Raw genomic sequence first — 72,089 nt, forward strand, 5'->3', positions numbered from 1 at the left:
GTTACGTTATTTTTAAAATGTTTCCTTTTCTTAGCACAAGCACAGCTGAGAAGCTTCGATGCATGTGCTACATAACGCGTTAAAAAATAATGCATTTAATCACACTTTGCATTACAAGCAAAGGGGAACTTTTAATCAATGCATGATTTCCTGGTACACCGATTACATTGATCAGCGCATCCCGATTCATTTTACCCTCGCACCACCTTGGTTTGAGAAGTATGAAAAAATATGAGGTTAACACAGTGTGGAGGATGGCCGGCTGTTTATCCTGGCCAATACCCCCAAGCCGCCAGGTGGAGCCCTCCTTGCAGCATGGAGGTCCCCAGAAGACCAGCAGGGCATCACGGACAATGGAGTTTTTATGCACCAACCTGCTGGATGCCATGGGGGCCACGAGGAACTGCAGGGAGGACCGAAGAGTTCTTCGTGCCCTATGACCCGGAAGTTCGTCATAGGAAGAGCAACGGGCTTCCGGGGTGAGAAAAGGACTATTTACCCTGACCCGGAAGGAATAAGGACTTGTGGACTGTTGGGCAGGAACACCTCCGGGTCAGGGAGTATAAAAGGATCATGGGAACTCCCAGACAATGAGCTGAGTTGGGAGGCAGGGTGGCTAAGCGTCTGGGAGTGGAGGATTGGTTATTAGTGATTGTTTATTGAGAATTGTGGAGAGGAGCATGCTTTGTGCACATTATTATTATAATAAATAATAATTGGATTTTATCTGGTGTCTGACGTGTGGTCTGAGGGTACAAGGGTGCGAGAAAGCACTTAATTCTGTCACAATTGGCGTAGCCGGCAGGATTCTCTGTCCGTCAGTTTGGCGGAGGACCTGAATTTAAAAATTTTATTGTGGACAGAATAACCCAAGAAGGCAGCGTCAAGACACGCAGAAAAATCGCCAGAAACCTCACCTTTATCAAGTCCGTCATGGGGAAGAAGAAGACAAAGCAGGCGCCAGCAACAGCGGAGGTCTAGCGCTCGACATTGCCTGCGCTCAAGGCGAGCCATGGAGCAGCTTCGAGTTTGGGAGAGATTTCCGAGGAAGGCGTCTCCGGCGAGGTATGTGCTGGGAATGTACTTTACAATCTTTTTAATTTAAAACATGATGTCCCATGTACATACCTCCCAGATGTCCATCCGAAGGTTCTGCGGGAGGCAGAAGACAAACCCGAAGGCGATGGAACGCTCGTTCAGGCAAACGAGCAACCTGAAGGACTTCCGCATTACGGGTGTCGGCGAGGGACACGGGACGTACCACGAAGGATTCCAGAAAGGTGACATTCCGTGTCCAGCTGTTTGTGGCTTCACCCAAGAAAAGACGGACTTGATTCTTCCGAAGGGGAAAGGGGAGGTGAGCAGAGCACCGCTCACAAATCAAAAAGGTAAGGAGGGTCGGGAAATGGCTGTTCGGGATGTCGTAAAAGTAATTAAGACAGACCTCAGTCCACTGAAAGAAGCGACCCGATCCTCGACCGCTGCCTTAGAGAACTCCAAGTCCCAGAAGCCTCTGCGAGACCGGTTAGAGCACGTGCCTGAAGCGGGCGTGCTCATTGGCTCCCGGCCGGCAGAGAAGACAGACAAGGAAGTAAGTCTTATGCCAGTCGAAATAAATAATATTGACTTGCGGGAACTCGAGCGCTTGATCGAGCCCGTAAAGAGTTGTTTACAGGTCCTGACGACCATTGAGAAGATCGTCGGGGAATTGGGAGCGGTAGCCAAAGCGCCATTGGAGAAGCTGAGGGACTACGTGCGGCGATTTGGTGGGGAGCCTCCCGTATTTCATAATGTGGCAGTACAGGTATGTGAAACCCGTACCGTATATAAAACAAGAAGGACGCAGTGTAATCCGGGCCCGCTTTTAATAAATAGCGGGTGCCAATACACAGCGTGCCCTACAAGAGAGGCCGGTACGATAACCGAGTGGCCGGCGGAAGGACTAATCGATCCGGGGCAGCTACACAGTGCTGACTCCCGGAGTGAGACAGCCCTAAAGACGCCGCCACCGGTAATTTGTAAAAGTAAAGGGGTGCAAACAGTAAAGGGTCTCTCTTCACTTAATAGAGAGACTCAGACTGTGGACAAGCCCCAGATTAAGCAGGAGATCCCGAAAATAAAACGGGGGTCTCCTGACAAGAAAGGTATAGAAGCAGAAAGAGAAAAAACACCGTTAGAGGCGGCAGGGGTTTCTCTCCCAGCAAGAGAAGGGGTGGACCTAACATTTCCTTATTGTTTTCAGTCCCGTAGGGGGAGAATACCAGGAGGACAGAAGCAGTGCTACGGGTGCTGAAGGTTGGGCCACATTTGGCGATACTGTCCTTGGAGAGAGGGAGACAAGATATCGAATTTGAATAATATTCCCCCTAGGTTCTCCAGGGACCAAGATATTCGAGGCTCAACTGGAATGTCCTCTTGGAGGAAGACTTCCTCTCGGGGCAGGCGCTCGAATCTTTATAATTCGGCGCTGGGTGGGGGGGATACTATGGAGGATGGCCGGCTGTTTATCCTGGCCAATACCCCCAAGCCGCCAGGTGGAGCCCTCCTTGCAGCATGGAGGTCCCCAGAAGACCAGCAGGGCATCACGGACAATGGAGTTTTTATGCACCAACCTGCTGGATTCCATGGGGGCCACGAGAGGGAGCTGCAGGGACGACCGAAGTGTTCTTCGGTGCCCTATGACCCGGAAGTTCGTCATAGGAAGAGCGACGGGCTTCCGGGGTGAGAAAAGGACTATTTACCCTGACCCGGAAGCAATAAGGACTTGTGGACTGTTGGGCATGAACACCACCGGGTCAGGGAGTATAAAAGGATCATGGGAACTCCCAGACAATGAGCTGAGTTGGGAGGCAGGGTGGTTAAGCGTCTGGGAGTAGAGGATTGGTTATTAGTGATTGTTTATTGAGAATTGTGGAGAGGAGCGTGCTTTGTGCACTTTATTATTATAATAAATAATAATTGGATTTTATCTGGTGTCTGACGTGTGGTCTGAGGGTACAAGGGTGCGAGAAAGCACTTAATTCTGCCACAACAGAAAAACAGATCACCAATTCAAGCTTTATGAATAATCGATTCGCCATCAATAATTGTTTTGGTAAAGCCATACTCAGTGTAATCCTCCTTCCATTTTATAATTTTTCCGCCACTAGCCATGATTAAATGAACGGTAAAAAAGTAAGAGCAAAGCGAGGGTGACTTATTTAGGCAGGCATACATATAACAGCAACACTCATGACAATGTCAATCATGTTACGTTATTATTAAAATGTTTCCTTTTCTTTTTCATTACTTCTTTAACACACTACTTCTCCGCTGCCAAGCTCGGGTATTTTGCTAGTTATAAATTATAATTTCTCAGTGTCACATATTATTCGTTACTACTCACGAGTCCCGCTTCATTGAGATTCTGTTTTATATTCTGTATATGCAAACATTTTAAACGGAGCATTTATTGAACTGACTATAGCAGACTTGTCATCTTCTTAAAATGACTTTATTTATATGATATTGACAACTAATAATTAGGTCAGAAATCAAGGAGGCTGTGAATTTTCATGGACTGCGCTGTTTCTTTTTTTTTCGTGACATCGCGTGAGTGGAGAGTGCGTGACGTTAATAATGCATTGTGTCCTAAATGACAGCGCACACGCTTTGTGATAAAAGGCCAATGTGTCTCAGTTTGCTCATTAATATATTTTGACAGTGTATTTTAATCAGAATCTATACTAATAAAAGGCAAAGCCCTCACTCACTCACTCACTCACTCACTCATCACTAATTCTCCAACTTCCCGTGTGGGTGGAAGGCTGAAATTTGGCAGGTTCATTCCTTACAGCTTCCTTACAAAAGTTGGGCAGGTTTTATATTGAAATTCTACGCGTAATGGTCATAACTGGAAGCTGTTTTTCTCCATTTACTGTAATGGAGATGAGCTTCAACGCCGTGGGGGAGTTTCGTGTGACATCATCACGCCTCCACGTAATCACGCAGTACATAGAAAACCAGGAAGAGCCTCAAAAAAGCGCTGAAGAAAACATGCATTATATAATTGAGAAGGCAGCGAAACAATAAGAAGCGAGCGAGTGACATATACAACCATATTCATGAGTTCTGCTACTTCGGAACCAAAGCACGATGTAAACCTACACTTTAAATTAAGTTCATAGACAGGCTGCCGCTGGCGTTTGTAATTTAGTGCCTGCCCATATAAGGCCGTCCGTCAGCGGCAATCCAATAGCAAACTGCCACGGGTAAATATTCACGGGTGAAGGACTGTGCTTATGGAGAGGAAGATGAGATGGTCAGGGTGGTGTTTGACACAAACTCAGCGAAACTGCGAGAGAAAGTTTTAAGTGCCAGGACTAAGGTAACATTAAATACAGCCATGGACATAGCACGAGATGGCACCAGCACAGCTGGGAACCTTCGATGCATGTACACCGAGTGGCTCACGTGAACTGGCGCAGTGCACAGATAAAAGCAACAGTTCCAAAAGCGCTGAACAAAACCGAATTACACAATTGAAAAGGCAGCAAAAAATATGAAGCGTCTGATAAGCATATTCATAAATGCAGCTACTGTGGAAACAAAGCACACGGTGGAAAAAGTCAATGTCCCGCTAAAGGAAGACAGTGTAAAAAAACCCGTGCATGCAGTGTGTCAGGTCTCAGATAAAGAAGAAGACGAGCTGTTTATTGATGCAGTAAGAAACGAATCGATGAATGAAACCTGTCATCTTTACAACGATTGACAAACACGGAATGTAACTTGAACACAACACATCCTACAAATACGAACCTGATTGAAAGAAATAATGATAATCAAATCCTTGATGACAGCAACACTCAGTAACACTCACAAAACAAATACTGTATATTGACAGTCATGTTACGTTATTTTTAAAATGTTCCCTTTTCTTTTCTAGCTTTTTAACACACTACTTCTAGTGCGATGCGGGTATATATATATGTATATATATATACCCGATCTACATACTCGAATAATGGATACTTTATTCACCATCAATGATTGTTTTGGTAAAGCCATCTCAGTGTATTCATTAGATGAACGGTAAAAAAGTAAGAGCGAGGGGAGGATGACTTATTGAGGCATGCAAGCAAAACCACAATAGCACGCGGGCTCGATGTACGAAAAAATATATCTTTTCAAGTTCTATTTACTCCATATGTGTCAAACTCAAGGCCGCAGGCAACATCCGGCCCGCGTGTAATTATATCCGCCCGAGATCATTTTATATACTGTATTATTGTTATTAATGGCCCGGGGATATGAAGCACTGGTAACACAATAAACTACAGATCCCATAATGCAGCGCTTCAGCTGCCTTGCCGAACACTTACGCGTCACCGCCGTCTCTTCAGTCGTTTCCTTACTTTGCGAAGGAAGCAGCTTTTTCAGAGCTTCTGCACTGTTTTATAAACGAACGATATATAAGAAAGTCCTTTTTCCTTGCTTCGCCAACGAAGCAGCCTTTTTATTTAATCCACGGGTTCTCCGCTGTTTCATTGTTCATTTATTACGATTTTTATAGTTATTGTGTAGGTTTTATTTAATCCACGGGTTCTCTTCTGTGTTCACTGCGGTGTCTTCTTTCGTTTACGAGCTTGCCAAGGAAGCAGCTTCTCAGCTTCTGCACTGTTTTAAAAACGAACGACATATAAGAAAGTGCTTTTTCCTTGCTTCACCAACGAAGCAACCTTTTTATTTAATTCACGGGTTCTCTTCTATTTTATTGTTCATTTGTTACGATTGTTACAGTTATTGTGTAGGTTTTATTTAATCCACGGGTTCTCTTCTGTGTGTCACTGCGGTGTCTTCTTTCGTTTACGACCTTCGCCAAGGAAGCAGAAACTTACAACCACTTGAAACTTTGTAACGGCACAAGACTTCAGGTCACATCTCTATAAAACAACCTAATTGAAGCAAGTATATTTACTGGCAGTGCCTCAGGTGACACAGTTTTTATTCCTCGCATCCCCGTTATACCATCTAATCTCCCATTTCAATTCAAACGCGTTCAATTTCCAGTAAGGCTCTGCTTCGCAATGACAATTAATAAGTCTCAGGGACAAACACTACAAAAGGTTGGCATTTATTTGAGTCGGGATTGCTTTTCACATGGCCAACTGTATGTTGCATGCTCAAGAGTGAGCTCAGCACACAGCTTAGTCATATTACAACCAGAGGGCCGAACTGACAACGTGGTATACAGAGAGATCCTTAACAATTAATTTTTGACATATTTTCGTTCAGTCTAAAAATGTTTACTTTTTTATTAATAAAAATATTCAGACAGTATTTCACCGCTGCGAAGCGCGGGTATTTTGCTAGTATAAATATATTACCCATATTCATTTCCCATGTAGATATGTAACGTTTGGTGAGAATAAATAAAAGAGTAACAACACATATAATCGTTATGTTGCAGTGTTTATAATTAACAAAACTCTTCGTTTATCTGAAATGTTCTCCTTTGTATTTTTTACGTTTGACAATGGAATGCTTCAGTGTACAGTCGATTTATTCCACTTCTGAAGGTGTACATTGTCGGTATTCTCCATTGTGTTTGCTCCCGAGTGTAACGTGTGCCAGTGTAAGTGAGGGGCAGCAGACGAGCTCACGTAACGGGAGACAAGGCACCTCCTCACCCTGATGCCGTGAGGGCTCTTCTCATAAATATTACCATCTTGAGCTTTGTCTCATTCCTGCCAAATTACTATGATTGTTATTATTATTATTATTGAACACGTATGGAAAAGAAATGTGTGTCTTATTTTATTTGTATAACACACTGAAAAAAGTAGTGTGTTAAAAAAAGAAGGCAGTAAATTACAAGTAATATTTTTGAGTTGATTTAATTTACTGCACTACTGAGTAAACTTAACGTATTAATTTACTCAAATTTACCTAAAATAAATGAGTTTGACTTAGTATAAGTAGTAGCAAAAATATTTTTATTTTACTCAGATTTTCTTTTGAGTTACACAAAAAATGATCAATAATCCAACATACTTTGCTGGACAATAATGACTGTATAACAAACAAATGCTAAAATTGCATATATCTTGATTTATTAGAACATATATACTCAGATAGTCAAACAAACAGTTATATTTTCATATTTAAACATTTGATACTTGAGCAACGGGAACCTTTGTCAGAAATCTCTTTTGAAATTAAAACAAACTTTAATCTTTAAGGAGATTGCATAACTTTTTAACATTTCTTCAGTTTTCGGTGTATTAACCACTGTTTTGGTAATAGATGTTTAGCAACTTTAATGTTATAGTTTGACAAATTTATCTTTCCATCTCCCTAAAAGCCTATAAATTCAAATGATACATTAAATTGGTGTTGATTAGTTGAACATTCCAGTTAAAAAACTATCCATTAAACTTAACATTCCTTTTCAAATTAAACATAAGAAAAATGACAAAATGGATAAATTAATATCCAAAGAATCATCCTAAATAACACAATTAATACCAAACTTGTATTAGAAGTGCTCAAATGGCCCACAATTTTCCACAACCACTAGCTGAGCTTATCTGGCTAATCAGAAAAATCAAAAATCCCTTGAAACCCCATATGTAATGTAATTTAAGAAAAACTAGGATCTTGGTAGATCTTGGTAGGGTCTGCCACAGTCAGTGGTGTAGCGTGTGTGTCCGCCGCCCCCTTATTTAAGTATTTCAATTTAAAAGACTAAAATATACAGTAATTATTTGCCGCCCCCTAAATGTGCGCCGGTGCCCCGCTGCCCCCACTATGCTACGCCACTGGCCACTGTGCAGTTGTAAGACAGGTTTCTTTTTCTGATCAGATATGTCCACTTGATTAAATGGAGCAGGACTTTGTGTAAACAAAAATTATAAGCAGCATTTTCTTGAAGTTCCGGGCCTTTAATGACCTGTTGGTCTGATTCTTGTATCCAGGCCATTCGCCGATTCATGTGCAGAGGAGGACAAGTTAAAATCATCAGCTCAGATAATGGCACAATCTTTGTTGGAGCAGAAAGAGAGCAATGAGGAGCTATTAAAAATTATGACCTAGAAAAAAAATCAGCAATGCTATGATGAAGAAAGAAATCAAATAGATTTTCAATCCATCATCAGCCTCTCACCAAGGTGGAGTGTGGGAGAGACAAATCAGAAACATAAGAAAGATTCTAAACTCTGAACCAACAAAAACTCGATGATGAAAGTCTCCAAACAGTGACGTGTGAAGTGGAATCAATTATCAATAACAGACCCCTCACAATAAGTGACCGTGAACTTATAAGGTTGTAAGTCCAAAAACCACCTGGTGACCCGCGGGTTCGACTCTTTATGTAAGGACATCCACTGCAACGCGGCATGGTCAGTCACCAGAGTGAACTCGCGACCCAACAGGTAGTACCGGAGATAAGTCACGGCCCACTTTATGGCCAGGGCTTCCCTCTCCACCGCCGCATACCGGGTCTCCCGGTCCAGCAGTTTCCGGCTCAGGTACATTACAGGGAGTTCAACACCATCGATACTTTGGCTCATGGATGGCGTGGACAGTTTTAATAATCTCCTGCCGTTGTAAGGGGGTGAGCTCTTTACTGGGGTTAAGGGCATTCCCGCCAGCGAATAAGGAGAGGGACCTAGTAGCATTGGGAGACTCTTCCCGGTCTTTCCAAGGCTTTAATAAGTTGACGTGGTAGATCCTCTCGGTCGGTCGGCGATTAGGTTGGAGAACCAAATAGTCGACCAGCCCTTTTCTCTCCTTAACCTCGTATGGCCCTTGCCAGTGAGCTAACAATTTGGAATGGGAAGTGGGAACGAGTACCATCACTCGATCCCCCGGACGGAACTCTCGGAGGACTGAGTTACGGTTGTAGCACCGGACATGAGCTGCCTGCGCACGAGTCACGTGGTCTTTTAGTATTGGTTTGATTTTTTCGAGCTTGTCACGTAGTTGCGCAACATACTCGAGCACATTAGAGGAGGGCAGGGGCTCGGCCTCCCAGCCCTCTTTTAGGATGTCCAAAAGTCCCCGGGGCTGTCGCCCATACAATAATTCAAAAGGGGAGAAGCCCGCGGAAGCTTGGGGTACCTCCCTGTAGGCAAAAAGGACGAGCGGAAGGAGCTGGACCCAATTCCTGCCATCGGCGCTGACTACCTTACGCAGCATCTGTTTGAGCGTCTGATTAAAGCGTTCTACCAACCCGTCTGTTTGGGGGTGATAGACAGACGTCTTTAGGTGCTTTATCCTGAGTAATCTGGCAACTTCCTTGAACGTATCCGAAGTGAATGGCGTACCCTGGTCCGTGAGGACTTCTTTGGGGATACCCACTCTTGAAAATAAATTAACCAATTCCCGTGCGATTTTTTGTAGTAGCGGATCGCAGGGGAACCGCCTCTGGGTATCGGGTCGCATAATCAACCATGACTAATATATATTTGTAGCCACGGTTTGAGGGTTCCAGGGGTCCAAGTAAATCGACTCCTATTCTGTCAAACGGGACGTCTATTAAAGAAATAGGGATGAGAGGAGCGCAGTCCCTCCTCGGAATCTGGCGAATCTGACATTCCGGACAGGACTGACAGAAACGCCGCACCTCCTCATTGATCCCAGGCCAATAAAAGCGGAGTTTAACTCTCTCTAATGTTTTTTCGGCCCTAAGATGGGCGCCTAAGAGGTGAGCGTGTGCTAGTTCACACACCTCCCGCCGGAAGGTACGTGGCACTAACAACAGTTTCCGCACCTCACCCTCGTGAGTTGCCACCCGATACAACAGATCATTTTCTAACACAAAGAAGGGCTCGCGTGGCATGGAACCATCAGCATGTGTGCTACCAGGAAGAACAACTGCATTCCGGTCAAACTGTAGGGAATCATCATTCCACTGTTCTCTTTTAAAAGACGCAGGCGTAGACCGAAATTGATGATCCAGGTTGCTTAGTGGATCTGGAGAAGGGTTTAGTGGAAGTGTTCCCCGGCTTGTCTCTTCCCCGGCGGATACTTCCGGGTCAGAGAGTATTGCTCGGGAATCAACTCCCGACATGCCTGCGCCATCTTGGCTTGCCCCTGGGCATGGCGTGGAAATCGCGGGAAGGGCACCTCGTCCCCTCATGGCTAGACCCAAGGAGGCTCTGGGAGCGGTGTTCATCCTACCGCTGCTAATTTTGGGCCAGTCTTGCCCCAAGATTACCGGATAGGGGGGTTCAGGCAACACCGCGACCATCAAATTGGACACCTGCCCCTTCCAGGTAACGTAACACTGGGCGGATCGATATGATCTGGTCTCCCCGTGCACACAGGTGACTTGTAAATGTTTTGTAAGCCACTGTCGCGATAAGACAAAACGGCGAGCAACAATGGTAATGTTACTGCCGGAGTCGAACAAAGCCACCACTGAGTGCCCATTTAACAACACCACTCCCGTATTCGGACTTGCCAGCGGGTGAGACGGAGTACAGTACCTCTCTCTAGTAGCCCAGGTGCAGTCCATCGGCTCCGATGATGTGTTGAGGGGGCAAGTTGGCAGTAGATGACCGGTCTCTCCACACTTGTAACAGCGTGGGGAGGCCGGCTTCTCTTTGAGTTTCTGCGGTGCTTCCGCAGCGCATCGAGAGGGCTTGGGGTGGGCCACCCGTCCCTGTCGGTTCCCACGTGCTTATCGTTTCGATCCCCCGGTTCGGTAAACCACCAGTTGACGTTCCAGGACCTCCAGGAGACCTGACATTTCCTTATAGGGATGGGACCGGACCTGCTGGGCGAGAGAACTAGGCAGGGCGTTAACCAGGCCTTCACAGGCCACCTGTTCGACCACTTTTCTGGCTTGGGGGCCTTCTGGCCATAGCCACCTCCCGATCTTACCGCAAAACTCGAATGCCTGCGCTCGGGCCGGCTTCTCTGGGTCGAACTGCCAGGTTCTCCATTCCGCCGCCTGCTGGCCCGGCGTTATGCCGTAGCGTGCCAGTATCTCCTTCTTTAGGACGTCGTATTTGGCGGCCTCCTCCTCGGAGAGGTCGTAATAAGCGCGCTGCGCGGGTCCCTTCAGGTAGGGCGCCAGGATGGACGCCCACTCGGACCGCTGCCACTCGTTCCGGGTGGCCGTCCTTTCAAAGATTCCGAGGTAGGACTCGACATCATCGGCCTCCGTCATAGGTACCAGGGGTGGAGGTGTATGGCGCGGATGGTCTGCTATTGCTCTCCGGGCTTCGGCAAGCTGAGCCCTCGTTAATTCCAACTCCTGGTTGGTCGCGGCCTGTGATTGCTGCAGCGCCGTGATTTGGGTGCTCATCCCCTGTAGCACTGAATTCAGGTCCTGTCCTTCCGACATATTTCTCGGACAACGATCCTGCCGACTACGCCAATGTAAAAGATTTAACAGGAGACAACAAAAAGGTTTGGGGTTTTCCGGCCCCTTATATTGTCGACACTCCAGAATTCAACAAAAAGAGCAGTTTGGTCAAACATAAACAATTCACAATTCATGCGCGACGCCATACTAGGCGTTGCGGCCATTTTTATATGGGAGGAGCCGGAAGTGCAGGAATGCTGGGAAGGAGTGTGATGGATGATGGGAGAAATGACGTCATCAAAGATGGCGGAGGGAGGGCGGAAGTAGTTGTACTGCGGGCAGGTCTTTATGGCGGAGTGTCTTTGGGTCTGGAAAACAAAGAAATAAGGTTAGTACCCCGCCATTCCCCGCCGGCGAACATCCTTCGATGTGTTTTAAGATCCGTCCGCGATCTCCTACTCACGCATGCGTGACAATATATATATATATAAAATAAAATGGAATGTATGAAAAAAAAATAAAATTAATTTCATTAGGCCCTAAGTTTGTGTGCAGACCAAAACCAGCACACTGGAGCGACCTGTGAATAAACTGAGCCTGCCTGGTTCGCTTCTTAGGTTCTCCCTGCGTGGTGTTTACATGTTCTCTTTGTATCTGCGTGGGTTTCCTCCGGGTGCTTCTGTTTCCTCCCACAGTCCAAAGACATGCCGGTTAGGTTAGGTGCATTGGCGATTCTAAAATTGTCCCTAGTGTGTGCTTGGTGTGTGTGTGTGTGTGTGTGTGTGCCCTGCCAGGGGTTTGCTTCCTTCCTTGTACCCTGTGTTGGCTGGGATTGGCTCCAGCAGTCCCCCGTGACCCTGTAGTTGGGATATAGTGGGTTGGATAATGGATGGATGGATAGTTAATGTAAAAGTAAAATTAGACTTGTCACATTGAGGTATAGTAAAGTAACAATTTGTGCTCCTGTGTAGTCAATCTTAAGAGCCAATCTTAGAAAATAATGCTTTAAGTTAAATCTATATTAGTGTCTCCTCAGTCATAGCCATAGACAATGCTGTAGTCTTTACCTCCTTTAAGTTAATAACAGATTGAACTTTCTTGCTATAACTGAGATTCAGTGTGATAATTGAGTCAGTTGATGTTTAAACAGGTCCAAGTGCACAGGGACTTAAAAGACAACATAGAAATGGGACAGGCAGGCAGCTTTCTGACCATTCTTAAAAGGATCAGAAATGTTTAGAAGTGATTTTGTAAAGATTGGAAATTAAACAAGATTTATAAGCTTTGAACACAACTTTTCTTAACAAGAACTTTTCTTTTTTTTTGCTACGTCACTTTTCTATTTTTTGCGTGAACTGTTTTACTTAGAAGTTTTATTAAAGATTTTAAAAATAAAGATATTTTGTCTGTGGAATCATTTCGACACGTCAGGGTTTTGCTGATTCCCATTTTGTATGTTAGAGCTGGTAATTTTTGGGAAAAACTCAGCTACAGGTTACATTTCTCTTGTTTTTCCAAATGAAGCACATGCAGATCACATGACTTGCTTGAGGTCACATGGTGTCAGTAGCAGAATTTGAACCTGCAACTTCAGGGTTTAATGTCCAAATTCCTAACCACTACCCGCTTTTTAAATTGAATGAATAAGTACAAGTAAAGTGGCGACACACTGGTTGGAGTTCCTTCCTCACACTGATGTGCCATTTATGGTCTGGCCACTCGGTGTGTGGTCTTTCCATGTTCTGCTGCTGTCTGTTCAATTTCTCCACGTTTCCCTCACATGTGGAAAACAGGCCTGATCTGATCAATCGATCACAAATCAAAATCAGACAATTTTCACTCCAAATGACTTGACTAATGATAAGCAAATTAGCTGACCTTAACATCCGATCTTGAATGATAAAAAGTATGCAAGACAAAATTCAAACATGACCAAAATACAGAAACACGTCTTCGCCAGTCTAACAGTTTTATTGTCTTCCTACAAGAGATAACAAATTTGCGGACTGTAATATTTGTGCAAAAAACCGTCAGTGATGGAGGATTCTCTGCTAACACTTTCAACAATACAAACCTTATTCAGTATCTGAGAAGTCAACACAAAAGGGACTGGTGTGAAGAACGAGCTGTTCAAAGGCTGAGGTGACCAGCAAGCTTAGTCTAGCTCAGTCACCTACTCTAACTCTTCAGTCCTCAGTGCACTTCAACTTCTTGTGGTGTCCATGAGTGTCAAATTAACCATTTGATGTCCATCTTTATCAGTAACTGAACATCTCAGTGGTGTGTGTGGGCATGCTGGAGTGGGCATACGAGGGCACAGCAGACACACGGGGGCACACGGGACACATGACAGAGCGCAGAACCTCAGATGTGGAATGGAGAGCACTGCTCAGGTCTAAATGATCGATTTCACTGCTAGACTTACAAATCAAATATTCAATCCAAATCAACATCTTATTTGTTACTCACCCCATTGTCTTGAGAATTAAAAAGCATATTCTGACTTTTCCAGTGCTACTAAGAAATGGATCATCAATACGGAGTGTTATATCTTCAGATCAGACAACACAGGAGATGTGACCAGAGGTGTCGACAAGTCAGAAGGTCACAGATGAGCAGATTTGACAAATGTCAGTCATCCTTATTGTTTATTCACCAAACACCATTGGGAGTTTATTATACAAAATGTAAAGAATTATTAGATTTCTATTTTGATAATACATAACCATTATTAAAAGGATTAATTCAAATAAATGTTCTTTTCCCATAGAGAATCTTCCATAACCTAACAAAGCTGCACTGTCCTTAAAGGTAATGACAATATTAAGAAATCTCCCCTAAATCTCCATTTGATCAAACCCAAATCTTTCCTCCCCCTCAGCGTTGCCATTCATTTAATATTGAGAGTGGCCACTAGAGGGGGCAGTTTGGCTACAGAAGAGTCAGCTCACCTGTCAGCTCTGAAGGTCATGTGACTGTGTGATCGTGTCACCCTTATTTTGCTCTTAATTCATTTGAATATTAATTAGTTTAAGATATAATATTTAAAGTTCTTTATTTCAGGTGTTTTACTCTTGTGCTTTTACTTTATTCTTATTTCTTTTACACTGCACTGTATTCTTTTCTCCCCCCTTCACTGCTGACCTTTCCCATGTGTATAATATGGCGGGTGTCCACTAGAGGGCGCCACTGCACTTCAGTCCCACCCCTCAGTCCTCCTGTTAAAGTCTCCATTCGTCTGACTCTCTGATTGTTTCTCATTCTCTCCTTTCATGTTTCACTGCTCAGGAGTTCACTGAATGCTTTCTGCTTTTATCTTTTAGATTTCCATTTTCTATAAATTGCTGTGTAAAATTTAGAGTGGCCACAAGAGGCAGTAGTTTGGCGACTGACCAATCAGTAACCCCTTCTCTCCATTCATTGTCTTTCTTATCCGCTTTTCAATTTCAGGCTTGTGGACAAGGTGGGCCAACCCTGGACGGGGTGCCAGTCCACTGCAAAGCCACACATGTGCACCCATGTCAAGTGTGTGCCAAATGACCAAGAATTCATTTTGTGAAGATGTTGGAGCTTTCAGGGTACCAAGAGTGACAAATCTGGGGACAAAGAGGAGATGCAGTTTAAAGTTTAATGTGACATCAACTAAAACACCAAACTCTGTCAGTATGGCTGACATCTGACTGACCAGTGAGTCCTCGTCTTCAGACATTCACAGTGAATTCATTCTGAAGTGAAGGACCCTTTGAGTGACCAATGGAGGGGCACAGAATGACTGGTGAGTGGACAACACTCCACTCCCATCTGTCACTCTCTGCTCCTACATACAGTGGTGCTTGAAAGTTTGTGAACCCTTTAGAATTTTCTATATTTCTGCATAAATATGACCTAAAACATCATCAGATTTTACTCAGGTCCTAAAAGTAGATAAAGAGAAACCAGTTAAACAAATGAGACAAAAATATTATACTTGATCATTTACTTATTAAGAAAAATGATCGAATATTACATATTTGTGAGTGGCAAAAGTATGTGAACCTTTGCTTTCAGTATCTGATGTGACCCCCCCAATAACTACAACTAAACATTTCCGGTAACTTTTGCTCATTCCTGCACACCGGCTGGGAGGAATTTTCTCCCATTCCTCCGTACAGAACAGCTTCAACTCTGGGATGTTGGTGGGTTTCCTCACATGAACTGCTCTCTTCAGGTCCTTCCACAACATTTCAATTGGATTAAGGTCAGGACTCTAACTCGGCCATCCCAAAACATTCACTTTATTCTTCTTTAACCATTCTTTGGTGGAACGACTTGTGTGCTTAGGGTCATTGTCTTGCTGCATGACCCACCTTCTCTTGAGATTCAGTTCATGGTCAGATGTCCTGACATTTTCCTTTAGAATTCTCCGATATAATTCAGAATTCATTGCTCCATCAATGAAGGCAAGCCGTCCTGGCCCAGATGCAGCAGAACAGGCCCAAACCCTGATACTACCACCACCATGTTTCACAGATGGGATAAGGTTCTTATGCTGGAATGCAGTGTTTTCCTTTCTCCAAACATAACGCTTTTCATTTAAACCAAAAAGTTCTATTTTGGTCTCATCCGTCCACAAAACATTCTTCCAATAGCCTTCTGGTTTGTCCACGTGATCTTTAGCAAACTGCAGACGAGCAGCAATTTTTTTTTGGGGAGCAGTGGCTTTCTCCTTGCAACCCTGCCATGCACACAATTGTTGTTCAGTGTTCTCTTGATGGTGGACTCATGAACATGAACATTAGCCAATGTGAGAGAGGCCTTCAGTGGCTTAGAAGTTACCCTGGGGTCCTTTGTGACCTCTCCGACTATTACACGTGTGCCTTGCTCTTGAATTGATCTTTGTTGGTCGACCACTCCTGGGGAGGGTAACAATGGTCTTGAATTTCCTCCATTTGTACACAATCTGTCTGACTGTGGATTGGTGGAGTCCAAACTCTTTCAAGATGGTTTTGTAACCTTTTCCAGCTTGATGAGCATCAACAACTCTTTTTGTGAGGTCCTCAGAAATCTCCTTTGTTGGTGCCATGATACACTTCCACAAACATGTGTTGTGAAGAGCAGACTTTGACAGATCCAGTTCTTTAAATAACACAGGTTGCCCACTCACACCTGATTGGCATCCCATTGATTGAAAACACTTGACTCAAATTTCACCTTCAAACTAACTGATCATCCATGAGGCTCACATACTTTTGCCACCTCACAAATATGGAATATTCGATCATTTTCCTCAATAAATAAATGACCAAGTATAATATTTTTGTCTCATTTGTTTAACTGGTTTCTCTTTATCTACTTTTAGGACTTGAGTAAAAATCTGATGATGTTTTAGGTCATATTTATGCAGAAATATAGAAAATTCTAAAGGGTTCACAAACTTTCAAGCACCACGGTATAGTCACTATTCAAGAGCTCTCCATACTGAGTCTGTATAGCGCCTTTCAGTTGTGCTGGTCCAGCAGAACCACATGTCTGTCGTACTAAACAGGTGAAATTCAGAGACACTTGGGGGCCTCAGTAGTTGTTGGGGTGTCAGACTGAAGGACATGTGGCTGTGAATCAACAGTGACCCCTACTGGTCAGACTGGTATTTGTAGGTCTGAGGTGTCATCACCCCTCACTATGACACACACACCTGAATGGCTACTCAGACTCAATAATAATGGAGACCCTGACAATTGCACTCGCCCCGCATTCTCATCCATAAATTCAATCTCAGAGGTGCTGCCGTCCAAACCCACCCATTGTGTAAATTTAATTTCACCTTAAACTACAAACACAAAGAGGACCAGAGCTTGTGGGGACATCAAGTGACCGGTGGAGGGTGCTGGTCAGTGGTCACATGGTGTCAGATGGCAGATTGTTACACTGCAGTCAGGACCAAACCCAAACCCTGGACAGAGGGGCTCAGTGAAGGAGGTGTTGAACCTGTGCAGGAGGGTCATTGTGTGTGAGACGCTATAAAATGACAGAGAGCCAGCAGGCCAGTCCAGATACACACCTATTCTGGGGCTGTAGGGGGCACTGATTACAGTCTGATTGTTATTGTGACACACAAAGTACTGGGAATGAGACCACCGAAAACACCAGGACTTGTTGTTGTATCCCAGGGTGCACTCCACACCCCTCCCTTTCCTTCTCAGTCCTTTATATGCAACTCCAATCATCAGGTCACCTCCACTGCACTCCACCTCCCAGTAACAGCGAGTCCCAGTCAGAGCCTCTCTGCACAGAACTTGAGGCCAGCGGTCAAATCTGTCAGGATGATCAGGATATTCAGCTTCTGTCCACTCACATGTCACCTTCTTGTTCCCATCAGTCAGACGAAGGACTCTGTGTGCTGTGTTGATGTCCAGTGTGAGGAGACAAAAGTCTGAAAGGAAAGAAAAGAAAACAAGTGAGGAAATCTGGGAGTGTGTGATGGGACTGGGGGCGGAGTACAACACAGACAATTAACAAGAACCAATCAGGAGTTGTGCTGATGAGTCTGAAATGCTGTCTTTCAGAAGTGGGGTCTTCTACCATGAAGCCCCCTTTCATTCAGTAAGTAATTGACGGTGCTACCTAAAGCTGTTATACTTTGATCGTGGTGGTCACCCTTAGTCTTTCCTGATGTCTGCCTTGGTTTGTTCTTCACCTCTTAAACTGTCCTTCTTTTCAATAAGGGGTCCATTTTTTATTTGTAGTGACATCTAGTGAGTTTGGCTGCAGTCCCATGGACCTTAAACTTCTTGATGTTAGCTGCTGTGGCCACAAGAAGATGAAGCTCTTTGGAGGTGGTCTTGTAGTCTCCACCTTCACCTGCTCTTCTGTGACCTTCTTCCTTTCCTTTTCTTCTCTTGTCCACGTTCAGTGTGAGGCACACAATGACATATCACAGCTAAGTGAGGACTTTACTGAGTGACTGAAGACCCCTGAGATTCTCATTAGAGGGTCAATTCTCATCCAATGATGTCTTTTAACATCTAAGGTCTCCCAATATTTCCTTCTGTTATTTTCATGTAGTTTTATTCTTACAATATGTGAAGTTCTGAATCAAAAACAAATTGTCAGCTCTGTGGAGAACAGAATAGCCAAGTACTTTAGTCAACTATAACTTATTTTACAGAAAAGCTGGGATTCTTTTATAAAACAGTCCTTTTGTCTTCATCTTACACACAGAGAATGTATATGTAGATATTAATGGGAGTGGACATTTTGTTTTTATGTGAAGCACACTGAGCTAATTTCATTGTGTGACTTGTGCTGTGTGAATAAATATTTTTTATCAATATTGTAAGGGAATAACTGAAATAAAAAAGAAACAGAAAGGAGAAAAGGAAAATAGCAGAAAGTGAAATGAAAAAATGAGACAAAGGAAAAAGAACAATGGAGGTAGGACTGGAGTGACAGGAGGACTTGGCGTTGTCAGCAAGATTTCATTTTTATTTTCTATGAGTTCTATGAGTTTCTATGCTTTGGTGCATCCTTGTCCTGAATCACAATATCCCATAATGCACCAGTCACAGGACCCCCATCACTTTCAGCTTATCAGTCCCACCACACTCACATAATGTTTTCATATCATAAGCCTGGCCTGAGATATTAAAGTGAAATGATGATAAACTCCATGAATTGACAGACTCACATTGTAAAAACTCCTCTCTGCTCTGAGGTTCAGGAGCCAGTAGGGTGAAGATTGGAGCTTCACGACCTGAAAATACAAAGAAAAGAGAAGAATGGAGAATGTTAAGATGGAGTTTTATAATGTTAAATTCTTAGACACTTATTACAAATGCAGTGCAGATGAATAAAACAACAAGACATGCTTATCAAGTTTGTGTACGGAGCCCACCGGTGTGTGGATGATGAAGTGAGTTTTATTTACCAACATTTTGATGAGCCACAGACACATGTGAGGGTCTCAATTGTGGACTTGACCTCTGCTTTAGATACCAACTTCTCAGAGCTCCATGATAAGAAACTGACCGAGTTCAGCCTGCCCAGTCCAATCCAGCATTGGATCTCAGACTTTCTTCCTGGTAGTAAGCAGTTTGACACACACATGTCTGAACTGTTAACTCTCGTCACCTCACTTTCTGTTTTCCTCTCCTGTGTTGTCAGTTGGCCACAGCTCAGCAGTTCTGTTCATGACAGATATTGTTAGGTTCCATTTATGTTCATCAGTGCAGAACTGCTTTATCTTACTGTATGTTTAAACAAATCTGTACAGCACTTTATAATCCTCCACAGATTATGTACTAAGTCAGGTCAGGTTTGGGGGCATGCACTGGTACGCACGTTACTGCAACCAGAACATGACAAAACAGCTTGGGAACCCACCCAGTTATCTACCGCAGCCAGTTTGTTTTTGTGTATGCCCCCTTGGCCTGGTCCAGCCACTTGGGTCCTCAACAATGATGGTCACCCTCAGATAATCGCACCACATGGCCGTAGTGTCGTAACTGACTCTCCCTCACAGTGCAGATCATGTGCCTCATTCAAAGTCAGACCAGCGGTACCCAAGGATTTTCCAAAGAGACACAGTATACTTTGTACTAACAAATGATACATTTGGTCTGTCATTTCAGATATCTACTCTGTGCTGAGCAAAAGTAATTTTTTCCTCCAATGTCCGCAGACTTCTGAGTATTTCAATTTTTATTGACCGTTTCACAATTCCAGTGGGTCACAAGTTCACTAACACTGTTTTAATATTTGGTTGTGTTCTCTTTAAATTGTTTAACATGAGAAAATTGTTTTGTGTCGCCTTCGACAAGCTTCTTACAATAAGTTGCTGGACTTTCGTCCCATTCCAGACAGGACTGGTGTCACTGGGACAGGTTCATAGACCTCTTTGCTCACATGTTTTTCAATTCAATCAGATTGAGGTCAGGGCTTTGTGATGGCCACTCCAATACCGTGGCCTTGTTGTCCTTAAGCCATTTTGCTACAACTTTGAAGGTCTTTGCCCATTTGAATATCGCTTTGTGACTGAGCTTCCTCCTCCTTGCTGAGCTCTTGAGTTGTTGCTGCAGTGTATCTCCATCATTGTCCTTCCTAAAGATGCCATCTATTTTGTGAAGTGCGCCAGTCTATCCTGCAGCCTCCACAACATGACACTCACATCCCAGTGCTTGACAGTTGTGATGTTGTTCTTTGGCTTACCAGCCTCTCCCTTTGTCCTCTAAACATGACAATGGTTATTTTGACGAAACAGTTGGATTTTTGATTCATCAGACGAGAGGACATTTCTACAGAAGGTCAGATCTCTGTCCCCCGGTGTCATTGCAAACTGCAGTTTGTCTTTTTGATCGTGGCTTTGGAGCAGTGGGTTTCTTCCATGTTAAGCAGCCTTTCAGGTGATGTCGATGACAGACTCGTTTTACTGTAGATATCGAGACTCGTCTACCTGTGTACTCCAGCATCTTCACAAGGTCTTCTGCTGTTATTCTGGGATTGATTCTCACTTTTTGTGCCAAAATCTGTTCTTTTCTAGGAAACACAATGTATCTCCTTCCTGAGCAGTGTGACGGCTGGCTGATACCCTGGTGTTTATGCATGTGTATTTTTATTTGTATGGATGAATATGGAACCTTCAGGAGTTTGGAAATTGTGCCCCAGGATAAACCACATTTGTGGATGTCTACTATTTTGTTTCTGAGCTCTTGGCTGATATCTTTTGATTTTCCCATCATATCAAGTAAGGAGGCAGTGAGTTTGATGGTTGGCCTTAACATCCATCCACATGTTGGCTCCAATGAGGCCAGAAGCTCATTGTCTAATTGTCTAAAGGCTTAACACAATTTTCTGGAATTTTTCAAGCAATTTAAAGGCACAAATAACAAAGTGTATGTAAACTTATGACCCACTGGAATTGTGATCTGGTCAATAAAAAGTGAAATTTTGGTGGGAAAAATTACGCACAGAGTAGAAGTCTTAAATGTTCATAGTTTATTAGTATAAAATCAGTGGTGCGACTATAAAATGAGTTTTAAAGAATTCACCTGAAGTAGATGGAAACTTCTAACTTCAACTGTATTTGTGTGTATAAACATTATTACATTTATAATTAAAGTAAAGTATCTTATTGTGTTTTCCTTGTGGACTTGTTACTGTGGACTCAGTGGAGTGTTCAGGTGGAACTAAAGTGTTCAGGGTTCTAATGCTGTCCTCTAATTTGTTCAACTTTACCATGAAAATATAGAAAATAAAATGATTTGATCTATAAAACAATTTCTTTAATATCAGTGGTGGAAATGAGTCTGAGTTTACGACACCACACATATAACACACACGTGTCAGTGGAAGAATGGCTGACAATGGCTTACTGTGAACTTTTAAAGAGGAGCCCATCTGAGCGAATGTAAAGGACACAGAAGACACCAGAAGCTCCTTCAGACTTCATGATATCACAAAGCACTGAAGTTGATCCCAGTTCAATTTTATTTTCCTTTATGTCTTCATTTGTATGCTGAGCTGGCCCTGCCAGTTTAACACAACTTCGTATTCCTTATTTTATGTTGGTCGTTATGTAGAGCACATGAAGAGAATCACAGTGTCAAATGAAGAAGAAGCTTTTAAGGGAGTAAATAGAAAAAGAATCCTCTTCATATATAACTAGCAAAATTCCCGAGCTTCGCAGCGGAGAAGTAGTGTGTTAAAGAAGTAATGAAAAAGAAAAGGAAACATTTTGAAAATAACGTAACATGATTGTTAATGTAATTGTTTTGTCACTGTTATGAGTGTTGCAGTCATATATATATATATACAGTATATATATATATATATATATATATATATAGTCACACACGCCGAGCGAGTAGGAGGCCGTGGGCGGATTGACGCACCTGGAAAACGTGTTAGCTGGCAGGGAATGGAGGGGTACTAACTTTCTCCCTCTGCTTCCTCATAGGAAAAAAGACCTCCCTCCGCCATAGCTGACGGTTGACCGCAGTACGGCACTTCCGCCCTTCCTCCGCCATCTTGCTCTGACGTCATGCTTCCCGTCCTCCCTCACGGTCCTTCCCAGCATTCCTCCACTTCCGGCTCCTCCCTTATAAAATGGCCGCGGACACCATGGTTCGGTGTCACGCTTATGAACGTTTATGTTTGTTAACCTGACCTGTTTTTGTTATTTTTGTCTGCAGTGGAATCCAGACAATATACGGGGCCGGAGAACCCCAAACCTCTTTGCTGTCTCCTGCTCCATTTATTACATTGGCATAGTCGGCAGGATCTAAGAGTCCTTGAAATGACGGAGGGACAGGACCTCAATACCGTGCTGCAGAATATGAGTGCCCAACTCCAGGCCCTGCAGCAAGCCAACACCACCCGGGAGTTAGAGGCCACGAAGGCCAGGCTGGCCGAGGCACAAAGCAACAGGCAAGACCCGCCGAAACCAAAGCCTCCCCCGCTGGTAGCTATGACTGAGGCAGACGACGCAGAATCCTACCTCGGGATATTTGAATGGACGGCCACCCGAAACTAGTGGCAGCGGTCCGAGTGGGCGTCCATTCTGGCGCTCAACCTAAAGGGACCTGCGCAGCAGGCCTACTATGACCTCCCGGAGGAAGAGGCCGCGGACTACGACCCCTTAAAACCAGAGATCTTGGCCCGCTATGGCATAACGCCGGGCCAGCAGGCGGTAGAGTGGCGGAACTGGCAGTTTTCCCCTGAAAAGCCTGCTCATGCCCAGGCGTTCGAGTTCTGGGGCAAAATGGGGCGCTGGCTACGGCCGGAAGGACCCCAGGCTCAGAGAGTCGTGGAGCAGGTGGCCTGTGAGGGCCTGGTGAACGCCATGCCCAGTTCCCTCGCCCAGCAGGTCCGGCGCCAACCCTACAAAGATATGCCAGGTCTTCTGGAGGTTCTAGAGTGACAGCTTGCAGTTCTCCGACTTGGGGAGGCAGAATGGTCCGCCCGTGGGAACCGACAGGGACGGGCGGCCAACCCCGAGTCTGCTCAACGCGCTGTGGAAGCGCCGCCAAAGCCTAAAGACAAACCGGGCCCGCCGCGCTGTTACAAGTGCGGTGAGCCCGGCCACCTGCTGCCAGCCTGTCCTTTAAACATTGCGGCGGAGCCGATGGACTGCACCTTGGTGTTCACCGAAAGGTACTGTACCCCGCCGCTCCCCTTGGCGACTCCGAACACGGGAGTGGTTTTGTTGAATGGGCATACGGTGATGGCTTTGTTTGACTCCGGCAGCAACATAACCATTGTTGCTCACCGTTATGTGTTACCGCGACAGTGGCTGAGTCGGCATTTGCAGGTCACTTGTGTGCATGGAGGGACCAAGTCCTATCGTTCCGCACAGTGTTATATTACCTGGAAGGGGGACCCAACCAAACTGACGGTCGCTGTGTTGCCCGACCTCCCCTATCCGGCGACATGACTGGTCGAAAAGAACATGCGGTAAAACACTTACCACTCTTGCCGTGCTCTGGGGCAAGCCCTAGTGGTGCTGGCACTTCGGGCGATGTTTCCTCCGCGACGGGCCCTGACCCAGACGACTCCCCCAGGGAAGGGACGAGCCAGGGAACACTCCCAGTGCCCAGATCACAAGACCCTCTCAGTAGTTTGGATCACCAGTTTCGGTACACGCCGGCCTCATTCAAGAGGGAGCAGTGGAATGATGATTCCCTGCGGACTGCCCGGAATGCGGTGGTTTCACCTAACAGCTCAAAGGCCGACGGTTCCTCACCACGTGAACCCTTCTTTGTCCTCGAGAATGATCTGTTGTATCGGGTCGCGACCTACGAGGGCGAGGTGCGGAAGTTGTTGCTAGTGCCGCGTACCTTCCGGCGGGAGGTATGCGAGCTAGCACACGCCCACCTCCTAGGCACCCATCTCGGCGCCGAGAAAACTCTGGAGAGGTTTAAACTCCGGTTTTACTGGCCTGGGATTAATGAGGAGGTCCGGCGCTTCTGCCAATCCTGTCCGGACTGTCAGATTCGCCAGATTCCTAGGAGGGACCGTGCTCCTCTTGTCCCTATTCCCCTCATTGACGTCCCTTTTGACAGAATAGGGGTCGACCTAGTAGGACCCTTGGAGCCCTCTACCCGTGGCTACAAATACATATTAGTCATGGTGGATTATGCCACCCGGTACCCAGAGGCGGTTCCCCTGCGCTCCGCTAATACTAAAACTATCGCACGGGAGTTAGTCAATTTATTTTCCAGAGTGGGTATACCCAAGGAAGTCCTTACGGACCAGGGTACACCCTTCACCTCGGATACGTTCAGGGAAGTTGCCAGATTACTGAGAATAAAGCACCTGAAAGCGTCTGTCTATCACCCCCAGACTGACGGGCTGGTAGAACGGTTTAATCAGATGCTTAAGTAGATGCTTCGCAAGGTTGTCAGCGCGGACGGCAGGAACTGGGACCAGCTTCTCCCGCTCGTGCTTTTTGCTTATCGGGAGGTACCTCAGGCCTCCACAGGCTTCTCCCCGTTTGAACTTTTATATGGACGACAACCCCGAGGAATTTTGGACATACTAAAAGAGGGCTGGGAGGCGGAGCCCCTTCCCTCCTCCAACATATTGGAGTATGTAGCGCAACTGCGGGATCGGCTCACAAAAATCAGGCTCCTCCTAAAGGAACACGTGACTTGTGCGCAAGCAGCGCAGGCCTGGTGTTACAACCGGAACTCCGTCCTCAGGGAGTTCCGCCCTGGGGGCCGAGTTATGGTGCTCGTTCCTACCTCCCACTCCAAATTGCTCGCTCACTGGCAAGGACCTTACGAGGTTAAGGAGAGAAAGGGCCTCGTCGACTATTTGGTGAAACAACCCAATCGTCCGAATCGAAAGTGAGAGGATCTATCATGTCAATTTGTTGAAACCTTGGAAAGATAGGGAGGAGCTTCCCGGCTCCCATAGGTCACTCTCCCTTTTTATGAGCGCAACTGCCTTTAACCTCGGCGAAGAGCTAACCCCCAGGCAGCGGCAGGAGTTAACCCAAACACTCTGCGCCATCCCCAAAGTAGTGAGCGAGTCACCTGATTGCCCATGACATTGTCACGGACCCCGGGGTGATCGTCCGGGAGAGGCCCTATAGACTCCCGGAGGCAAAACGCGCGGAGGTGGAATTAGAGGTGCAACGAATGTTGGACATGGACATAATAGAGGAAAGCCATAGCCCCTGGTCCAGCCCTATCGTCCTCGTGTCCAAGCCAGATGGCTCCTGGAGATTTTGCAATGACTTTAGACGTCTGAACCAAGTCTCCAAATTCGATGCCTATCCGATGCCCCGCATTGATGACCTCCTTGAGAGGCTGGGTATGGCTCGATATTTGACTACGCTTGACATGACTAAAGGGTATTGGCAAATTCCCTTAACGGCATCCGCGAAAGAAAAAACAGCCTTTAGCACCCCTAGCGGGCACTGGCAATACAAGGTTCTCCCATTTGGACTGTACGGGGCCCCGGCGACTTTCCAACGTCTGGTAGATAGAGTGCTGAAGCCCCACAAGTCCTATAGTGCCGCCTACCTGGATGACGTCGTCATCTATTCCGGCACCTGGGAGGAGCATCTATTGCAGGTATCGGCTGTCCTCAGAACACTAGCTGGAGCCGGCCTCCGCATCAATCCCCGGAAATGTTTTTTTTGCTTAAAGGAGGCCAAATATTTAGGCTATCTAGTGGGACGAGGACAGGTGCGACCCAAGTGCTCAAAGATTAAAGACATCTTGGAATGGCCCCGTCCGAATACCAAGAGGCAGGTGCAGGCTTTCTTGGGGCTAGTGGGTTACTACCGCCGGTTTGTTCCCCGTTTCTCCGAAAGAGCAGCACCCTTGACTAATATGACAAAGAAGGGGCTCCCCTGTACGTGGTGTGGACCGACAAGGCGGAACATGCATTCAGTGACCTAAAGAAGGCCCTAACGTCGGCACCTGTGTTGAGGTCGCCCGATTTCGGGCTCCCTTTTGTTCTCCAGACCGGCGCTTCGGACACAGGCCTGGGCGCCGTCTTGAGCCAAAGCGTCGATGGTGTCGAACACCCTGTAATGTATCTAAGCCGGAAACTGATGGACCGGGAGATCCGGTACGCGGCAGTGGAGAGGGAGGCCTTGGCCATAAAGTGGGCAGTGACCCATCTCCGTTACTACCTGCTGGGTCGCGAATTCACTCTGGTGACTGATCACGCTGCATTTCAGTGGATGTCCCTGCACAAGGAGTCGAATCCACGGGTCACCAGACGGTTTCTGGACTTGCAACCATATAAGTTCGCTGTCACTTATCGGCGAGGCACCCTGCAGGCCAATGCCGATGCCCTCTCTCGGGTTCACGACCTCTCGGTTAGGTCCGCCCGACCTGACGGTCCTGGGCTAAGGGGGGATCATGTCACGCACGCGCAAGTAGGAGGCCGCGGACGGATTCGAGCGCACCTGGGAACGTGTTCACCGGCAGGGAATGGCGGGGTACAAACTTTCTCCCTCTGCTTCCTCATAGGAAAAAAGACCTCCCTCCGCCATAGCTGACGGTTGACCGCAGTACGGCACTTCCGCCCTTCCTCCGCCATCTTGCCCTGACGTCATCCTTCCCGTCCTCCCTCACGGTCCTTCCCAGCATTCCTCCACTTCCGGCTCCTCCCTTATAAAATGGCCGCGGACGCCATGGTTCGGCGTCACGCTTATGAATGTTTATGTTTGTTAACTGACCTGCTGACCTGTTGTTATTTTTGTCTGCAGTGGAATCCAGACAATATACGGGGCCAGAGAACCCCAAACCTCTTTGCTGTCTCCTGCTCCATTTATTACAATATATATACACACACACACACACACATATACAGTGGTGTGAAAAACTATTTGCCCCCTTCCTGATTTCTTATTCATTTGCATGTTTGTCACACAAAATGTTTCTGATCATCAAACACATTTAACCATTAGTCAAATATAACACAAGAAAACACAAAATGTAGTTTTGTGGTTTTTATTATTTAGGGAGAAAAAAAATCCAAACCTACATAGCCCTTTGTGAAAAAGTAATTGCCCCCTGAACCTAATGACTGGTTGGGCCACCCTTAGCAGCAATAACTGCAATCAAGCGTTTGCGATAACTTGTAATGAGTCTTTTACAGCGCTCTGGAGGAATTTTGGCCCACTCATCTTTGCAGAATTGTTGTAATTCAGCTTTATTTGAGGGTTTTCTAGCATGAACCGTCTTTTTAAGGTCATGCCATAGCATCTCAATTGGATTCAGGTCTGGACTTTGACTAGGCCACTCCAAAGTCTTTATTTTGTTTTTCTTCAGCCATTCAGAGGTGGATTTGCTGGTGTGTTTTGGGTCATTGTCCTGTTGCAGCACCCAAGATCGCTTCAGCTTGAGTTGACGAACAGATGGCCGGACATTCTCCTTCAGGATTTTTTGGTAGACAGTAGAATTCATGGTTCCATCTATCACAGCAAGCCGTCCAGGTCCTGAAGCAGCAAAACAACCCCAGACCATCACACTACCACCACCATATTTTACTGTTGGTATGATGTTCTTTTTCTGAAATGCTGTGTTCCTTTTACGCCAGATGTAACGGGACATTTGCCTTCCAAAAAGTTCAACTTTTGTCTCATCAGTCCACAAGGTATTTTCCCAAAAGTCTTGGCAATCATTGAGATGTTTCTTAGCAAAATTGAGACGAGCCCTAATGTTCTTTTTGCTTACCAGTGGTTTGCGTCTTGGAAATCTGCCATGCAGGCCGTTTTTGCCCAGTCTCTTTCTTATGGTGGAGTCGTGAACACTGACCTTAATTGAGGCAAGTGAGGCCTGCAGTTCTTTAGACATTGTCCTGGGGTCTTTGTGACCTCTCGGATGAGTCGTCTCTGCGCTTTGGGTAATTTTGGTCGGCCGGCCACTCCTGGGAAGGTTCACCACTGTTCCATGTTTTTTCCATTTGTGGATAATGGCTCTCACTGTGGTTCGCTGGAGTCCCAAAGCTTTAGAAATGGCTTTATAACCTTTACCAGACTGATAGATCTCAATTACTTCTGTTCTCATTTGTTCCTGAATTTCTTTGGATCTTGGCATGATGTCTAGCTTTTGAGGTGCTTTTGGTCTACTTCTCTGTGTCAGGCAGCTCCTATTTAAGTGATTTCTTGATTGAAATAGGTGTGGCAGTAATCAGGAAATTGAACTCAGGTGTGATACACCACAGGTAGGTGATTTTTTAACAAGGGGGCAATTACTTTTTCACACAGGGCCATGTAGGTTTGGATTTTTTCTCCCTAAATAATAAAACCATCATTTAAAAACTGCATTTTGTGTTTACTTGTGTTATATTTGACTAATGGTTAAATGTGTTTGATGATCAGAAACATTTTGTGTGACAAACATGCAAAAGAATAAGAAATCAGGAAGGGGCAAATGTTTTTCACACCACTGTACATATATATATATATATATATATATATATATATATATATATATATATATATATATATATATACCCTTTGGGGTGCGAGCAGCTGTTGCTGGGGGTGCCAGAATCCATCGAGGAAGAAAAATAAAAAACATTATTGGTACAAAATCTTAATTTATCTATCCATTCCTAAATAATTAAATGGCCAGGCTATTTTGCATCAGTGCAGTACGCTGCTTGTTAAAACGGATGACTTCCACTCTTACGTGCACTTAGTATTGCGTGGGTATTATGAACTATCGTATCTGTTCAAGTTCAATTTACATTTTAAATATAGGTGATTTTTATTTAGTCGACAGAAATATCTTTGGTAGGAATATAAGTTAAATTAAATCATCATTGCATAACATTTTCTTCACCATAGAAATTTAAAGACTAAATTCAACTTAGATTCTTACCAAAGATATTTCTGTCAACTGAATAGAATCTACTTATATCCAAAAAGAACTTGAAATTATATATTTTTTCGAATCTGATCACGCATTTTAGATCGACTTGACGCACACTACATCGAGCCCGCGTACTATTGTGCTCTCGCCTGCCTGCCTCAATAAGTCACCGTCACTTTGCTCTTACTTTTTTACCATTCATTTAATCATGGCTAGTCGTGAAAAAATTAGAAAATGGAAGGAGGATTACACTGAGTATTGCTTTACCAAAACAATTATTGATGGCGAATAAAGTATCAATATTCATTAAGTTTCAAATGGTGATCTGTTTTTCTGCGTTAACCTCATATGTTTTCATACTTCTTCTCAAACCAAGAGGGTGCAAAAATCGTCATTGTCCGTCACAGGGGGTGCGAGTGTAAAATTAATCCAGGTAACTCAAAGGAATGCCTCCTAAGTACTTCCAGTAAAACCTATGAGGCTATCGTTGTATTTTTCAACCGAAAAATTAATGATATTAGAAATAACATAGTATATCTCCCCAAAACTAAGGATCCTCCTAAACCCCAGCATCCTTTTATAAACAAATTAAACTCTTTCACTAGGATAGATTTACCTGATTTACAAAAAATAATATCTCAATTAAAACCTCCACCTGCGTCCTTGACCCAATACCAACAAATTTTTTCAAAGAAGTATCAGGCGTGCTAATTGATAATGTTCTTGACATAGTAAATTCGTCACTAGATACTGGGGTCTTCCCAGACTGTCTTAAGACTGCTGTAGTTAAACCCCTACTTAAGAAACATAATCTCGACCCTCGGCTCTTGAAAATTTTAGACCCATCTCTAACCTGCCTTTCTTAAGTAAAGTTCTGGAGAAGGCAGTCATTATGCAGTTAAATGACCACCTCAATAAACATGCTATTCTTGATAAATTTCAGTCGGGTTTTAGAACAAATCACAGCACAGAAACTGCACTCGTTAAAGTAGTAAATGACTTGCGGGTAAATGCAGACAGAGGCCATTTATCTGTTCTCATCCTCTTAGATCTGAGTGCTGCATTTGACACCATTGATCACAACATTCTTAGAAATCGCCTTAGTCAATGGGTGGGCCTCTCTGGCAGGGTCTTAAATTGGTTTGAATCCTACCTGACAGGAAAAAAAATCTTTGTAAGTTGTGGTAATTATACTTCAAAGATACATGATATTTATATGGTGTTCCACAAGGCTCTATCCTGGTCCGCTGCTCTTCTCAATCTACATGCTTCCGTTAGGTCAGATTATCTCAGGGCACAACGTGAGCTACCACAGCTATGCTGATGACACACAGCTGTACTTATCAATAGCACCTGATGACCCTGATTCTCTTGATTCACTAACACAATGTCTGACTGGTATCTCAGAATGGATGAATAGTAACTTTCTCAAGTTAAATAAAGAGAAAACTGAAATCTTAGTGATTGGCAATAATGGATACAATGAGGCTATTAGAAATAAACTGGATACATTAGGATTAAAAGTCAAGACGGAGGTAAAAAGCTTAGGGGTGATTGTTGACTGTAATCTGAATTTTAAATCGCATATTAATCAGATCACTAGGACAGCATTTTTTCACTTAAGAAACATAAGTAAAGTTAGACCTCTTATATCATTAAAAGATGCTGAGAAATTAGTTCACGCGTTTGTTTTCAGTCGACTAGATTACTGTAACGCACTCCTCTCAGGACTACCCAAAAAAGACATAAATCGTTTGCAACGAGTGCAGAATGCAGCTGCTAGAATCCTAACTAGGAAAAGAAAATCTGAACACATTTCTCCAGTTTTAATGTCACTACACTGGTTACCTGTGTCATTCAGGATTGACTTTAAAATTCTGCTTATGGTTTATAAAGCCTTAAATAATCTCGCCCCATCTTATATATCGGAATGTCTGACACCTTATATTCCAAATCGTAACCTTAGATCCTCAAATGAGTGTCTCCTTAGAATTCCAAGAACAAAACTTAAAAGAAGTGGTGAGGCGGCCTTCTGCTGTTATGCACCTAAAATCTGGAATAGCCTGCCAATAGGAATTCACCAGGCTGATACAGTGGAGCACTTTAAAACACTGCTGAAAACACATTACTTTAACATGGCCTTTTTACAACTTCAATTTAATTTAATCCTGAAACTCTGTATGTTCATTTCATTATAATAACTATTCATTGTGGCTCTAAAATCCGTAGTGACCCCCTACTCTCTTCTGTTTCTTTTTCCGGGTTCTTTGTGGTGGTGGTACTCAAAGCATCATGATGCTCCAACAATAATTGATGGATCAAAAGCCAGAAGTCTATGTGACCATCATCTTCATCAAGCCCTTCCGTGAGAACCCTAAATCCAAAGAGGACTGTTTCATTTATGTTAGGTAGAATGCCCAGAGGGGACTGGGCGGTATCATGGTCTGGAATCCCTACAGATTTTATTTTTTTCTCCAGTCGTCTGGAGTTTTTTTTTTCTGTCCACCCTGGCCATTGGACCTTACTCTTATTCTATGTTAATTAATGTTGACTTATTTTATTTTCTTACTGTGTGTTTTATTTTTCTATTCTTCATTATGTAAAGCACTTTGAGCTACAGTTTGTATGAAAATGTGCTATATAAATAAATGTTGTTGAATCGAGAAGGGCTGATATATATGTATGTGTGTGTGTGTATATATATATATATATATATATAAATAGTTTTACTGTCAAATAATGCAAAGAGTACGCAACACGTGTTTCGCCCTAATTCTGGGCTCATCAGGCGTACACACTCACTGCATCCTCTCTCAGAAATCGAACCTCGGACGTCAGCGCTAGAGACAAAAATACCCGTGCTTCGCAGAGGAGAAGTACTGTGTTAAAGAAATTATGAAATAGAAAAGGGAACATTTTAAAAATAACGTAACATGATAGTCAATGTAATTGTTTTGTGAGTGTTACTGAGTGTTGCTGTCATCAAGGATTTGATTATCATGATTTCTTTCAATCAGGTTCGTATTTGGAAGATGTGTTGTGTTCAAGTTACATTCCGTTGTTGTCAACCGTTGTAAAGATATCAGATTTCATTCATCGATTCCTTTCTTACTGCATCAATAAACAGCTCGTCTTCCTCTTTATTTGAGACATCACACATTGCATGCACAGGTTTTTTTTTACACTGTCTTCCTTTAGCTGGACATTGACTTTTTCCACCGTGTGCTTTGTTTCCGCAGTAGCTGGATTTATGAATATGCTTGTATGCGTCACTCGCTTCATATTCTTTTGCTGCCTTCTCAATTGTGTAATGCTTTTTTGTTCAGTGCTCTTTGGAGCTCTTGCTTTTTGTCTGCGTACTGCGTTCATAGTCAGTTCACGTGAGCAGCTCGGAGTACATGCATCGAAGGTTCTCAGCTGTGCTTTCGCTATCTCGTGCGATGTCCACGGCTTTATTTAATGTTAGCTAAGACCCGGCACTTAAAAGTTTCTCTCGCAGTTTCGCTGAGTTTATGCCAAACACCACCTTGAACATCTCATCTTCATTTCCATAAGCACAGCCCTAACCCCACGAATATTTAGTACTAGAGTGTTTCTATTGGATTGCTGCTGACAGATGGCCTTATATGGGCAGGCACTCAATTACATGGGAGGCGTGACGATGAGAGACACAACTCCGCCTCACCCTGTGACCGAGCTGCAGGCTATGGCCAGTATATATGTACATAAGTAGGTTACAGTTATGACCCTTACGTGTAGAATTTCGAAATGAAATCTGCTTAACTTTTGTAAGCAAGCTGTAAGGAATGAGCCTGCCAAATTTCAGCCTTCTACCTACACGGGAAGTTGGAGAATTAATGACGAGTGAGTCAGTGAGTGAGTCAGTGAGTCAGCCATTCGGTGAGGGCTTTGCCTTTTATTTGTACAGATGCAGTAAACGGTCCAATGTGCAACATCTGTGCCATTGCATAATGTCATCGAGTATCCAACAGAGGGCAGCAATGTCCAATGAACAGAGGAAACAAAGGCACAAAAAACTGATGGCTGTAAGGCCTAACATGTCTGATGAACAAAAGGATCACAAAGTAAGAGGGATGCAAGAGCGAATATGTTGGGTGAACAGAGCTCCATAAATGTGCAACATGATCAGAACAGATGGACTTACTATTGTACCAGTAGCCTGTTTTAATGAGCGGCTGTTTCACTCTGCTAGGAAGAGATGTATTGTGAACAGTAGGGGGCACTACAGCTCCACAAACACCCAACACAAATCAGCACAGGCACGTGTTAAAAGACAAAGAGCCTTTTACTGTGGGAAAACTCTTCTTTTATAAGGGTTTCCCACCACCCCGGCCACAAGTACACTAGAACGACAATACCCAGCATGACCTACATGCACTCATGTGGGAATCTGAGACTGGGCTCACTGTCATCTAGTGTCCTGGGGAAGATAAAGCCCTGTACAATCTGTCACCTACTGTCCTTCCATCTTAAGGGTGTCTTCACTGAGTAAAGGTGCAGGCCGTTCTCCACAACATCAAGAACTCTGAATAAAAGCAGCTGCTTACTGTGAGAGTGTGATATTACTCAGCTCGTCATTGTAAGCAGCTCTACAAAAAATTAGTAATAGAGAAAATGGATAAATCTTAATGAACAGGGCTTCTTTGTGCATCTCACTGTCTTTGTTATTGTCACTCTGGTCCACCCAATGGACTTTAACAATGAACACAGCAAACACTGTACCTGATGGAGTCAAAGGCAGGATGTCCCACTGGCTGATCTTCTTCAGACACTTTTTCAAACCTGACAGCTCCTTTAGTAGGTCCTTAGAAGAGAAATCAGCAGTGACAGTCAAGCTGATCGAGTCTTCATCAGCAGGAAGGACACAGCGAGATGGGAAAGTCTACATCAGGAGAGAGGAGAGGACAAGGAGAATTAAAAAGTAACAATAATAGGAAGGACCACCTCTCGAGTAAGTATCAGTATGGTGAACAGAGAGTTTGGGTTTAGATAGATTACTTTTCATTCATTTATTGGTTATTTATAGAGGGATGTTTCATTATAATGGACCATAAGATGTCAGATGCCTTGACTTTCAAAAAGATTTTCATGCAGAAGTCCATAAGAGGCGAGTCATCAGACTGTTGATAAGTTGACTGAGGGGACAGCAGACAGGCAGGTGAAGAACTGACTTAGCAGACAAAACAAGACATTGGGCTCTATGGTGTACTGAGATGAAGTAGATAGATAGATAGATAGATAGATAGATAGATAGATAGATAGATAGATAGATAGATAGATAGATAGATAGATAGATAGATATTATATTTGTCCCAATGACTTACACACACTATTCAGTATAATCTTACAATTGAAAGTCTGCCACTAGAAAGTGTGTGACTTGTCAGAAAGACTTGAGAGCCTTTTGTGCACTTGTAGAACACACTTGTGGGACCATGTGAGGAATATTGTATGTTAGAGAAATGATAAAACATTAGAAAAGAAAGTCTAAAAGAAGAAGTCATCAGTTAAAGGACAGAGACATGAGGAGGTGACATGACAGGAGTGTTTAAAGATATGAAGGAGTTGGTGTCTTCTTTAGTCAGGTGGCTTCATTTAAAATGAATCTTACTAAGAACACATTTCATGCAAATCTGCTTGCTCAAACAAACAACTGCATATCTACCTGTGTATCAGGTAATAATAATAATAATAATAATAATAATAATAATAATAATAATAATAATAATAATATTTTTTATTGGAACCTTTCAAGGCACACAAGGACACTTTACAGAATACATTAACAACAACATCCACAATATAAAATTAATAAAATATTATAGTACAATAAAACCAGAATAAATAAAATAATAAAATTAAATCTAACTTTATCAACTATAATTCATCTCAAACAGAATAAGCCATCTTAAAAAGATGTGTTTTAAGGTGAGATTTAAAGATAGGAAGAGAGTCAATATCACAAATATCTTGTACAAAGAGTTCCAGAAGTGAGGGGCCACTCGGCTGGAATCTCTAAATCTCATGGTAGTCAGGTGAGCAGGAGGTATAATAAGATAAATAGAGAAAGTAGATCTAAGGATATGGGAAGGAATGGAGATGTGAGGAAGATCAGAAAGATAAGGAGGTGTGAGATTATGGAGGGTCTTGTAAATAATTAGCAGAATATTAAAATGAATGTGACATTTAGCATGGAGCCAGTGAAGCTGCTGAAGGGCTGGAGTGACGTGTTCAATGGAAGGTGTTCTGGTAATAATACGAGCTGCAGCATTCTGAACCAACTGAAGTTATAAAGGAGTTTGTGAGGAAGACCAGAGAGGACAGACTTACAATAATCAATATGAGATGTGACCAGAGCATGAACAAGAATAGCAGTGCTGGTAGCTGAAAGAGATGAACATGAACAGCTCAGATGTACATATGCAGACCAAGATATAATATTACTATGTGCCTAAAATTTTATGTTGCTATAAAGAATGACACTTAAGCTCTTAACCTGGAAGGAAGAAGAGATTAGAGAATTATCAATAGTCAATAAAATATTATCACATTTGTCCAAAACAGATTTAGTTCCTACCAGAAGAACCTCTGTTTTATCACTATTTAATTTAATAAAATTAGCAGACAGCCATGAGTTAACTTCCTGCAGACAGCCAAATACAGAAGAAGGTGTAAGAGTGGAATCAGGCTTAGTAGACAAATAGAGCTGAGGGTCGTCAGCTGAACAGTGAAAGTGAATATCAAATTTCCTAAAGATACGACCAAGAGGCAGAGTATAAATAATAAATAGAAGGGGGACCAAGACAGATCCCTGGGGATCACCACTAACAACTGGGGAAACTGGGGTTCTGAAATTGTTAAAGTTGTACAAACTGTGTATGATCTGAGAGATAAGATTTGAGCCAGGCTTGTGGAGTGCCAGTAATGCCAATCGATTTTCATCACTCAAGGAGAATATCATGAGATATCATATCAAAGGCAGGGCTCAGATCAAGGAGCACAAGTGTGGTCAACAGCCCGAGTCAGCTGCCATCAGCAGGTCATTGGTGATTTTAACGAGGGCTGTCTCTGTATTGTGAAATGGATGAAAGCCACACTGAAATTGTTCAAACAAATGATTGTCAGTGAGGTGAGATTGAACCTGCACGGCAACAGTTTTTTCAAGTGTTTTTTAAAGGAAAGGTAAATTTGAGATTGTATGATAATTAATTTAGATTGTAGGGATCCGCACCAGATTTATTGAGAATTGGAGTTATCACAGCCATTTTAAAAAATAAAGGAACAAGAACAGAGATAAGGGAGGAATGTATGATATTAGTTATTAGAGAGGAAAAAGAAATCAGTAGGAATGGGAGCCAGCTGACAGGTAGAGAACTTGGAATTTCTAATAATATCAGATATTTCAATCACAGTTGGGAGTTTAAAAATAGTAAGTAAAGAAGAAGAAGGGGGATCATAAAATGTTCCATGTACAGATTGTCGGAGGTGACTGGGGTGGTGACTCGGCCGGGATGCCCAGGAGGACCGGAAGAGGGCTTACGTCCACCTCAGACCACGTGGCGGCAACTACCCTGGTTCCTTTGGGGGCCAAGGATACAGAGCTTTGAAGCTCTAACCTGTAAGGGCCCATGGTCACCGCTAGGGGGCCCCCTGTGCCTAGAGAACCACACCCGGAAGTGCTTGGGGGAAGAGGAACGGGGACACCCGGAGTACTTCTGGGTACACAGTCGGTGCTTCCGCCATACAGGGGCATGTCGCCGGAAGGTCACTGGAGGGCACCTGGAGCACATTCGGGTTCATATAAAAGGGGCCAGGACTTTGGGGACTTTTGGGGTTTGAGCACTCACTTGTAAATATGGACTTTGTTAATAAACGTGTGTGGGGTGATTTGAACATTTCTGCCTGTCTGTGTCCGGGTCATGTTTCACAAGAGTTTACAAGAGAAGGCAACTGCTGGTGGATATTTCCAATCTTCATATTAAAAAAGGTTATAAAATAGTTACATTGATCAGTGCAGTAAAATTGAGGTGTGAAGACTGACAGGTGGCCATAGGATGGTATTTGAAGGCCGTAGATAAAGGCAGGAACTTTAAGAGTTTTGCATAAATTGTGGAAATATTAGGCAAACTTGAAATTGGGCTGAATGGCCTGATCTTGCCATTTGTAAAAACTCCTTGGATCCTTTGAATTTGTCTTTAAAGTTTCTCATGTCCCACACACCCCAGTCTGCCTCCCTGTGAAGTGTTGCTCTCACCTTCAGGAAGTACAGATGGTCCTTGGTCTCTGAAAACTCCTTCAGCTCAGCTTCTCTCGTCTTCAGCTCCTCAATCTCCTTCTTCAGTTGCTTCTTGACTCCTTCAGCCTTCTCTGTTTCTCTCTTTTCTTGTTCTCTTATCTTTTCAGTCAGTTTCTCTTGGGCTTCCTCAATGCACTGTTTCAGATCAGTGAAGCTCTTCTTATGTTCCTCCATCACTCTTTCCACAGAGATCTGGTTGGATAGGAGAAAAATATAAAATTGAGTCACCAAATTAAAAAAAAAGTCCTAAAACACTTTTGTTGGTATTCTGATGTAGTGATGGATAAACTGAATTAGGATAAGTGCCGTAGCAGACCCTTGATATTCTCGGTTTCAGCATCTGAAAGGCCGTATGGAATGTGCAGTCTTAATAAGGGGTTCTGTGTGATCTGTGAGAGTCACTGTCAGGACAGCTCTATTGTCCAGTGAGGACTCTGGTAGTGTTACAGTGGTGTGTGTTTAAAAGAGCCTCTCCTGGTCATCCTGGGATTGAGAGTTGAGAAGAAGGAGAAGAAGAAGAATTGGTATTGTGAAGAAAAGTTGATCTGTTGTAATTTAATTACATTAATTGTGTCTTTACTTATTAACCTTCACCCAACTGTATTTAATTGTAACCCTCAGAGTTGTAAGTCTTTATATTTCAGGTTGCTTCATTTTTATTTCCTTTATTTAACTTTTCAATATTACTAATAACTGCCACTGTGACTTATATTTGTACGGCTCACCCGAGTGTCATTGGGGTGAAAATTAGTGTGCTGGTGGGTCACAGTCAGATGTAAGTGTAAGGTAAGATTTGTACACTGTCCAGGATCACCAACCCCAAAGCTGGAGGTGTTCAGCTGTTTTCAGGACCTTTCAGAGCTGCACAGTGACTCTGATATCTTTGAGACAGTAGGCAGGGATGAGGAGCCCTGAAAGTAGTCATAGTCAGGGATTCAGTTATTATGGGAATTGAGGTGAAGTTTTGCTCCAGATACAGAGTCTCACATGCTGTGTTGCCTTCTTGGTACACAGATAGAAAACCTTTGTTGATAGCTGGATAGGCTCCTGTTTAAAGCAATGAAGGATCCAAATGTCTTTATGTAGCTTGTCTAGTTGTCATTCTAAAACTGAAATATAAAGATCAAACTTCCAGTTCTGCCATACACCGGTGTACATGGGGTTAAATAAATTAGAAGGCTTAATGCACATCTGAACATCAGAACATCAGCACCAATCTTCTTTATGAGTTATTGTTAGGGAGAGTTAAGTCATCTTTAAGTGGTGGAATGAGAAACCTGAGGACATTAGGGTCTTGTTGTCTGAATTCCTAATGAATTAAACACTGTCAGCAGTGAAATGCCATGCAGGACACAATAAACCATCTTCTCTCCTTCTCCATCTCCCTGTCTCTAAACATCATTACCAGAAACTCTGGCACCTTTTTACGTGTTTTCCTTACTTTCATATGAAGTATCATCTTAATTAAACTCACCGGAATCTGTTCTCTTGTCCTCCTCATCTCCTTCATTTTCTTCTCTTTCTTCTCAAGTCTCCTCCTGATTTCACTCAGTGTCGCCCCCAGCTGTTTCTGTTTGGAAACACAAAAGGCCACATGGGGGTCTCATCAGAATTCACTTCCACTTTTGGTGTCATTCTGAGTGAATACATTTGTACAAAACATTTGTTTCACATTCCATGACACAACTTACTGTTTCTGTCACATTTGTTATCATAATGTCACAGTAGGAGACGCACAAATATTTCATAAAATAAGTATAATAATGCAAAAGATTTGAAAGAAAGGTTTAGTTTAACAATTTAATTCAAGATGGACTATGGGCATGAAGAGTGCATCAAATAAAGAAGACAGTCTGAAGGCTCACTAGTGTACGAGTCAGTCCTTGATGTTTAGATGACATTGGATTGATGACCAGGATATCAGATGTTCACTCATAAAAACACTGGACTGTGCAGGATGAAGAAATGCTAGCAGACCCAGGTGAACTTCGACACATAACGGCTGCAAGTGTAGGATTTACAAGAACAGTGTGGAGTTCAGACTTTTGAGAACTTTGTCAAGTGTTTGGTCATTTTGGGGAGACAAGTGAGATAACTGAGGCTGTGAAGTTCAGCAAAAAGTTGAATCTGAAGAGGAGTTTAATGAGCTCAGAGAAATCTGACAACAAAATGAATGAGTAACTCATGGTAATATTTAAATACTACAGGGCTTCGTTCGCCAACACTCGTGTTTGGTTTTCCGGATACACACTTGTAAGATTTTATTTCTTTGAATTGTTGCTATTGTTTCATTAGTTTCACTTTTATTTCAGAACTTCTGTAAAAACAATATTTGGAATCTTTTGTGTCCCAATATGCTGAATCTGAGGTCTATGAGACTTGTGTTTAATAACTTTGTACCATAATTCAGGATAGGTTTCTCTGTTTGGAATTTCAGCACAGACAAAATAATCCACATCATCAGCAGATAATAATTTATTTTGCAAAGTAACCAATAAATGCACGTGAGTTAAACCCCGTTTTTGAAATTCTCTGACTTAAACTAATTTCCTTTTGTTTGCATCAATGCGATCTGTGCTTTTTTTTTTTGATACTGTAGCGACTGACGTAATAAAGTGTCACAAAAGTCCTACTTTAACAATCGCCGACTGCGTAACCCCAAACACAACTTTCTAGCACCTTCTCCAACCCCTCCTCCCACAGGTCTCGCCTCCAGCTTACCGCATCAATCAGTACCCAGCTATCAGTCTTCCATGCTGTACTCTGCCCTCCCTCGAACGGACCTAACAGTCACTTAGAACAAAAAAAGCTTCAGCTTTGCTGGGACGCTAAAATACTTTCGACTGTTACTGCTTTCATATACTGTAACTTTCTCTGCATATGTATCTTTTTTTTCCACGCTGCTCTTTCTTCTTTGCTGAAAGCTCAGGTTCTGTGTGTGCCATGTGACTCTACATAACTGAATGTTTTGCTGGCTGTCCAAGCTCTTATTTGATAAGAAGGATGTGCCTTGCAACACTCTTATGTTCCACGTCCCCGCAAGACTGCCCTTCGACAATCTCTTGGTACCGTCTCATGTTTACAGTCCCCACGAGAAGCTCCGTGGCCAGCCTTTTTTGTCTCGCGGGTCTTTAAAATGTCTTTCGAGAACTTCCAAGAAGATCACATATCTTCACCTTGCTTTTCCATTCCAGGATTTTCTTTTATATATAGAGAGACACATTATATCTGAAGTGTGTAACAACAAAGAGCAGATGAGGTGAAGGTAAGATATTTTAAATATTTGGGTCCAACAGTCCAAACCAATGGAGAGAGTGGCAGAGAAATGACAAAGAGAGTGCAGGCAGGGTGGACTGAGTGAAAAAGAGTGTCAGGAGTGATTTGTGACAGAAGAGTATCTGCAAGAGTGAAAGGGAAGGTCTACAAGATGGTAGTAAGAACAGCTATGCTGTATGGTTTGGAGACGGTGGCACTGACCAGAAGACAGGAGACAGAGCTGGAGGTGACAGAGTTGAGGATGCTACAATTGTCACTTGGAGTAAAGAGGGTATCCAGGATTAGGAACAATTATATCAGGGGGACAACACAGATATGACAGATTGATGACCAAGTGAGAGAGGAGAGATTGAGATGGTTTGAGCAGAGTAGAGATGAGGGATAAATCAGGAATAGAATGATAAAGATGGAACTGCCAGGCAAGAAGAAAAGAGGAAGGTCAAATAGGAGGTTTATGGATGTGATGAGGGAGGACATGAAGGCAGTCAGTGTGGCAGAAAATGATGTGAAAGACACAGAGAGATGGAGACGGATGATATACTGTGGCAACCCCTAAATGGGAGAAGCTGAAATACAAAGAACATATAACTGATTCTGGTAAGTGCAGAACCGCACTCTATCAGTGCATGATCTATCCTCAGAGACATTGGACAACATTTAGAATTTAATTCTACAAATAAGAAGGAAAGTGAAATTATCCAAACTCAGATTTCAATAATGAAAATGAGAAAACAAAGTGTAACATGGTAGGCTGCTTTACGGCTTGTTTGTCAAGTGGCATGGCTATTTTACAGAGAGGCGCAGATCCAGATGTCATTGTCAACATCACAGTAAGTGACAAAAGTAAGAGCAGGCTGGCAATTGTGTAAGTAAAGAATAAAGATGGAGGAGCTAAGATTAGGAGCAAAGGAGACAAGGCGGTCTTATCAGAAGTGCTGTCTGTGACACAAGACACTCCTGTGAGGACTGGAGAGATCAGAGAGTTTAACATGAGGCTGAAATTTGGGGCTAAGGGGCATGAGGGTGATTTTTAGATCAGATGGCAACTGCAGCCCCCAGCACGGGTTACATTGGAACACAGGGCACTGATGTTTAGGGGGTCAGTCATTCACAAGAAGTTTAAGAAGTCCAGGGTTACACACTCATGAAGAGAAGCAGGCAGTGATATTAATAAGAGTAAGAGATAAGCTGGGCTGGATATTAGTATGAAAGTCAACAAGGTAAAAAATATATGCTAATACAAAATATATACAGTGGTGCTTGAAAGTTTGGGAACCCTTCAGAATTTTCTATATTTCTGCATAAATATGACCTAAAACATCATCAGATTTTCACTCAAGTCCTAAAAGTAGATAAAGAGAAACCAGTTAAACAAATGAGACAAAAACATTATACTTGGTCATTTATTTATTGAGGAAAATGATCGAATATTACATATTTGTGAGTGGCAAAAGTATGTGAACCTTTGCTTTCAGTATCTGGTGTGACCCACATTTGCAGCAATAACTGCAACTAAATGTTTCCGGTAACTTTTGCTCATTCCAAAACACCTGCTGGGAGGAATTTTCGCCCATTCCTCCATACAGAACAACTTCAACTCTGGGATGTTGGTGGGTTTCCTCACATGAACTGCTCTCTTCGGGTCCTTCCACAACATTTCAATTGGATTAAGGTCAGGACTTTGACTTGGCCATTCCAAAACATGAACTTTATTCTTCTTTAACCATTCTTTGGTAGAACGACTTGTGTGCTTAGGGCTGTTGTCTTGCTGCATGACCCACATTCTCTTGAGATTCAGTTCATGGACAGATGTCCTGACATTTTCCTTTAGAATTCTCCTATATAATTCAGAATTCATTGCTCCATCAATGAAGGCAAGAAGTCCTGACCCAGATGCAGCAAAACAAGCCCAAACCATGATACTACCACTAGCATGTTTCACAGATGGGATAAGGTTCTTATGCTGGAATGCAGTGATTTCCTTTCTCCAAACATAAAGCTTTTCATTTAAACCATAAAGTTCTATTTTGGTCTCATCCGTCCACAAAACATTCTTCCAATAGCCTTCTGGTTTGTCCACGTGATCTTCAGCAAACTGCAGATGAGCAACAATGTGTTTTTTTGGAGAGCAGTGGCTTTCTCCTTGCAACCCTGCCATGCACACCATTGTTGTTCAGTGTTCTCCTGATGGTGGACTGATGAACATGAACATTAGCCAATGTGAGAGAGGCCTTCAGTTGCTTAGAAGTTACCCTGGGGTCCTTTGTGACCTTGCCGATTATTACACCTCTTGCTCTTGGAGTGATCTTTGTTGGTCGACCACTCCTGGGAGGGTAACAATGGTCTTGAATTTCCTCCATTTGTACACAATCTGTCTGACTGTGGATTGGTGGAGTCCAAACTCTTTAGAGATGGTTTTGTAACCTTTTCCAGCCTGATGAGCATCAACAACTCTTTTTGTGAGGTCCTCAGAAATCTCCTTTGTTCGTGCCATGATACACTTCCACAAACATGTGTTGTGAAGAGCAGACTTTGACAGATCCCTGTTCTTTAAATAACACAGGGTGCCAACTCACACCTGATTGGCATCCCATTGATTGAAAACACCTGACACCTCACCTTCAAACTAACTGATAATCCTAGAGATTCACATACTTTTACCACCTCACAAATATGTAATATTCGATCATTTTCCTCAATAAATAAATGACCAAGTATAATATTTTTGTCTCATTTGTTTAACTGGTTTCTCTTTATCTTCTTTTAGGACTTGAGTGAAAATCTGATGATGTTTTAGGTCATATTAATGCAGAAATATAGAAAATTCTAAAGGGCTCACAAACTTTCAAGCACCATATATATATATATATATATATATATATATATATATATATATATATATATATATATATATATATATATATATATATATGTGGCAGTAGGGGGCGCTAGTGCTCCCTTGAACCCTCAGGTACAGCTCCAGACACCAGGTAAAAGTCCAAGACTCTTTATTATTTTTCACAGTGCACCAAGCACCTTCCACACTACTCATAAATCCACCAATAACTAACTCACACAATAAACTCTCCTCCTCGCCCAGACACTTGCTCCTCTACCTCCCAGCTCAGCTTGTTGTCTGGACTGAGGCACCGCCCTTTTATAGCCCCTAAACCGGAGGTGTTCCTGTCCCAACAGTCCACAGTTCCTTATTCCTTCCGGGTCAGGGCAATCAGTCCTTTACTTCAACCGAGCACGTCGTTCCTTCCCGTCACATGAACGTGATGTACTCCCGGGTCATAAGGCACAGCGACTCCTGGTGGCCCCCAAGGTATCCAGCAGGGCTGTGTAAAAACACTACATAGTCCATAAGGCCCTGCTGGAACTAGGGGCACGATCCTGCTGTCGGGAGAGTTCCTCCTGGCAGCCTGGGGGTGAGGGCCGGAGCACAAAGCTGGCAGTCCTCCACTATATATATATATATGCTTTAAAGACAAATTAATAATAATAATAATAATAATAATAATAATAATAATAATAATAATAATTACAATAAATTGCTTCAAAAATCAATACAGTGATTAATGATGCTAATATAAAGAAGAAATCATATAAAGAAAAATACATAAATATAATATGAACAAAAATAATATAAACATCAGAATTGTACATGTATATATATCTATGAAATTACAAACTAACATCAATAGAGTGATGAATGAGCCAATCATCTAAGAGACGTCACAAATCTTAAATTACGTAAAGCAGTAAGCGTCTGGGTGTTTATTCAGTCAGACAAGAAGCTGAAATAAGACTGCAGAAGATGTTGAACAAGTCTTAACATAATAAGAAATGCCGTTGGACTCTGGGCTAAAGGACACTGATGAAAATGTGACAGATGGCGACCTGCATGTATCAGGTGAGTCACTTTGGGCAGATCGGCCCACTCACTTTACGGCTTTATCATTTTTTTTAAGTCAACTGACTTCAAACATCAAATGCTTCAAAAATGACAATGTGTTCCAAAAGCAAAAAAACTTTTTCGTCCAGACAATGAGCCCTTAAATTTCTAAATAAATGAAATATAATAAAGAATAAAATAAGAGGTGACGAGAACTAAACATCTGTTCACAAGCAGTTAACATCACAACCAGAATAACAAAGTGTGATGTGGAAACTGGAAGAATGAAATAAGAACAAAAAAAAGAGCGAGGCAGCAAACCAAATACAAGAGAATAACGTAATGAATGGTGAGAAATGGACGTGACGGGGGACTCATCTCGTAATTTGAATGGCCACTAAAGCAGTACAGGAGGAACACCTGACAACAGAATCAAACTCCTGACATATCGGGCTGACCGGGCTGCCATGTTTTTTCCGATGCACTCATTCTCTGTGTAGGTTGAGTGGATGGTGTTTTTTGTTGACTCCAAGAATTACTTTTACTTGTGAAGAGCTTTTGAACATACAGGCCTTTGTTCCATCGGATTTTTCTCCTCTGTTTGTTTGCGATGAGGGAGATTTACCACAGAAGTTGTCCCCATATGCCTACAGGAATGCCGCCTGTCAATCCCTCTTCACCAGGCAATACTGCGGTATGATGCTCAGGTGTGCTGGAGATGCAGAGGCTTTCGTGCTTCACTCTCAACAATCTGCCTTTCAGATGTTTGACAATGGTGTCCTAATGTCAGGACATCAGTTATTCAGAGTGGACCACAGCAGTGGACTTTGTAACAAATCTCCAGGTGGCTCTGTGTGCCTGTTTATAAACAATGGCTGATGCAGGGATGTGTCTGAAATTCTTTCTTTTTCCTCTGCTGATACTGACATTCTTGTCATTCATTGCAAGCCATTCTATCTACCCTGGGAATTTCATTCTGTCATACTGGTTGGTATTTACATTCCTCCTGAACCAAATGCTCAATTGGCAGAACAGCTGCTAGCTGATAACATTCATTATTTAGAAAATCAATTCCCCAGTTCTTTCATTTTCATTTTGGGGGATTTTAACCTCAGTAATATGAAAGACAATCTGCCCAGATACCACCAACTGATCAACTGGCCCACATGTGAGGGCAGAATATTGAATAACTTTAACAACAACATTAAAGGGGCATTTTACCATTTCTTCTGTGCACCTCTTGCCCACTCTGACCACCCCTTGATTTGTTCCCAATGTTGTGGACGGACGGGGCCCTTACCCTTATTAAAGGCCCTGGGGGAGAGAGTACTTCCAGGACAGTTTCAGCCCCAGAGCAACTGAGGGCAGCCCCCTTGGTTTCCAGCAGGGCCCTGGGCCAAGAGCATAAAAGCCCTGTTGGGGCCCGTGGCCAATGCCAGGGGCCACATGGACATTTACAGGGCTCTATTTGGCAGCACTTCCACCACACCCAGAAGTGCTGCTGGAAGAAGCTCGTTGGGCACCTGGAGTCCTTCCAAGTGGCATATAAAAAGGGGCCAGAGTCAGGAGGAAGAGGACAAAGCCTGTGTGGAGGACTGAAGGGGTGGCAAAGGGATTGTTGTGATGCTTTGCTGTACTGTGTTGTGCTGTGGGGAGCAAAGAAAAATGTACATAAAAGTGTGTGTCGTGTCCTGCCTATCTGTGTCGAAGTACGCACCCGGGCATCACACCAGCTATAAACAGAAACCGGAACCATCAAAGCCCACCAGGACTGTTAGCCACAGATGGACTCCTAAGGATGTTGGAAGGCTGATGGAGTGTTTAGGCTCCACACATTGGAAAGCCATGGATGGCTGGTGGAGCAGGTGAGATGACTATGCTGATATTGTAAGAAGTCCATTGTGAGATACAACAATGACAAGCTGCAGTTCACCAAGGAGCTGACGGTTCTAAGAGCTGCTAAGGCCCAGGCCCACAAGAGGGATGAATATAAATCTGCAAAGCAGACGTCTAATGAAGTTCTGAGAGCTTCAAAAGCCATTTCTAAAGATCAGCTGGAGAAAGGCTTTAGCAGTAATAGGCAGGCAGTGTGGAAATCTCTGGAAAAAACTTACAAATACCAGGCAGCGAAGCTCCTAGGCCTCATCCTCACCAATTTAGCTAATCAGCTGAATGAGTTTTATTGCTTGGTTGACAAGAACATGAGGCCCTGCTTGGACTCTGACCCTATGCCTTCTGTGTCAACAGTCCCCCCACCACAATCATTTCAGTGTCACCCCCCTCAGACCCCCTTCACTGAAGTCAAATTCACCTTTTTCAGCTCCCCTTCCCCCAGTCATTCCTCTCCACCCCACCCTGGAGGTACAAAAACCTTCTTAGGAAATAGAATATCAGGAAAGCAGCAGATCCTGAGGAGTCCCACCTGGTACTCTTAGACCAGTAAGCCCCTGTCTTTACTGACATATTTAATATTCTCTGATGCTGGAGAAAGGTCCGGACTGCTATAAGGTAGTCACCATCATTCCAGTTCTCAAGAAGGATAAAATCTCTGAACTTAAAGAGGCCTGAGGTACTCGAGACACAAGTGATCAGAACACAAAGAACCTCCGCTCATTTTAATGAGAGCACTCAGCTCACTCGACTGTCCATGGATCACACTGTGTATCTCATCCTGGACTGTTTCATGTTTTCCACCCAGTCTCACCAGGGTAGTCTCCAGCTCCCAACTGTCCTATACAAGCAAATTGAGACTTCTCAACAGGAACAGATTTCTCTGCCAAACTACATTTACATATCACTTAACGCCTTTTGTATTGAGTTTCCATTAAACACTAAACTCCACTCACCTGTTTTTCTTCTCTTTCCATCTTCAGCTTGACCTTTTCATGACCATCATGTTTCCCTTTCAGATTTCTATCAGGATCAACCAGCTTGTGGTGCATCAGGGTGTCTCCTTCATAGTGAGGCTGCAGGTGAGTCTGACAGTAGGAGGCCTCACAGGTGAGACAGGACTTCACCGCTCTGAACTTCCCAGTACAGAAGTCACACTCTACGTCTCCAGGGCCAAAACTTTGAGAAGAATGAGGACTGAGTCTTGGTCTCTTAAATTTCTTGATGACTTCATTCAGCAGTGTGTTTCTGTTCAGCTCAGGCCTTGTGGTGAAGGTGTGTCTGCACTGAGGACAGCTGTACACTTGGCTCTGATCCCAGTAGTCTGTTAGGCACTTCAGACAGAAATTATGTCCACAGGGGATGGTGACAGGGTCAGTCAGGGTGTGCAGACACACCGAGCAGGTGAATTCATCCTGTAATCCACACGGCTGGGCTTCAGCCATCGTCAGTCTGAGGAGAGGCAGGCAGAGAGAATCAGTCAGACAAACAAGCAAGTGACTGGTGAAGAAACGAAAGTGAAAATTTGTCTGTGCTCAGTGGGGAGGAGGAGGAGGAGGAGGTGATTTAAAGAAACAGCTGAGAGCTGACAGAGAGAACATCTGAGGAGACACTGAGGGTGAACAGTTAATGTGAGACAGGAGCTCAGAGAGTGAAGATCACCAAGTGACAGAAGAGATGACCTGTCACAGAGGATCTGTTAAAGATTAATTCATGTCAGTATTTCTTATTTATTTATTGAACACTGCCGTCCACTTTAGACAGACTCAGAGCTCAGTGCACATTTACAAATGAAATAAAATGAAAATAAAACACAACACATAAATCACCATAAACAGATTTGTAATGTGACGACCTGGCGGCCCTCAGCAGACCGAGACAGTGAGCTGTTAAACTGATGATTCATTCTACTCATGCTGGTGCTCTTTATTATTTAAAATGTCCATCCCGTAGTAAGTTCTCTTCTGTAACATTAAAGTTATAAGAATGTTAGGAGGAGAAGAAGCAAATGTCAATCTATCAAATAACTCATAACCAGTTGTGCCTTTTGTCAATGCCAGTAATTCATTTTATTAATCAGTAAAGCTCACACTTTATTTTCCTTACCTTTCTCTGTAGTTAAAGTTCCCAGTTGTTAATATTCCATCAAGGTAAGTGAAACCCCATCATTTAAAGAAACAGAATAATCCATCCATCAATCAATCCATGTTTAAACATGCTTATACTGAGCAGAGCCATGGGGACTCTGGAGCCTATCCCAGTGACCACTGGGGGCTAAGCTGGTAGAGCACCTGGACAGGGTCACACACACACACACTATAACCTATCTACAGTTTATTATAAACACTTGGATTATAGAAGTATGATGCTGCTTAAATATTGATTTACTGTAATTGACCCAGATAGTATCCGTGTGTGTGTATGTGTGTGTGTGTGTGTGTGTGTGTGTGTGAGAGAGAGAGAGAGAGAGAGAGAGAGAGAGAGAGAGAGTGAGCCCTGCCAAGGACTGGCTTCCTTTACAGAGTTGGTTGTTGTTTTTCACGTGGGGGTGCCAGGGTGGGTTATTCATGACCCAGCACTGAAATAATGCCTAATGTATCACTTTGTTCACAACCATGCCAATCAGTCTTTATTATATAGCGCTGTCCTTTCACTGACCAAACATAAGCCACTTTGCTAAGCACACTCATGAATGTGTTAATGTGCTGACCAGCTCCATCATGGTGTGGTATGGGGATTGTAGTGCTGAGTATCACAGTGTGTCAGTGTGTCGCTGTGTCTCTACAATCCATACAAGACACCTACAGCACACACAACCTCAACAAGACACCCAGCATTGTGACTGACCCCTTACACCCAGCACATGGGCACTTTGAGCTCCTGATGTCTGCCAGATGGGTATTGCAGTATCCTAGTCAGATCATCCAGACTGTGTGACAGTTTAAGATGCTGTATGACTTTTTAATGCTTTAGCCCTCCCCCACTTCTCACAGTTGAACTGTGAACTTTGCACTATTTACACATTTGAAAACCACTTAAGTAAAATGCACACATTGTTCTTTATTTGTGGTAAACACTTACTACATTCCAGAAGTACATTTGTTATCTGGTTATATTTCACTTTTTTAATGCAATAATATTACTGCTGCTGTTAAGCTGTTACTGATCCAGTAAGAACTGATCTGCTGGACGTTGTCCTACCGTTGTCATGATAGTTTACTGCACGCTGTCTGTTTGCAATGCATGTTGTATTTGCACTAAGTTGTGCACATATTATTGATGCACTGCATGTTTTATGTTTGCACAGTAATGTCCTCTCTACCTGTACTATTTGTTTGGATGGGATAACAATTGATAAACTTCAACTTGAAATTACTATGTGAGATGACGTAGACTTAAATAATTACATGTTTTAAAATTAAAAGGAACTGTGGACATCAGGATGGGACAGGAGTGTCATTGAAATCAGGACAAGGACAACAGCAGAGCGGTCATGATGTTGAGGGTAACAGACCCAAAGTAACTAAGAAAGTTTTTAATTTGCTTATCTGTGATTCTGACCTGAATCACAGCCAATGTACATACTGTATGTGACATGTATGTGAGTGACCACAGAGACCAATGGCTTTAACAGGTCAGACAGCGGGAATTAACAAGACAGCTGAAGTGAAGAGTCAGAGAAGAGAACAACTGGATTTAGGTCAGCAGTGAAGAGCTCATCATGTGATGACCTGTCTGATGTCAGTCACATATTGGGACACAAATTTGACCAACGAGGAATGAGATCTTTGATCACAGGACGGCTATCAGAGTGTGCAAAGTCAAAGAAGAAAAAGTTACAAAGGATGAACAAATTTTTATTTATCAAATTATATTACAGTGGCACAGACCCACAAGCAGCACACTCAAGTGACTCTCTCAGCTCCTTGAGGTTGTTCATCTTGACCTTACTCCCCTCAACACCCTCCTTTCTCACTATCACCCCTCACTCCTCTTTACCTTCTCCACTTCCATTTGAACCCTGTCAGGCTCCAAGATGATGACAGATTTAGAACTCACAGTCTCCACCTGCTGCTTAGGCCTGTAATACATGCAGTCAACTTGGACCTTAATCTGCCTGTTTATACAGACTGACGTCAGGTGACATGCAGCATAATCAGGGGTCTTGAGAGAACTGTGAATTAGGGCTTGATAAAGGTAGCCACAGGTATCACATGTGATGGGTACTTTAAATGTTGACAGTGATGTTGAACTTAGTCAGCTGACTCAACTCCTTAAGTTTGGGTGACTTTGACAAACCTGATAGCAGGAAGGAGGAGGTACAGTTTAATGTCTGATGTGACATCAAGTTCCTCAGTAAAACATCAAACACCATCAGTGTGCCTGATACCTGAGATACCAGTGAGTCCTCATCTTCAGATATTCACAGACAATTTATCCAGAGGTGACAAACCCTTTGAGTGACCACTTGAGGGGCAAAAGATATCTGATGAGGAGACAACAGTCCAGATACCTTTGTCATTCATACACATGTCTGTCAATAGCTCTTTATACTGAGGCCTTTATAAAGCCTTTCATTTGCGCTGCTCCAGCAGGTCCACGTGTTTGTCCTACCTAACAGGTGACATTCAGGGTACACAGCAGTTATTATGTCTCAGCCCTTAATATATGTACTTTAGCAAGAAAAAGTAAGTGACCCCTTTGACTTTCCATGGATTTGATTTCTACTAAAATGTTCTCTGATCTTCATCTAAGTCACAATTCATAGTAAAACACAATCTAACTAAACTAATAACACACAAACTGTTCTGCTTTCCATGTTCTTATTGAGCACATTGAGTCGTCATTAGACAGTGCAGGCTGGACAAGGTAAGAGACCCTCAGTGTTAGTGACTTCTCCTAAAACTAAATGGAGGAAGGTGTTTAATTAAAGAGGATTAAATTATAAGAATGGCAGCTGACAATACTGCTCTCTTCAAGTTAAAGTGATTATTGTGAACCTCACCTCAATCTAAACAAATGCCAAAGGACCTTAGAAGACTCATCACAGAAATGCATGAAGGTCAAAAAGAATACACTAGCATTGCTAAAGACCTGAGTGTTCATCAATCCACAGTAAAATAAAATGTCTACAAATAGAGGGAATTCAGGACTGTAGTTACTCCCTAGGAGTGGGTATGAGGTAACAATCATCCCAACAGCACAAATGGCAACCTGAAAAAAATAAAGAATTCCAACAAATCTTCAGTTTGCTCAGGACCACATGGATGTTCCCCAATGCTCCTTGGACAATGTTAAAATGGACACATGAGATAAAAATTGAACTTTCTCGTACAAATGCACAATGTTAGGTTTGGTGAAAGGGGGCACTGCACACCAACACCAAAGTCTCATCCCAACTGCAACACAAAGTAAAAGGAGAAACATGGATTGGGCCTGCTTTGCTAATTCATGGCCAGGATACAATGGAAATATTGAGGAAACAAGAAATTCAAATGTATATCAAAACATGTAAGGGCAGAAGTCCACGACCTCAAGCCTAAGTGAGATTGAGTGATGCAGCAAGACAATGACTCAAATCACACAAGAACAACAACTAAAGAATGGCTGGTAAAGAAGTTTGACCAAATCAGAGTCCTGACTGAGGAACTGAAACAGGATGATAGGGAAGGATGGTCCATAAGTCATCCCAAACACTGTGCAGGTCTTATAAGCAACAAAAGGAAATGTTTGGTGGAGGTTGTGGCAGATAAAGGAGGATCCATAAGTTATTAAATAAAAAAATAAATACATAATTAAAATTTGGTTGGTTAGTTTTGCCAGTCTGCACTGTGAATGATCGCTCAGCGTGCCTAAAAAAGACATGGAAAGTGTATTTTAGATTTTTAGTTGTTTAGAATTGTGACTTAGGTGAAAATTAGATGATATCTTAATAGGAATTAATGCAGAACTCCAAGGAATTTCCCAGGATTCACTTACTATTCTTGTTAATGTTGTTGTAAATCAACAGTGACCCCTGCTGGTCAGACTACTGTGTGTAGATCTGATGGGTCACTGCACCACACAATGACACACACACCTCATTGGCTACTCAAAGATGAAATCAAACCCAATAATAATGGAGACCCTGATAGCGGCACTTGCCCTGCATTCTCCTCCCCAGATTCAATCCACTTAAGGGCATCTCCTCACCCATCCTGTGAAATTCATTTTGACACTAAACTACAAACACGAGTAAAGCCTGCACTTGTGGAGACATTAGATGACTATTGGAGGGTACTGGTCAGTTGTTACCTGATGTCAGATGGCAGATTGTTACTCTGGAGTCACAACCAAGCAAAAACCCTGGATGGAGGGGCTCAGTGAAGGAGGTGTTGAACCTGTGCAGGAGGGTCATTGTGTGTGAGACGCTATAAAATGACAGAGAGCCAGCAGGCCAGTCCAGATACACACCTATTCTAGGGCTGTAGGGGGCGCTGATTACAGTGTCTTTGTTATTGTGACACACAGAGTAGACAGAATTAGAACAGAAAAAACTCCAGGACTTTGCGTTGTGTCCAAGTCTGCAGTCAAAGCCCCATCCTTTCCTTCTCATTCCTTTATATGCGACTTCTATCCTCAGACCACCAGTACACTCCACCTCCATATAACAGCGAGTCCCAGTCAGAGCCTCTCTGCACAGAACTTGAGGCCAGCAGTCAAACCTCTAAGGATGATTGGGGTATTTGGTCTTTGTCCTGTCATATGTCACTCCCTTGTTCCCTTCAGACAGACGGAGCCATCTGTGTGCCATATTGATGTCCAGTGTGAGTGGACAGAAGTCTGAAAGGAGAGAAAAGAAAAGAAAATGAGTGAGGAAATCTGGGAGTGTGTAATGGGATTGGGGGCAGAGCACAACACAGACAAGTAACAAGAACCAATTAGGAGCTGCACTGATGAGACTCCAATGTCCTGTCGATAGTAAAGAGCTCATCTGATTGGACAGAATCCTGTAGGGATTTAAAAAGAAATAACAAAAAGATGATAACAGACAACAAAGGCAAAGACAGGCAAGCCATACATTTGGAAAGACGTCTCAGTCATCAGGAATTATGATAAACACCATAAGATCACCGTTGAGGACAGAGTTTTAATGGATGGTTCACACTGACATTTGGCTTTTTGACAAGTCAGTGAGGAAAATATCTGACATTTTTAAATTGTTACACTTACTCAATGTGTTCTGTAAATGACCACAACAATTACTGGAATTTCTGTTATTTTCAACAATAATCACAACTCACTTTAATCTTTATTTTACCATTGATTATCTATATGAATATGTATACTGTATGTTAATAGTAATGGATTTTGTAATTTTGTTTTTAGCACATTGGGCTGCATTCATTGGATAAAATCCACAACTTAAATAATTATTACATTATTATCATTAATATTATTAAAGGCAAGCAAAACAGAAAAACACACAGTAAGGAGAAAATAAAAAGTGCAGTAAAAGTACAAAGGAAAAGTGTCTGAAAGAAAAAATATAAACAAGAAAGCATTTCTAGTGAGCTGAAAATCATACAAGGAATGTCTCAGTGGGTTTTAAGTGGCCTTGTTTTTCCCCAAAAAGATGAGAAAAAAATCCATGTAGGAAAATTGTAGATAATGGGAAAAAGAACAATGGATGTAGGACTTGGCGTAGTCGGCAGGATTTCATTTGATGTTTTTGTGTTTTTTACTTCCTGTGAATTTAATTGACCCCTAAGATTGTCCAACAGACTGCTTTGGTACATCACAGTCCTGAATCTCTCGTTCCCATAATTCACCTGTCACAGGACCACCCAAACCCCCACACATACACTTTCAGCTCATTCTGCAGGTTACACTTTCATATCATAAGCCTGGACTGAGATATTAAAGAGAAATGATTTCGACTGTGATTATCCATTTAATCAAAGTACAGACTCACATTGTAAAAACTCCTCTCTGTTCTGAGGTTCAGGAGGCTGTAGGGTGAAAACTGGAGTTCACAACCTGAAAATAAAAAGAAAAGAGAGGAATGAAAACTGTGAAGATGACATTGTGTAATGTTAGTAACATTCTTAAACACATTTTACAAATAACGTGCAGTAAAATAAAACACAAAATGACCTGGGGGGTATTTTCCGTACGTCGCTTAAATCATCCGAGATCAGATGCCTCATCTTGAATGAGTTAATGCCGGTGAAACTCATCCGGGATAAGTCAGTTTTTTCAAATGCAGCTGTGTATTAGATTAGTCTAGGTGGATCTAATCATCCGAGATGATTGCGCACACCCGTGCTGATTGAAAAGCCCATATATATTGAGTCTACAACAACAACAACATTTATTTACATAACACATTTTCATACAAATAATGTAGCTCAAAGTGCTTTACATGATGAAGAAAAGAGAAATAAAAGATAAAGTAAGAATTAGAATAAGACAACACTAATTAACAAGAAATTAATTAATAAGAGTAAGGTCCGATGGCCAGGGAGGACTGAAAAAAAAATAAAACTCCAGATGGCTGGAGAAGAAAAATAAAATCTGCAGGGGTTCCAGTCCACAGGACCGCCCAGTCGCCTCTGGACATTCTTTTTTTTTTTTTTTTTATTTTTTAATTTTATTACAATCAATACATAGCAATCAAGTTTTTACAAAAAAAAAAAAGAATTATGCTAAGAGCAGATCGATCCCCACCCTTGAGAGAGAGAGCAAGCCAAACGGTGTAAAATTTAAGGCTTTTAAAAATACCTAAATCAACAAATTCTCTGTGCTTTATAAAATCATTTCAAAATATTACTGATTAGATCCTGCCATGTTTTGAAAAAAGTCTGCACAGATCCTCTAACTGAGTATTTGATTTTTCCAATTTTAAATAATATAACACATCAGTTTCCCACTGACTTAAAGAGGAAAGTTTGGGTTCTTCCAGTTTATCAGAATAAGTCTGCGTGCCAACAGTGTAGTGAATGCAATCACAATTTGTTTGTCTTTCTCCACTTTAAGACCCTCTGGAAGAACACCAAACACAGCTGTTAATGGGTTAGGAGGGATTGTGAGTCCAAGACTGTCTGAGAGGTAATTAAAATTTTTGTCCAGAATAATGTTAATTTGGAGCAGGCCCAGAACATGTGACCTAGTGAGGCTGGGGCTTGGTTGCAACGTTCGCAGGTTGGATCATGCCCTGGAAACATTTTGGAGAGTTTTAGTCGAGACAGATGTGCTCGATATATAATTTTGAGTTGTATAATTGTATGCTTTGCGCATATGGAGCTTGAGTGAATTCTCTGCATTGCTACTTTCCACTCCTTTTCTGATATATTAATTGAGAGGTCATTTTCCCAGTGTCCTCTTGGATCTTTGAAAGGAAGGGATTGTAAAAGGATTTTATATATTGTAGAGATGGAGTCTAACTCCTTGAAATTGAGCAATAATTTTTCCAGCGTGGATGAGGGTGCAAGATGAGGAAAATCTGGAAGGTTCTGTTTAACAAAGTTCCTGATTTGAAGATAGTGAAAGAAATTTGTAGCTGGAATGTTAAATTTGGAATGTAATTGTTCATAGGATGCAAAGACGTTGTCTATATAAAGATCTCTAAGCAAGTTAATTCCAAATTTTTCCAGATATTAAAACTGCATATGTTTGTGAGGGTTGAAAGAGGTGGTTCTTTTGCAGGGTGCCACAGAAAGAAGCTTCTCCGTCTTAAAATGCTTTCTACATTGGTTCCAGATTCTAAGTGAGTGGAGCACAATTGGGTTATTAGTGTATTGCCGATAGCGTGTGTTTATTGGAGCACAAAGCAAGGAATACAAAGAAGTACTGCAGGATTTTACTTCTATTGCGGTCCATGCCTGTGTATGTTCTTCTATTTGTGTCCAGGTTCTTATCGACTGTATATTTGCGCCCAGTAATAAAACTGGAAGTTAGGTAGAGCCATGCCACCTTCTGCCTTTTGTCTTTGTAGGGTCGCTCTTTTGATGCGTGGATGTTTAGAATTCCAAATAAATGAGGTTATTGTTGAATCTAATTGCTTAAAGAACGATTTATTAATGTATATTGGTATGTTTTGAAATAAAAAGGAGCTTAGGAAGAATATTCATCTTAACAGTGTTAATTCTTCCAGCTAGTGTGAGATGAAGGGTTGACCATCTATGCAAGTCTTGTTTAATTTTTTCCATGCAGACGACAAATTTTGTTGATAAAGAGCTTTATGTTTACTTGTGATGTTTACGAGGTATTTAAACTGTTCTGCAATGATAAAAGGAAGGGTGTCTAATCTAATATTATATGCTTGCGAATTCACGGAAAGAGTACACTTTTATTCAGATTAATTCTGAGACCAGAGAGCTTTTGAAATTCTGTGAGTGCTGCTAAGACTGCAGGCACAGAATTTTCTGGGTCCGATATATACAGTACCATGTCATCTGCATATAATGAGATTTTCTGTTCCAGTCCTTCTCTGCTAATCCCCTTTATCTGATCAGTATTTCGACAATGTATTGCCAGTGGTTCAATGGCAATTGCAAACAGCAGTGGTGACAAAGGGCATCCTTGTCTTGTGCCACGCTCTAGTTTAAAGTAGTCTGAGCAAATGTTATTGATGCAAACTGAAGCTTCTGGGTTAGTATACAGTAATTTAATCCATGCACAAATGTTGGGCCAAACCCAAACTTCTCCAAAATAGTAAAAGGTATTTCCATTCAATCATGTCGAATGCTTTTTCTGCATCCAATGATAATAATATTTCTGGGGTGTTTGATTTAGTTGGTGAGTATATTACATTAAACAGGCGTCGAAGATTTGAAGATAAGTGTCGGCCCCTAATAAATCCAGTTTGGTCTTGTGATATTACTGAGGGGAGCACTTTCTCCATCCTTCTAGCTATGATTTTAGAGAGTATTTTAACGTCGTTATTCAGAAGTGAAATTGGTCTGTATGATGCACATTGTAATAAGTCCTTATTTTGTTTTGGAAAGACAGTGATTAGTGCTTGGCGAAAGGTTTGTGGAAGAGATTGGTTATCTCTGGCTTCTGTAAATGTTGCTAATAGGAGGGAGCTAGCTGAGCGGAGAATTTCTTGTAAAACTCTGCAGGGTAGCCGTCAGGGCCTGCTGCTTTTCCACCTTGGAGTGACTTTATAGCATCCAGTAATTCTGATAATGACAGAGGTTTATCGAGTTCCTCCACACTAAAAGCGTCAATTTGTGGTATCTGTAATTTATCCAGAAATGCATTAGATTGTATATTGTCTTCTTTAAACTCAGTAGTATATAGGGATTTATAGTAGTCTCTAAAAGTGTACATTATATTTTTGTGTTCATGATTTTATCTCCGTTCGTGTTAGTAATTACCGAGATTGCGCTATGCACATCTTGCTTGTGAATTTGTTGCTAAAAGCTTATTAGCTTTCTCCATGTTCATAATAATGATGTCTGGATTTGTAAATTAGTTGTTCGGTTTCTTTAGTTGTCAAGAGGTTTAATTCTGAATGTAGAGCCTGCCTCCTCTTATGTAGAGTCTCGCTTGGTAGTCTGGCATGTTCTTCATCTATTTTAGTAATTTCGCTTTTTATCTCTGCTACTTTCTTCGCTTCGGATTTATTTCTGTGGGAAAGATATGAGATAATCTGTCCTCTTAAGAAGGCCCTAAGAGTTTCCCAGAGTATTCCTGCAGAGATCTCAGGGGATGTATTTGTCTCTAGAAAGAATTCGATTTGTTTGGATATAAATTCAGTACAATTGTCGTCAGCTAATAGAAGCGGATTGAGACGCCATCTGAGGGGTGAGTGTATGGGGCTTAGTAATTTCAGCTCCAAGATCATCGGAGCATGGTCTGAAATAACAATAGCATCGTATTTACAAGATTTAATCTTAGGCAAGAAGTTATTATCTATAAAGAAGTAATCAATCCTTGAGTAGCAATGATGTACTGGTGAGTAGAAAGAATATGTTCTTGAATTTGGGTTTAAAAACCTCCAGGGGTCTGATAAGTTGTGATCAGTTATAAACTTTGTAATTATCTTTGCGGTGTTAGTTGCCGTCCCCCCCCTCTGGACATTCTACCAAACATAAATGAAACAGTCCTCTTTGTATTGTATTGAGTCTAGAAAACATGATCAGCAAGTCTTTGATAGGCTGCACCAAAATGACCAAAGAATGAGCGCATTTTTTCACATAAGCAGAGCAGGACCTTTTATTCAAAGGATATGAAGAATTTCAAGATTTAATATGCACAAGGAGTAACACTGCAAAAGCAGCCCAAACCAGAAAAGACAGCTGGCAAAAGGTGGCTGACAAATTAAACGCTAAGCAGTGTGAATTGTACTTACTGAATGCAGCGTTTCATTTCCTTTGTGTCACATTAATTATTATTTAATATGTCATAATTCCAGATCAACCGTGAGCACATGGGAGAAAATGGGAACAGGTTAAAGTGAAGTACAGGAGTATACTTCAAACTGGTAAATATTGGTATATAACTACTATATTTAAAGAATTGTTGACATAAAGAATCATATATAATATAAAAAACATTAATTTTAACACTAATAAAAAGGCAGACAAGAAAAAAAATAGGTGGAGGTCCATGCGATCTAGACTTAACCCTTGCGGAAGAGTTGGCACTCCAGCAAAATGCCCATCGCCCTGTTTCTGAGGGCATTCCAGGGGGAAGCTCCTCCTCAGAACCAGTGAAAGGATGCAGTGGTCACTTCATTTCAGGTAAAGGATGGTCATTGCATATATTTGTCCTCAATGTGTGCCATAGGTATGTCCCATTTAGCCCTCTTTTTTATTTAGTTTTTTTGTTGGGTCAGTTACAGTGAATGTTATATCCCTAGATCCTGTGTCTGACCACCAAGCTATTGACGAAGGTCAAATATTTGATGAAGACACTGTGTCTGATTATTCATCAGGAGAAGAGGTACATTTTCCAAATGTTTGATCAATCTCCACTCTGATCAGTCCCATGTGCTCCAATCACATTTGGAAACCCTGGGTAATGAGAATGTCAGGCTGATTGTGAGATTCTTTATGGAACTGTGGGTGTTTTTGCCTGTGTATTACCTACCTGCAATGGCATGAAACGCCTCTTTTATTGTCTGCACACGCAGGTGTCCAGGAAACACTATGAAAACCCAAAGGGAATATTTTACAGTCAAACAGACTTTACGAATTGCCTGGCAAACTGCACTTTTAGATAGATTTTTTGCATGACCTACAGTATATAAAAAAGTGCTGCTTGCAAAAAATCTAAAAGCAATGCATACTGTCTGTGTGGTTGTGAGAGCCCAACTTTGCCGAGTTTGACTTTGAATATAAGGTGCTAATTAAATCTTTGATGTACAATATTCCCACCCGGTTAAAGCGATATCTTTCGAAAATAATTTAATCCGCAATAATAACAATAACAATAAAAGGTCTTGCCGATCGTGCAAAGCCCTCTCTATATGAAATTCTCTTCTTATAATTTGCGTACTGATAGCAATTCTTGAACGGCGAAGCTATGACTGAATGAATTCCATGCACGGACACTGATTAAGTGTGTGAGCTAACCTTTGTTTACAGAGAACAAGCTTGCTCCAAGCAGGTTTCAGGATTTGGATGTGCTGCTATGACAACACATCCAGCAAGAGTTTCGAAAAACTAACAGATCCAGGATCAGGCCAAATAGTCAACAATTACATCCGGCTAAGCAAGTAATCCACATACGAAAAATACCCTCCTGCAGATAAAACACACATCATGATCACACAATGACAATGGATAAAGACCTGCCTTCCTTGTGAAATTAAACATATTTTTCATTAATTTATTATTTTAACTCATTAAAGCTGTGAATGTAATTAAAAGAAGGTTTTAAAAACATTTATAAATTCAACTGAGTGTCATCAGTCTACACAGTAAAGATGATATTACATTACAGAGTGACATCTTAAAATGGAAAACAGAACCAAATGACTGACGGCCACAACATCAGACCCTGAGGACGACAGGAATTGGGAGTTCTGTAAATAATAAAAATGAGTTGATAAATAAAAAGTAAACCACAAAAGGACAGCGTCTGAAAAGCCGGCTAAATCTCAAATGTTGTCCTTAAGACTAAAATCTTAATAATGGTGGAGTTTACTGCATTGTGTTCAATCAGAATGTCATTTATAATGTGAGTTACAGCAGTTTCTGAGTTGGCGCCATTTAGGTTTATCTTGATTTAATTTTTTGTATAGAACATTTGAGTGGCTTCATTACCTGATTATAAATCTGATTTATTTAGTATTTTTAACAACAGCTGTTTAGTAAAGACTGAGCAGCACATATCAAGATCAAGAGTATTAGTGGACAGTAGTGATGAGTGAATATATTCTCATTGGCAGCCTTCTTCTCCACGTAATAAAACATGGTGAAAATGTCTTCTGGTGCAGAGCACGGACAGTGGGATGGTGCAGACAGACAGCACTTACAGGCACATTGTGTTGGTTCGTCTTCTCAGGTAAAGCCTGGTAGTGTGACTACTTTGGAGCTTTGGAAAAGATACTGGTTTTGATGGAGTCGTGGAGAGTGAGCACTGATGGTGTTACCTCTGATCACCATATGAACGGTGTGAAACAAAACTGTTGGCATGGATGTATGTGCAGGCAGTGTGTGAGGAACATGAAAATGTGTGGAGACACAAGGAAGGAGATATGAAAAATTGGGGCATTAGCATAGTGAGTGATCAAGGAAGCAGATATTAGAATAACCTTTAGAAACCATTATTCATTGCTTTTAGCCTCAAACAACATTCACCACCCCTAACAAAGAAAATAAAAAGCATATTAAACAGATTTTTTATTTTATTTTTCAATTGTTTGTTTGATTCCAGAAGTACCGTCTAACGGTAAGAGAGAGGACTGCACTTGAATTCTGATGTCTGCTTACAGAGGGCAGGCCTCTTCACGTAACATACAGTATATATACAGTAACATAGAACACCACTGTGTCGTCTACTTTTCACTCTGTTGTCACTTTCAGAAGCTCCTCTGTCAGGTGTTCTGCAGTACGTCTCTCAGTAAACACACAACAGTCAAGAAGGCAGGATGTCACCTTAAAGTTACCAATAAAGTGACAAGTGAGCAGGTCGTTCTGGATGTCCTGCAGTCAGTTGTCAGGCAAACTGCTAAAGTTTTTTTGACCCTGTCTTGTCACAATGCCTGCTCCGTGTTATATACTCGTGGAATAATTGTTTGGGATGATGTTTTTCAACTGAGGAGAACATACATGGGGTTTAAGACCTGTACAAAAGTTTTAAATCCTTTATCCTGCACAATGAAAATGGCTGAAAGTCATGGGATATCATTTTAGCCAGCTCCTCATCATCACTTATCTGTCTGGCTGCGGTCATTTTTTTAGGAATAAATGTGCTTATTTTGGTTTCAGTGGCAGAAGGTTTTGATATACTTGCAGTTTTTAGCAAGACAGTGGATGCTGCAGCAGAAGGTTTTGGCTCAAAACAGGACACTTTACCAGGGTCAATGGATGGCAGCCTGAGGAGAGCTCTCCTCCAGTGGCGCGGACAGCTGAGCACTTCTTAGATGTCTGTGCAGGTTTGGTGTTGACCCTGCTCTGCTCTGACAGATATTTTCATTTTACAAATTCTGCACTCAGCTTTGTAGTCTCCAATATCATTGAAATGCAGCTAGATGTTGCTTCTTTTTTTGTTTTCACTCATTTCTTCACTTTTTCCCGACTAGCTTGCATTTCTGTGTACCTGGCCTGCACCACTGCACTTGCTGTCTTTGGAGCATCTGCCCCCCTTCCTTCTTTCACATGATGGTATGATCCCAGTCTGTCTTTGCTTATGATTGTCTGCGTGGTGTGCCCATCAAAATAAAGTCCTGCTCCTGCCTGCATGGATTCTCTGCGGCTGAAGATTTATCTCTCCCCGACTGGAGTCGGCTCTTCTCATTCACTAGAGGACATGCAGGTTGTGGGTGTGACAGAGCAAAATACAGAGGACAGAAAGATATGGAAAAAAATTAGCTTCTGTGGCAACATCTAATGGGAGCATCCGGAAGAACAAGAAGAGGAACTGACAGTATTTTGGACATGTCTGTAACATTGTTCAAGGCCACTGTCATCATTACTTAATATTCTTAACATTCAACCAGTTGCTAAGGCACACAAGTTTGTTCACATTTTCAGATTCCAATGTATATCACTATTTGTACACAATATGAAAAAGAAAAAAAGGCAGCTGCGCAATGCAGTATCAAACAACAGCATCAAAGACTGATTTCGAAATGCTTGAAAAAATAATAAACCACCTTAGCCACAACATCCTAAATCTATTCTTAGGTCGTCTCTAAATAATCTTGCTTGTTTGTATTTATTAATAGTTTGTTTTTATTTTATGAAAGAAATAACATTACTTAGCACAGCATTGAGTTACTTCTGTGATTACTCGTCGTGTTTATTTTGAATGCTTATGGTTGCAGGAGCTCTATAATGAATGTCTAAGAAAAGAAGGCCCTTTGTTATCGCGCAAACAGTTGTTACACTACAGCTTTAGGCACCACAGCATTCTCAACCTTTATAATGTATGGTGTGAAGAAGTGATCACTTACATAAAATAACCCTAAAAGCAGCAATTAAAATTTAGGGATTAAAAATCTGATTTCTTTGCAAATACTACACACACAAAGACCTGCCCTTTCTGCATTAAAAGTTAGTTTAATATCCTCATTTCAATAATTACTAAAACAACAATGCTACAATCCACAAGCTGATGTTTGTTAGCTTATAACTCATCTGCACAGTTCCAGTAGTTACTCCTGCCAGGTCCGTTTATTGAACTCTGCAGATGTTATCATAGCCAGCTCTTCATTGCCATGTGTGTATACTACTTTGATATTACACATACAGATATCAGAAATGTTAGTTTTAAAATGAAAGTTTCTGCCAAGAAGAAACACAGATGTCTCTTCCATTGTTACATTAATGACTTAATTTCAAATGAATTGAGAAATGCAATGCTCCTGACTGTGATATGTATGGGATGAAACATTTCTATATAGCATATAAGGTAAAGTTCACTTCAGGACATTGCAGCAGACTGTATGAGATGAGATGAGATGAGAGCAGGAGAGCAGATCAGTGCAGTTCAGATGAGAAAGGGGTAACCAGAGAGGGATCAAAATGGTACATTCTGGAATCTCATGTTAACTTTGTGTTATATTAACAGATCAAGGCTTTTAAATTAAGTTGAAGTGTTAAAACATTAATGCTGACAGATCTAGTTAAGATGGAATTTTAAAATGTTAAATTCTTAAACACTAATTAAAAAAGCTATGTAGTTAAAATAAAACAACCAAACATGTGAATCAAGTCTGCACGCAGAGCCCACTGGTGTGTTGATGATGCAGTGGTCAGTCTGGACAAATGTGAGGGTCTCGATTGTGGACTTGACCTCTGCTTTAGACACCAACATCTCAGAGCTCCATGATAAGAAACTGACCGAGTTCAGCCTGCCCAGTCCAATCCACCATTAGATCTCAGACTTTCTTCCAGGTAGTAAACAGTGCCAGTGCAGTCGGGCACGCACATGTCTGACCTGTTAACCCTCATCCCCTCACTTTCGTTTTCCTTTCCTGTTTTGACAGTAATAAGTCTGAGTACACAACAGCACACTTATAAAACATATGAGCCTATGGAAGCATGGCAGAAAATGGATTAACATGATTTAATTAAATCAAAATGATTTAATGAGGAGCCCATCTGACAGAATATAAAGGACAGAGAAGACAGCAGAAGCTCATTCAGATTTCATGATATGGCAGAGCACTGAAGTTGATCCCAATTCAATTTCATTTATGTCGTCACTGCTTTCAAGTTCACAAAACTTTATTTTTACATCAAGGAGGCCTTGCCAGCTTGAGACAACTTTCAAGAATCACAATGTCAAACGAAGAACTAGATTTGAAGAGAGAAAATAGAAAAAACATCTCTATACTGTATATTGTAAGGTTTCTAAACTCGTTTGGGACATTCCCCAAGAAGAAGACATGCCAAAGAGTGTCCCGAAGCACAATCACCGCGTCTATGGAAGACGGTTGCTGGGGCTCCCAACGCAAAGTGGTTTGCAACTAAAGGAGGTCCAAGTCAATCGCGGTCACGGTATAAGCGCTTGCCGTGAATGGGTGATGCAAGAAACATAATAAATGCAGGGAACAGGATTCCTACTGTCTGTGTTTAGGAAAGTGGCAGACTCCGCTACAACAAATAACTGTATTGTTCCTGTTTCAAGCTAAATAATGTTGGTTTTGTTAAAGTACTGAGACTCAGCCTTGTGCTTTGGGATGCAAGACAGGCACTCACACGTCACATGGTGCCAGAAGTGGGGTCCTTGCACCGATGAATCCCCAAGAAACACAGCAAAACCTTGGCTTGGCCACGAGCTGGGCTGCTGAAGATGGCAACCTCAGAGGACCCTGAGTGTTTCCTATTCTGCTTTTAACGTATGGCAACATTGATGCGATGGAACAGGGGAGTCTGGGCAGCTATTTTGGCTCCATTTTAACCGGAGAAGCCCTCCAAGCCATACAAAATCTCCCTAAAAGGCTTGATGATTATGACTACCTGAAGCAACAGATCCTCCTACACACAGTTGTGAGCCCAGTAGTCAAGGGCCACCAGTTTCATCTCTGGCATATTGATCCTGATCGCCCTGTATGAGGACAGATCCAGGGCTTAGTGGACTTGATTTAATGCTGGATCTGCGGAGACTCTTTCAATTGCATTGTGGAGAAGCTCATTATTGATCCAGTTCTTTCAGGGATAGACGAAAGACTTTGTGAGGAAAAGTTATGGAACGACATCCACCCGCTGCTGGATCTGACTCACAGAAAAGAGGAGGCAGAAGCCACCTGGAAACAACGGGGCTACCCAGTCTTAACCCTGATTTTGATCCAGCAAGCACAGACCTTCAGGTTGCCAGTGCCACGAGTTGAAGATGCCAGAGTGTGAACACCATAGTGTGGTCTAAGCACATCTGCTTTTGCTGTGATCAACTGAGACATCTGGCACAGGAGTGTCACCTCACAACTTCGCAAACAATGGATATCGGTCTGGCTCAGGTTTTCGGTCAGCAAGATTTCCCCGAGATGTTAAAGGAGGACAATTTTAAGGTCTCATTAGCCAAACAGGAATTCTCAGAGCTATTGGACTCTGGTATTGACCTCTGTGTAGTCTGCCATATCTTGCTCCAGCAGATCCCTTATAAGGCCACAGACAAAGTGAACATCTGCTGCATCCATGGGGACATTAAAACATACAAGACTATATTACTCCCTCTGAAATTTAAAGGGAAGGGCATTAAGGTTTGGACTGCCATATGAGACACCTCCCCTGGCCACTCCTAATTGGAAAAAGGAATGCCCTCTTGGCCACCTGCAGTGCAACTACACCCATATTGGATAGAGTGGGGTCTGCCACAGAAAATGTCAGTCAAGGAAACAGGTTTGAAATTGACGAATCTGCAAATGGAGATCCGGGACAGCTAGCAAACTTTTCAACATCATTCCACGCAGGAGCAGCCTTTACAGACCGGACATTCAATATGGACCAGAACAAAGACAAAATAGCAGTGGGAGGTGAGTGTGATTCTGCATCAAACACGGAGGAAGACGAGTCTGCTATCCAGGTGGAGTTTGCTTGCCTACAGCGTGCTGATAACAACTTGGATTTTGCATTTTTGCAAATGACTCCTTACTATCTGGCAAGAGAGAGGACCCGAATTTTAAAACAACAAATTCTTTACTTAAGGATGCTTTTCTGCATTGGGTGATTTCTGATTGCATGGGTGATGGACGTATCGAGCAGTCAATAGTACCAAGTGAGCATAGAGAGAAGGTTTAAAAAATTGCTCACAGTCACGTTTTGCGGGGTCACCTTGGCGCGATAAAGACAAGGGAACACATTTCGAAATGCTTTTATTAGGTAAATATGGGCCGGGATGTGAAACGATTTTGTAAGGCCTGTCCCGACTGTTAAATAGTTTCAGCTCACAGATCCGCTAGGGCACCCCTTGAACCGATGCCTATTTTAGACATCCCCTTAGAGAAGTTGGGATTAGATAATGTTGGCCTGCTTCCCAGGAGTAAAAGCGGCTTTTAGTATATACTTGTGTTAATTGATTACGCCACAAGATACCCAGAATTAGCACTGCTTCGAAGAACGGATGCCCAAACTATTGCCAAAGCACTGTTGGATAAGTTCACACGTATTGGTATCCCTTGTGAGATTCTCACGGATCAGGGCCCACCCTTTATGTTTCGCATCATGAAGTAGCTATGCAAAAGTTTCAGAATTAAGCAGTTACACCCCACGGTATATCATAATCAGAGGAATGGGCTGACTGAACAATTTAAATTATAAACTCAGAATTCCCGGGCAGCAGAAACCTGTACAAAGTTTGCATGCTAATCTTTAAAAGGAGAGGCACGTCATAAAGTCCTTATCACGGCTGCAGAGGTCCCCCAGACTGAGGTCTCCATTGGGGATGATTTTCCTGACACCCAGAAAGCAGATTTGCTTTCACTGGTAAAAGGGAACTTGGATGTCTTCTTGGCAACATCTGGCCGGACAATGATTGCAGGAGAGAAGATTGTCACTCCATCCAGTGTTACTATACAGGTACCCCCGTATCGCCTACCAGAGGCAACAAGGAAAGTGATACACAAGTCCAACAGAGGCTCCAGTTAGGTGTTATTCGGCCAAGCAAAAGGGAATGGTAGAGCCCCATTGTACTTGTCTCAAAATCTAAAGGTTTGGTTCGGTTCTGTATTTTAGGCGTTTCAATAAGATTTCCAAGTTAAATGCATACCTGGTGCCACGTGCAAACAAGTTGTTGGAACTAGCTCGGGCAGGCTTCATATATCTCCACTCTTGATCTCATGAAGGAATATTGGCAGGTCCCCTTGGAGGAGTCTAATTGTGAGAAAACCACATTTGCCACTGCGTACTGGTTGTTTGAGTTTACGGCACTTCCATTTGGTCTCCATGGTGCACTGTTGACCTTTCAGTGGATGACCAGATCCTGCATCCCCATTCTGCGTACGCAGGTGCCTATCTTGACGAAATGTGGTCAGTAATGACTGGGAATCTCATCTTGCCCACCTTCGGGTGGTACTTGACAGTTTATGGCTGGCTGGGTTGATGGCCAGCCCTAAGACATGCAAGCTAGGTATGTTGAAAACCCGCTATCTGCAATATTCCATGAGGAAGGGTTTGTTCAAGCCTCAAATGGACAAGGTGGGGGAGGTGCTGGCATATCCCTCTCCCAAAACACAGAGACAGGGGGTCCATTCCCTATTTTGCCCATAGGGCTGCCCCCCTATACTGACTTGACAAAAAGCAGAAAGAATCCTAATGTTGTCTGGACTGATGCCTGTGAGAGAGCTTTCACTGACCTAAAAGCTTCTTTATCATTATTCCTGGTTTTGCACAATCCTGACTTTTCAAAGGAATTTATTCTGCAAACAGATGCTAGCGAATTTGTTTTAGGAGCGGTGCTCTGACAATGTTTTGAGGGGGATGAACTCCCCATCCCATTTCTCAGCAGAAAGCTGCTACCCAGCGACCATAGTTATTCGTCTAATGAAAAAGAGAAATTGGCTACTAAGTGGGTGGTGGAGACCCTATGTTACTATCTCTGGGGATGACTGTTTACCCTAATGACTGACCACGCCCCGCTGCAATGGCTGTACAAACAGAAGGATACGAATGCCCAGCTCACTCGGTGGTCTATTACCTTGCAAGCTTTTGCTTTTGATGTTTGCCACTGTCCCAGGGTTGCACAAACTGAGCCCAGTTTGAACAGTCACTTTGCCCGCAGCGGTGTGGACAAAGCTGAGGGGCGAGATGTAAGGTTTCTAACCTTGTCTGCGACTCCCTAGATAAGGAAAAAAAACGCCAAACAGCGTCCCAAAGCACAAACACCTCATCTATTGAAGACAATTTGTCAGTTGCCAGGGCAACCATGGGTTCCCAATGCGGAAGCAGCTCATAGCTAAAACAGATCCAAGTTGATCACGGTCACGGTATAAGTGCTTGCTGTCAATAAGTGATGCAAGGAACATTATAAATGCAGGGAACAGGATTACTTGGCCACTAACCTGGTTGTGACCCTGCCTGATTGTGATGTCTGTGTTTAGGAGAGTGGCAGATCCCGCTACAATAAATAACGGTGCTGTTTCTGTTTCAAGCTGAATAAAGGTGGTGTTCCTAAAGTACTGAGACTCAGCCTCGTGCTTTGGGGTGCAATACAGGGACTCAAACATCACAATATATAAAGCAATAAAATTTCTGAAGTCTGACATCTGTGCCAAGGCATTATGTCATCCAGTGGCCCCCAGAGTGTGGCAATGGCCAAAGAACAGAAGAAACAAGAAGCACAAAGAAAGAGGAATGTAAGGGCTAGCATGTCCGGTGCATAGATGTTCATAAATGTACACCTTGATTAAAAAGTGATAGACATACCATTGTACCATTAATACTGTTTACAAAAACGGTGTTTCACTGTGCTAATAAGAAATCTAATATTTACCTTAACATTCAAGAACTCTGTTTAATATGAGAGTGTGATATCACTGAACTAGTCACTGTAAGGGACATTCATTATAAAAAAATCTTAAGGCTTAGAGATAAATGTAAAAGAGCAGGCCTTCTTAATGCATCTCACTGTCCCTGTGATTATCACTCTGGTCCTACTAATGGACTCTAACAATGAACACCAAATGACTAGATGTCACACCTGATGGAGTCCATGTCAGGATGTCCCACTGGCTGAACTTCTCCAGACTGTTTTTAAGACATGACAGCTTCTATAAGCAGGTCCTCAGAAGAGAAGTTATCAGCAGTGAAGCTGAGTGAGTCTCCATCAGCAGGAAGGACATAGCGAGATGAGAAAGTCTGCATCAGAAGACAAGTAACACTAATAATTACAAAAAAAAACAGTCACAAGACACTTTGTTAGAATTCTGATGTTGTAGTGGAGAGTTTGAATTAGGAGAAGGGTGGTAGGAGTATTTCCTATCTAGTATTCCCCTGATATTCTGGGTAGCAACATCATCATAAGGCACTTGCAGGTCTGTATGGAATATGCAGTCTTAATAAGCGGCTCTGTAGGATCTTTAAGAGCCACTGGCAGAAGCTAATGGGGGACATCTCAGGACTTCTACCTGTGCCACACCAGTCCATTTGAGATTAGGAAGATTAGAAGGCTTAATACACATTTGAAATTTTTGTGTGGGAAGTAGTTGGGATGAGTTATATTTCAACTGATGGGGCACTATCGTAAGCTTAATATGTGTTACAAATAAATTGATGAATGCAATTATTGAGCAACACAGATCTAAGTGAGGAGTGCCAGTGAGCAGCTCATGTGGGTTTTGATGGAGGACTTCATGTTTCACTAATGTGCTGGAATTCTATAATGAAACATGAAAAGCATAAAAGTATAAACCAGTATGGAGGTCTTTCTGGCAGGAGGGCTCATGTTCAGTCACTTGTTCATCCATGACTGTCACTTCTGTGTCTTTATTGGACTGCACAATGATGAGTGACAAGTTATACCCCACCCAATTTCTTTGACCAGAAGGGCACATCCCAGTTGTCTGATTCTGCTGTGTTTATTATTTTAGTACACCAGATAGTGCTGGTATTTGTAATGGAAGTCTATCCTAAATAAATCAGATTGTAAAAGTTTAGTCTGTCCAGGCACAGAAATGTGTGTGAAAAGTTCTTGTTCTGCTGATGAGAACATTCTTATAAAGGGATCCTGGAAGAATTGGAAATTAAATATGAATTAACTCTGACAGAGTGCCAGTCAAATGTGTGTTAAAATGTATGGATGTGTGTCCTAAAATATGAATGGTTAAATTGTAGCTCTGCTACATAGAAAATGTTGTGTGTTTGCCACTTGTCTGTCTGGTCTGCTTGTGTGCTCATGAAGATAGTCCATACATTCTGTTTGAGGAACAGACAAGTAATTGAGAGCGCATAACAACTGAAGGCAGAACAACTGGTTATAATTGGAATTTGCATAAATCACACAATTATATGAAAGGAGAAAGAGAACAACAATTAGAGGAAAAAGACGGGAAAACTTGATAAACAGTAGCATCTGTGAAAAGGAACTCCGTCTTTGAAGACCTGTCTAAATAGGTGAGGGTCAGCGATCGTCTCCAGGGACATGAATCTTGAATTTAATCCCAACTAGCAGACTCGGTGAGCTCACTGCAGTCCTTGTATTATAATGACTCAGGACTGACTAGGAAAACATTTTACATTTAAATTTTCAGATTCTTTCATTGGCCATCTTCTACAATTCATTTCCACATTATAGTCAGACAACTTGAACTCTGGAGTGTTGTGTGAACTTCAGAAGGGCTGAGGTGTGTATTTCACTCTCTATATTTTTATTCACATGTATGGGGGTTATTGTGTGTTGAATGCCATCGTCATTCTTATCTTTGTTTTTTTCATAATTGTTTATTTTTTCCTTCTTTTGTGAAATTGTCTTTTTTACTCATACTGTATATATTCATTTGACTGTTTAGAGCTGATGATATCAATAGATGAATGCACAGTAGGACTCTTCATGGTCTGATACTGGCCTGTCCTTATATTAGTTTAGGAAGGTGAGTGGCAGCAATCGGCCCGTTTCAGCAGATCAGCATGTAAACAGGTGGAGGTGCATGTTATCGGCACTCAGTCCAGCAGCCTAACACCTTCACTTACAATAAAGTCCAATAAAGCAGCGAAATATCAGAATGAACTGAGAAAGTCCATTAGGGAATGTTGTGTCGACTGATCCAACTCAGAACATCAGTGCCAACCTTCATTATGAGTTATTGTTAGGGGGAGTGAAGTCACCTTTAAGTGGAGGAATGAGAAACCTGAGGACATGGGGGTCTTGTGGTCTGAATTCCTAATGACTAAAACATGAAATGCTGTCAGCAGTGAAATGCCATGAAGGACACAATGAACCATTTTCTCTCCTTCTGGTTTAAGATGGAGGGGCACAGGCATAAGAGGCATCAGGGTGATTTTTACAAATGGCAGCAGCATCCCTGGCATGGGATCCACTGATGTTTTGGGAAGACAAACAAGGAGGTCAGTCATAGACTTTTAACAAAGAGTTTAAGAAGATGAGGTTTACAAACTCGTAATGAGAAACAGGCAGTTATATTAATAAGACTAAGGGATACGCTGGGCTCGATATTAATATGAAAGTCAAAAAATGTAAACAATATACTAAAACAAAAAACAAACCATATACTTTAAAGAGAAATGCATTAATATAATATGAACAAAAAATAACATCAAGATCAGAATAGTACATATATATAAATATCAAATATCAAGATAACATCAATACAGTGATGAATGAGTCAATGAACGAGAGAGACGTAACAAATCTTAAATTGTTTAAAGGAGTGAATGTCTGGGCATATAATCAGTAAGACAAGAAGCTGGAATAAAACTGCAGAAGACAAAAAGAAATCAGAAATAATAAGAAGATGTGAGTCTGTGATGAAAAATAGTGATGAAGGTG

General features: G+C 42.2%; 1 protein-coding gene across 1 annotated transcript; it reads right to left on the bottom strand.

Annotated features, from left to right (window-relative positions):
- Nucleotides 1-16,704: 16,704 nt before the first annotated feature.
- On the bottom strand, nt 16,705-48,002 carry LOC120529017 (tripartite motif-containing protein 16-like). The gene is made up of 7 exons (XM_039753078.1): nt 47,444-48,002; nt 38,898-38,993; nt 37,460-37,615; nt 37,382-37,417; nt 33,850-34,009; nt 18,957-19,022; nt 16,705-17,702 (listed from the first exon to the last, which is right to left on the bottom strand). The coding sequence occupies exons 1-7, from the start codon at nt 47,930-47,932 to the stop codon at nt 17,161-17,163; spliced, it is 1,545 nt and encodes a 514-aa protein (XP_039609012.1). The 5' UTR covers nt 47,933-48,002; the 3' UTR covers nt 16,705-17,160.
- Between the last annotated feature and the right edge of the window lie 24,087 nt (nt 48,003-72,089).

Source organism: Polypterus senegalus, chromosome 4 (genome assembly GCF_016835505.1).
Source record: "Polypterus senegalus isolate Bchr_013 chromosome 4, ASM1683550v1, whole genome shotgun sequence".
Taxonomy (NCBI): Eukaryota; Metazoa; Chordata; class Cladistia; order Polypteriformes; family Polypteridae; genus Polypterus; species Polypterus senegalus.

Bases quoted from the DNA above. Each gene is read 5' to 3' on its own strand.
- LOC120529017 (XM_039753078.1), bottom strand. From the start codon at position 47,932: ATGGCTGAAGCCCAGCCGTGTGGATTACAGGATGAATTCACCTGCTCG. The intron at 34,010-37,381 runs GTGAGAGCAACA...CTCCTGATGTAG, and splicing joins ACCATCTGTACTTCCTGAAG to ACTTTCCCATCTCGCTGTGT. The intron at 17,703-18,956 runs GTGAGTCTGTCA...CTTTCCTTTCAG, and splicing joins CAGAGAGGAGTTTTTACAAT to ACTTTTGTCTCCTCACACTG.